General features: G+C 33.4%; 4 protein-coding genes across 6 annotated transcripts; all 4 read left to right on the top strand.

The window, feature by feature from the left end:
• The first annotated feature begins 10,655 nt into the window (after positions 1–10,655).
• LOC106780146 (LRR receptor-like serine/threonine-protein kinase GSO2) lies at positions 10,656–16,970 on the top strand. Its single transcript, XM_014668400.2, has 8 exons — positions 10,656–11,010; positions 11,327–11,479; positions 11,588–11,749; positions 11,821–11,970; positions 13,771–13,845; positions 13,954–14,103; positions 14,174–14,323; positions 14,455–16,970. Exons 1-8 carry the CDS (start codon positions 10,671–10,673, stop codon positions 16,608–16,610), a joined length of 3,336 nt encoding a protein of 1,111 aa, XP_014523886.2. The 5' UTR covers positions 10,656–10,670; the 3' UTR covers positions 16,611–16,970.
• A 20,578-nt stretch (positions 16,971–37,548) lies between these two features.
• On the top strand, positions 37,549–37,980 carry LOC106780140 (phosphopantothenoylcysteine decarboxylase subunit VHS3-like). The gene has a single exon (XM_014668393.1). It carries the CDS (start codon positions 37,549–37,551, stop codon positions 37,978–37,980), a length of 432 nt encoding a protein of 143 aa, XP_014523879.1.
• A 252-nt stretch (positions 37,981–38,232) lies between these two features.
• Positions 38,233–42,818, top strand: LOC106780142. Its single transcript, XM_014668394.1, has 4 exons — positions 38,233–38,582; positions 38,681–38,807; positions 41,810–42,064; positions 42,396–42,818. Exons 1-4 carry the CDS (start codon positions 38,233–38,235, stop codon positions 42,816–42,818), a joined length of 1,155 nt encoding a protein of 384 aa, XP_014523880.1.
• An 8,985-nt stretch (positions 42,819–51,803) lies between these two features.
• On the top strand, positions 51,804–55,506 carry LOC106780144 (inactive protein RESTRICTED TEV MOVEMENT 2). 3 transcript variants are annotated; one of them, XM_014668398.2, is made up of 3 exons: positions 51,804–52,173; positions 54,114–55,165; positions 55,202–55,506. In XM_014668398.2, exons 1-3 carry the CDS (start codon positions 52,044–52,046, stop codon positions 55,376–55,378), a joined length of 1,359 nt encoding a protein of 452 aa, XP_014523884.1. In that variant the 5' UTR covers positions 51,804–52,043; the 3' UTR covers positions 55,379–55,506. The 3 variants fall into 3 exon arrangements, with proteins under 3 accessions (XP_014523884.1, XP_022632602.1, XP_014523883.1); XM_022776881.1 differs by having other exon boundaries at positions 54,114–54,705; positions 54,751–55,506; XM_014668397.2 differs by having other exon boundaries at positions 51,805–52,173; positions 54,114–55,506.
• The last annotated feature ends 8,580 nt before the right edge of the window (positions 55,507–64,086 follow it).

A 64,086-nucleotide genomic window follows, 5' to 3' on the forward strand; every position in this document is an offset into this window, starting at 1 on the left:
CCAAAGTCCCTATTTTGGGTAGTCCTTATCTTGCTCAAGCAAGTGGCAGTCCTCCTTTGATGCTTATCTTGGAGCTCCCTTCAAGTGGCGCATCCTCACTTCATAAGTTTCCTCTTTCTCAATCTCTTCCATTTTAATTTCCTTTTCCATTCTCTTAAATGTCATTTAGAACATTCTCTCTAGGCATGCACTTCCCTATCATGTGGTATCATGAGCCTTAGGTTTTTTATCTTCTTAGGAATTGCATGCTAGAGTAGAATAGCTTACATGTGCTTCCATTTTCGCTCAGCCATTTTAATTTCCGCCCAGCGCTGTGTGAATTTCCAGTCAGATTGTGTGCCTTCGTTTGAACTCATTTCTTATCCGTTTGGCATGAAGTTTTTTTTTAAAGTTTCTTCTGGATGTCTACTTTCATGTATAGTTTTTACTTTGTTCAAATTCTTTCTGTACTATTCCCAGTAAATTTGTTTCTCCACTATGTCAGTCCAGTGCTTACTGTTTGAGTGACTTCTAATTTTTTTACATTGTTTGCTTGTTGTTTGGTACTTGTGGTGGCTGGAATTGATCATTGGACGGTGCTAGGACCTCTCAACACTCTTAAGCAAGGATTAAACACTTCATATCACAACTTGGAGGTGATTAATCGTGGTTGTCCAGAGGATTATACAAGCAGTCATTTCTTCAAACAACAACAATGCTATTGGAGGTCTTCAACAAGTAGGTGTCCTTATTCCATTTTGTTTGTTGTTCCAGCTTTATTTCCTTGTCTTAGCTGGATTATATATGTCTTTTCTTGCTTGTCAGCTTTGAATTGAGTCTTATGTTTGTTCCTCTTTAGGAGTTTCCTAGAGTAATTTCTGAAATTGCATAGCTAAGCGTAATTTTTACATCTCCATGTTTGTATGCTAAATTGAGTTTGATCATCATTGGATTTAAGTGTGTGAATATTGCTTATATGTTTTTGTACCAATAGAGGCAGTCAATTAGTTCATTGTGCTTTAATCAAACACACTTTCTTCCATAAATATAGCCTTGGTCGAGACATATTTTGCAACACTGCCTGTTGTAAAAAAATCACAAAATTTTTCTATGGTTGTTGTTGTTTGGCCGAGAGTTTTTGGTGTGGTGTGTTTGATAACCTCTTCTAAAGCCTCTTTTCATCTCAAAATATACAAAAGCTATAGGTTTGAGGTTTGCCAAAATTATTTCCAACATTAATTTGGTCTTGCTCTTCATTTTTTGGCCTCTACCATGTGTTGTCTTGATTTGGCTCCTTTGCATTGAGGGTGGATTGTACATCTTTCCATTTGCTTTAGACTTGAGTTGGTGCTCTCAAAGTGGACTTGTGAGACATTGTACTATTTTTGAAAGAAGGGTGTTGCCCTTACCTTGTTTTTGAACCACTTTATCGAATGTTTTGAGCTTTCTTTTTGTTGTATTGAGTGTAACCATGGGCTGCTATTTTGGCTGTGGATTATGCTGCTGTTTTGCCTTGATTTGTGGTTGTTTCTAACCAATTTTGTGTGTTAGTTGTGCTGCTGTTTGTTTTTCTAAAATGTCTACAGGTTCAAGCCGTGCTTCCTCCAATGGAGCTAGTCACAATGGAAGCCCTTTTAGCAAGTTTGATTTGATGAAAGCCTTCCAACAAATGCAACATCAACTTGACTCCTTTCAAGACATGAAACACCAACTTGATGCCATTAGCAAACGGCTGGATACGGAGGCAAAGGCTAAAGGGAAGCTCTCTCATGGTCATGAGCATGGATCCTCGAAGAAAAAGCAAGAAGACAAAACTGTGGATCCAAACCTTGCAATGCCAAAGTTGACTTTGCCAAGTTTCAAGGGAGAAGTCGATCCTAATATAATTTTAGAGTGGATAGCTAAAGTAGAACAACTTTTTGACTTGTATAGTGTAGATGGACATTTACATGTAAAGTTAGCTACTTTAGCCTTAGAAGGATACGCCATGCAATGGCTACTTAGGATGAACATTACCAGGGGCTCACCTGCGAGCTCTTGGGAACATTTTTTGGTGCTTGATGTACCAACGCTTCGTACCTCCATACTACCATAGGGACCTCCTGATTAAGCTCCAATGGCTTACTTAGGGTAGATGAAGTGTGGAGGAGTATGCGCTTGAGCTTGAAGTGCTCTTATATCATACTAACACTAATGAGACTGACCACGCGAAAATAGCTAGATTTATTAGTGGTCTCAATAGAAACATCCAAGATGTTGTAGAGCTCCATGATGATAAGGATTTAGATGTTGTGGTACATAGGGCTATGAAAGTTGAAAGACAAGTTTTAAGAAAAGAGTCCTACCGCAACAAATTTTCCACTTCTTCAAAATAATATTTTTACAAAACCACATCATCAAGGGACAAGGAAAATGATGTTTCTAGAGAGATTCCTCATAAATCTCAGCCATCTTCTACTAACCCCGCACCTTCTTCTTCTAAACCTAAGTCACCAAATCGACCTAGTCAAGTCAAATGTTTTAAGTGCTTAGGTCATGGCCACATTTCATCTGCATGCCCAAGCAAGAGGGCAATGTGCATTCGAGGAGAAGAGGTTGTCACCGATGACTCTCCTCCTTCTTCACCTTCACACACTTCTCACTTCCTTCTTCCTCTAGTGAAGATGAGTACAAGGTTCCATTTGATGGCGACCTACTAGTTATAAGACGTCTCTTGGGTCAAGTTCACAAGGACTTTGACACAACTCAAAGAGAAAATATTTTTCACACAAGATGTCTTATAGCTAGCAAAGTTTTCTCCATGGTCATAGACGGGGGAAGTTGCACTAATGTGGCTAGCACACGCGTAGTGGACAAGCTCAAGCTACCCACCATAGCGCATGCAAAGCCCTACAAACTTCAATGGCTAAGTGAGGATGATGAAATCTTGGTAAACAAGCAAGTCCATATTTCCTTTTCTATTGGAAAGTATCAAGATGAGGTTCTTTGTGATGTTGTACCCATGGAAACAACTCACATTTTATTAGGAAGACCATGGCAATTTGATAGAAATATTCAACATGATGGTCTTACTAATAGAATGTCTTTTACTTACCAAGGGCGCAAGGTCGTCTTAAAACCTTTAACTCCAAAGGAAATACACGAGGACCACCTCATCATGAAGTCCAAGAAAGGTGAAGAAAAGGAAGAAAATGAGAGGAAAGAAAAAGAGGAGAAAGCAACAAAAGAAAAAGAAGAAATTGTGAGAGAAAAGGAGAAGAAAAACGTCCTAGTCACAAAGGAAGTGTTTCTACAGGCACCTTCCACTCCCATCTTTCTACAGGATTCAAGCCATGACAGGGGAATTTTTTCATCCTTCCATTTTTCTCCAATTATTAAGCTTTCTTCCTTTTCTAAAAGCTTTTGTGAAAATATCCCACCTTTCTCATCTCTTTTCACCACTTCTTCACACACCATTTCCATCCTACATCTTCAGTTAATGTATTCTTTTTTACACTTAACTCAAGACAAAAATAAAAAGTTTTCAAAAGAAGGATTGTTAGTTTTCCTTAAGAAATAAACCCAATTTCAAAAACTCATTTTTTCAATATTCCTTTTCTATATACAGTGTTTGGTAAACATCAATTTATTCACAAAATGTTTGGTGTTTTTTACAGGTTAACATTTGATCCAGGAGGAGTTTCCTTTGGATTATAAACAAATAAGTCATTAATCTCTCTTTGTTGCAGGTTTTTCAAGATTCGAGGTTGAATCCTTTCCAACCTGGGGGGGATGATATGATCATAGATGGGGCAACAATGAAGAGCTTTTAGAGTGACAAAAAGAATAAAAAAGAATAGTGTAGGTTTCATGGGCTTGTATTTTGCCTCCTTTACTTTCGTTTCATTTCTAGTGAGGAAACATTTATAAACTCTTCATTTTCCTTTAGTATAAGCAATGTGGGACTTCACATAGCTTGAACTTAAAAGAAAAGAAGAGTAATTCGTTTTCCATGAGAACTAGTTGCCTTATAAACCCTTTGGAGTAGAGAGAATTGAGCAATGTGGGACTCAAAAGTCCCTAGAGGACCTGCAACAGCTATTGTACGGCCTCCACACTCAAAAGTCCCACATCTCCTAGATCTTGCATCCTAGCTCACTCCAATTGAATTTTGAGTTGATTTGCACTTTTGCAATCTTCTTTTGAGATAGTATTCTGTCTCTAAAGTCCCTATTTTGGGCAGACCTTATCTTGTTTAAGCAAGTGGTGGTCCTCCTTTGATGCTTATCTTGGAGCTCCCTTCACGTGGCGCATCCTCACTTCATAAGTTTCATCTTTCTCAATCTCTTCCATTTTAATTTCCTTTTCCATTCTCTTAAATGTCATTTAGAATATTCTCTCTAGGCATGCACTTCCCCATCATGCTCCCTGACCATATGACCAAGTACCACATCCTTGACTTTTCTAGGGCTGGTTAGATTTCCAAATGTTGTTTTTGTCAGTAGCATTGGCAAAGATTCTGGTATTTTCAACCGAATGACTCTGCCTGGTAGTTCCAGTTTTAGATCTTTCTTGTCTCTCTTGTTGTATAATAAGAGAGAACACACAATTGATGTTTGGCAGAGGTTCCATCAACAAAATTTGGGTTTGGACAGTATTATATGTATCATTTAATCCTTTTAAGAAGCATATGACATGCTCTATTTCTCTGTATTTCAGAGAAAATTTTGAGGGTTCACAATTGTAAGGGATCTTGCAGGTACATTTCGGTATGGGCCTAAGTGATTCCAATTCTTCCCAGAGGATCTTTAGATCAGTAAAAAATTGATTAACATTTCTTTCCCCTTGTTTGATTGAATGAATGTCCTGTAAGAGATATGAGATTTTAAAATAGTCCCCTTTAGAGAACTCTCCTTCAATTCATCCCACAATTGTTTGGCTTCCTCAACATATATCACACTTTCTGCAATTTGTGGAGAGAGTGTCTTTATAATCCATGAGAGTACCATCATGTTGCATCTTTCCCATGCATCAAACAAAGCTCGAAAAGAGGCGAGTGAGAAAAGAGGAAAGCTCGAAAACCTCCATGGCGCTTCTGCAGCGGAGCAAGAAGAGGCCATCTCCGGAAGAAGAAGAAGAAAGTAAACCAAAGAAAAAGGAGACGAGAACGCGGGTGGCACGAATATGAGGTTAGTATACGAACTTCTTCATAAGTTTTTTAGAGAAATAAAAACTGATATTATTTCTGTATTGTGTATCTGATTACAAATGTTGTGAAAGGGGGAAACTCTATTTATAGAGTTCCCAAAGGAAAAACAAAAAAACAGAAACTAATGAAAAAGCCTAACTAACAATAAAAGCTTGATTAATGTGTTAAAACAGTAATCCACCGAATAATCGGTTCTAATAAAGAAAAAAAGAATTTACCTGGCCTCTTGTATTAATGTGTAAGTTGAACTCACTCACTTTAGCAATTAAGTAACTAATTTAAAATCATTAACTAAATTTTTCTTTAATAGGTTTCATTGACAATTGATGATTATTTGTCAAATGGACAATTATTGTCATTTGGTTATGTTCATTACATAAGGACATATGCCTAGGCTTGAAAGGTATAGTGCAGAGGTATGTGGTAATTACAAAAATAATGTGTTATTTATATCATGAAATATGTTGTAAATGATTAATGAATTCTCTTTTTAGTGCTAAGAATGTCTACAATATGTTGGGATGTAAATCCACTTCATATTCACATAACTTCTAATTGATTGCTCCTAAGGTTTTACTTTCCATTAAGTCTATTTTACAGTAACTTGTATTATTTTTTTAATATGTCAATTACATAAATTTCATATATTAGTATATAATAGAAAACAAGGAAGCATTGAGTGTGAATATTGTATTATGTATTGGATGTGGACCATAATTTAAGCAAGTCTTAAAGATTCTTGGAATGAGGTAAAACATCAAAAGATTAATCTTTGACTTTGATATAAATTGTTATCAAATAACTAAAATACATTCCATACAACAACCTTTTGACATTATTGAACCATTGGAGTATAAGACAATTAAAGAAATTAGGATTGCATGGGTCAAATACTTCTTAGTATATTAAAATTAGTCCATATGTATCTTTTCTTCTATTGTTTATTTAGTATTAGTGTTGTATTTATGATTTAGGATAAATTTTGGTAGAATTATTCATTGTTAGATTTGTATTATTGTCAAATATTTTCTTGTTTGGAAATGTACATTGTCGTTTTGAATGTAACATGTTTAGGTTTCTTACAATTGTAAATTAAATTTTTAAAATAAAAAAAAAAAACCCACATACTTCATTTAATATGCATTCTAGAATTTACCTAATATATATTTTTGAGAAAAATATTTTAAATAATTGATTACAATATAACTATAGCCACGTGACAGGTTCCCTTTACAAATAATTTATTCATAATTGCTTAATTATTAATTGAAATATATTAACATATTAAAAAGTATTATTTAGTTATTTAATATGACGTATATTCTAGGAGTGACCTAATTAATCTCAAAGTAAGCTATAAATAAAATGGATAATGATATTTAGACAATATTTTTTTACAATATATGAACATTGATTACGTGTCAATCTGTGATTGGTTCCAAATTATTTCATAATAGTGTTTATGATTATTATAATTGATTGTAGAATAATTTAAAACCAACCACAGATTGACAATGTTCAAATGTTGTTAAAAAAATATTTTCTAAATATCATTATCTAAATAAAATATCACCGGTAAAATTAAAGACGCCCACATAATAATTAATAAATTAATTTTTTATTTGTTTATTCTAAATATTAATATATATTATTATATTATTGTGATAGTTGTGAAGTGCATTAATTGTTTTGGGTGACTGTGAAACCATAATAGCTGAAAGTGTCAAACAATAAATGTGGTAATTGAAATTCTAACACGGCAATTTGGAAAGCAAATAAATCTAACATGGATTGGCTACGGATTTTCTTGGTGGCTGCCATAAATTTTTGTGTATCGGTTGACCTGAAGTCAAGTCGTCTCATTTATTCCTGCGTGACTTCACAAATAAACAAATACAATAAGTTTTAAATATATTCTAATTTCCGAAATTCGTGTGATGTTTTTTGTTTTCGATTTTTTATTTTATTTTTAACTCCTCAGATAGTTTTCATTTTATATTCCGTTCGTAGAAAAATCAGTTCTGTTATTTAGAGAAAACATGTTAAGTTGTTTCGGACATATTTGTTGATTTTCTATTTGAAATCAGTTTTCAATTTTCTTTTGATGTCAAACTTTTTTAGCAAATGTTTTTCTTTATACGATAGTTATATGTCATTTAAAAGACAAATCAATATAAACGGTAAGTTTTATTTGTAATCGAAAGAAGAAAAATGAAAGTATATTCTAAGAAAAATTTAGAGACGGGAAAAATTATATGAATATATATTATTAAATTTAAACGCTTGTAAATTAAATTTTAATAATTAAATAATTAAATATTTAATAATTTTAATTCATCCTGATCTTATTAGAATCTTAAGCATGAATCTACATATAGGGAGTAAGATTCTAGTGGTGGCTTGAATGTTTTTTATGATCGAAATTGAATTTTTTGTTGTTTAAAGGGAGAGATTCATCTAAAAATAACTTTCAAACACTTAAGTCAATAAAAGAATTTGGATCTTTATGGATATAATAATGAGTATGAGTGATTACTTAGTGAGTATTTTTAAGAGAATATTAGTTCTATTTATAGGATCAACATGCATCGTTGACCTATGTTATCATTAGAATAATATTTACCTTAAGTATTTAATAACAGTGTAAATAATAATAACATAATATAGAGGTCGCAAAATGGGTCAACCTGAGCTGGTCTGACATTGGCCCACCAAAAATGGGCCCGACAGGAGTGGCCTGCCAATTGAAAACGGGTTGAGCTTTACAACCCTATCCGAACCACTATCAACCTAGCTCGACTGTTCAAATGTTTCAAAATTGTTTAGAGTTCTGACTAGGACCAGAGGACAACAAATTGATATCCTAAGGTTGGAATTCGTTGATCTTTAACCTTTAATTTTTGTAGTCAATTTTAAACCATTACATTTGACTTAGTTCTTTCACATGTTTAGTGTAATAAGCAGAATGATTCCTGGGCATGTGCCTACTATATCATGTCATATGGATGACGGCAATCATCCGAGCAGAAATCAGAAGAAATTGAATTGAGGTAGAAATTTACATTTGAAAATCTTACAAATATCATTAAACTTTTGACATTAAAATGAATATAATTGTAAAGTTTCCTTCCTTGATTTTGCAACAATTCAACACTACCTCTACATTGTCCAATGAAGTAATAAATACGATAAGAGAGGAATGGACAAGATATTTATTGAATAAACATTTTAAATAGCTATAGTTTTAGGTTTTTCCTTTCATGATAGTAGCATTTGCATACTCGTGTAACTTTTTAACTATGAATAGATGTATACTGTCAATAAATTATTACCAATAGATGAATGGAATAGTGGGTTCTTTTAAGTTTTGATGATAGCATGAATTGATGATAGCATGGTTTAAATTAATTAATTATGTGCATTTAGGAATAGGAAAACTAGTTTCTGTATTTCAGGTTTGCTTAAATAAGCTAAAACGAACACAATTTAATAAAAAAAATAATAAAGGTAACGTCATTTTATACACCATCTGACGTTAATATATGTATCTTAACGTCAATCAAGGCGATGAGTGACGTTGATATTATGCAGTGTATAACGATAATAATAAAACGTTGGGCGAGGATCTGTACGGCTCAGCGATAGTAACATCGACTGTAAACATGTTCGACGTTAACCTTACATCGTTCACCTTATAACTGACTTCAAATATTCTTTTAAATATAAATATTTATTCAAAAATTGACGTAATATTTGCACATCGACGTGAATATTGTCCAATATCCTCTACGCCGCCGTCAACATTACGTCAGTTCCCCCGACCATTTGACGAAAAATCTTTCATTAAAAATAAATATTTATTCAAATATTGGACATCAAACTCTATTTTGTATGACATACCTTAACGTCGATCTACATAATAGACATTAACTTTACGTCAATTATATTTGTATTTGACGTAAACGAGTTAGATTAACGTCACCCAATAATATTCAACGTAAATTTACGTCACCTGCTATAATGTCGCTAGCAAATGCGTCGTTAAAGGCCAAAAATAAACAACGTAATAGGCTATTTTTGTACTAGTGTTTACTCACTATACAATTCTTAACGAGCCAAGAGTAAAAATTCTGGATGAAGCCCTTAGTGCTGACCTCCTCTCGGTCAAAAACGCTATTACACCTAGAAATGCGAATGGAAGGAAGCATTGCCAATATCATCAGAACCTGGGACATACTACTCAAGAGTGTGTAACACTAAAAGATGACCTCGAGAAGCTTATCCGAGAGCGTCATCTCCATAAATATGTGAAGCAAGAGAAAGCACAAATCAAAAGTCTGTTAAGAAAAAGGACTTTGCGGAGAAGTACCGAACGGTCATATAGAAAAGAGGAACGAAGATGCAGCCGAAGTCGCAGCCGCAGTCATAGCCCTAACTGCCCGGTTCGGTAGTATATCAACTAGAAGATATAATAAAAAGTCCTTCCTAACACTTGGAATGCAACTCATCTCAAGTTTACTTTAGTTGAATTTTGATGTCATGTTCTGTTTTCGATTAAATTCTTTTGACAAGGCTTACGTTCTTACAATTTTGGTATGAATAAAGCCAGACAATTTCCCTTCAATCATATGTATTGGGTCGTTTGGCATCAAAGGTATTGGCCCTTGGACCTCAACTGTTCGGCCTTCCATGGCCTCAAATACTTTAGCTAAATATGGCGTCAAGACTTCAATTATTCAACCATTTGGCCATTCGGCCTCACCTTGCAGATGACAGGATCAAGCACATGAATCACTTGGCCAATTGGGAACTCATTGTTCGAGCCACCTCACAAAACCCAGGGACGTTATTCGAAAAACTCTTGAACCAAACCAAGCGGCAATAATAATTCTCAACGAATTGTCACTCTCGTAAACAAAACCCGGGGACATTATCTGAAAAACTCCTGGTCCAAACTGAATGGTGAAGAGTTCTTAACGAACTATCACTCTCGTAAACAAAACCTAGGGACGTTATACGAAAAACTCCTGGTCCAAATTGAGCAGTGATAAAAGTTCTCAACAAATTGTCACTCTCGTAAACAAAACCCAGGGACGTTATCTGAAAACCTCTTGGACCAAACCAAGTGGCTCAGACAATCCAGACGTTCGGAAGCAAGGAAGACACGTCAGAAAGGTCAGTCTCTCGATCTTACAAAATCTCTACCAAAACAATTCTATATAACTATTTCATTTCTATTTTTTTTTCATCTTTATTTAATTTAATTTAAATAAGGCATCAATAACATAGAAAGTAATGATTCTGAACTAATTTTTGAAGACTTTTGTGATATAAAGATGAATACCAAAAAGGATGGTTGATAGACATGAAGCGTGCAGAATGGGGGAGTTGAACGCGTGAACGTGTTGTGAAGGAGTTCGCTAATAAAAATAATCATATACAAGAAAATTGTTGGGTGGGTGGATTCCTATTTAAGGGAAGGAGTCGAAATTGTTATAATGCAATGTATTGGAGAAAAATGAAGAGTGTGAGAGTGTGTTTCCTCATTTTCCTTTTATTGGAAACAATGTGTTGTCAAGGATGTTGGAAGGAAGAGAAAGAAACACTTTTGGACCTACGTTCCCGTTTGGACGATCTTTTCTCATGGGACGTGGACACAGATTGTTGTGAATGGGAACGAGTGTACTGCAACTCATCCACAGGGAGAGTGGCGGAACTCTATCTTGATGGTCCATGGAAGTCAACAGAACAATATATTAATTACTCGGATTTTTCTGTCTTCAAAGATTTGAAGAACCTCTCCTTGCCATTTAACAATATAGTTGGTTGTGTTGGGGATGCAGGTATTCATTCCTATAACTCTATTGTTCTTTGTGTCTTATGTTTTATGGAAGGAAAATGATATTTTAACACCAAATTTTGATACCATTTTGACTCTGCACACGTGTCAAAATATGGTTGGACGATTTCAAATTAAAAAAAGCTTAGGTAAGGGCATATTTGAAAGAGAAAAACCATAGTTTTTTTTTTAATTTGAAATCGTCCAACCACATTTTGACACGTATACAGTGTCAAAATGGTGTAAAAATATTGGTGTTAAAATATTATTTTCCTTTATGAAATACTCATTATTTCAACTTTCTTTTACATACTTTTCAGAGTTGCCAAATCTCGAACGCCTTCGCATGTTAGAAATGTTTAATAACAAGCTGGATACTGCTGCGAGTATTATATCTTGTTTGGATGGCCTTCCATCTCTTAAGTATCTTTATTTAGGATATAACATGTTGAATACATCTTCATTAAAAAATGGTGAGACTACCTATTTAACAAATGACAACAATAATATTTCTGTTTTAAATATTGTATATATTTTTTAACATTCGTTGGTTCTTTCACAACTTTTGGTCTATACATAAGCTTTTGAAAGTCTTTCACCAAAGCTGCGTAGTAATTTGGAGGTCCTTGACATAAGTGGGAACGATTTGACTAATGACATCTTGCCATTCCTTGAGGGATTCAAATCTTTAAAGGAACTTTATTTGGCTAATAATCGATTGGAATCGGATCTTCACTTTGAAGGTAATTTTTCACTTCATTAATAAAGCTGAGCAATTTTGTGTTTTAATTAAGGGAGGATATATTCCTTGCAGGTTTATGCTCAACATTGAGGAATCTTGAGTTCCTTGACTTTTCCGCCAACAACTTCAGGCACACTGATATTGGCTCTACTCTTAGTGGACTCTCATCCCTCAAGTTTTTAAATTTAGAAATGAATGAATTAAGTTGGAAATCAATTTACAGTACGTCCCCATATACTTTCCATATTACAAATCTTCATTGTTTGTTCTTTTAAACAGAAAGTATATCTGACAAACTATAAATTCTTAGATATTTCAAAATTGAATTCTTTGGAGGTCCTTGACTTAAGCTTGAATAACTTGAATGAGTCTGAAAGTATATTGTGGCGTTCAGGTTAGTTATGATTAGTATTTGATACCATTTTATATGGAAAATGATATTTTAACAGAATTTTTTGACACAATTTTAACATTACATACGTATCAAAATGTGATTAGACGATTTCAAATTAAAAAAGTTTGTTTTTTTAATTTGAAATTGTCCAACCACATTTTGACACATGTACAATGTCAAAATGGTGTCAAAAAATGGTGTTAAAATATCATTTTCCTTAAACAAAGGAAAATATCACTCCCTTTCAACATATGCCTATGCATCCTCTTTATTATTAATTAGTGAGTACTTATAAATTGATATTTTCAATTTATTTTTATCAGAGAATAATACATTTAAATGGCCACCCAATTTACAAGATCTAGACCTGAATTCAAACAATCTGAGCAACGGATTTTTTTCATCTCTGAGAGGTCTTCCACATCTCCAGTTTCTTGATTTAAGCTACAATCAATTACAAGGAACGTTAAATATAAACGGTCAGTATTTTATAAATTTATTTCTATGACATTCAACAATATTTTATTATTATAATATTAAACCATTTCGTAATCATTTAATCCCAAATCTAGTAAGCATTTATTGTCTCGAATCTTATATTGTAAAATATTGTAAAAAAAGAATTACACTTATTTATTTTTTTCCCATCATTTCCTGGCCAAGTAGTTCTTATAAATTTTGGAACTCTTTTAGTAGCAATTATTTATTACTATAAATTTTAGTTCAAGTTTTATTAGTAAGAAATGCTATAAGAGTTGACTATAATTTATTATTTATAAATTTCTATACTAAAAATTTATAAATGGTCAAAATCTACGGAAATCTTTTTCCATAAAACTAAGTGAACTTTCACAAAACTTATTTTATCTTTGAAAAAAATTCAGCTTACTACATTTTTAGTCGAATATTTGTTTTATTGAAATGGATTTCACTATTAATAAAAAATTTAATCAAGTTCTTAAGTTTTTAAAAACATAATAATATAATTATTATTTTTTAATTAATAATATAGTTATTATTAAAGAATATTAAATTCTTAATTTTCTTATAATATATATTTTTATAATTAGCACTTAGTGATGATTTTGTAAAATTAAACTCATCAATTTTAACAAACAAACAAAAGGATCACGTTATTGTATTTAAAAAAAAAATCGAGGGGCTTCATTAAATATTGAATGAGTTCAACTTTTGCACAGTAAACAACTTATGATAGTCAAAGATCTGGAACTTTATGTTTTTATTATAAAGATTTTGAGGATTCGATGTTATTTATTTTATTTTTTATAGAATAATGTATAAAGTTAAGACTAGGGTAATAAGGTGGGTTAGGATATGTGGATAGGTCCAACCCACCTAGTTGAGGTTAAAGGTGGGTTAATATTACGGATAATGATATTTAGACAATATTTTTTTGACAACATTTGAACATTGATTACGTGTCGTCCTGTGATTGGTCCTAAATTACTCCACAATCAATAATAATAATCATAAACACTATTATGGAGTAATTTAGAACCAATTTTTGTTTTTGACACGTAATCAATATTCAAATGTTGTCAAAAAAATATTGTCTAAATATCATTATCGTAATATTACTCTTATACTTTGACATGTATCTCTTGCAGGATTATCCACTTTCTCGAGTCTGAAGAATCTCGATCTAAGTTTCAATCAAATCAACAATTTTGTGGTCCAGGAAGGTATTTAAGAACATTAAATTTAATTAATTAATGGTTTACCTATGAAAGAGACATGTTTAGGGTAAAATAATTTGCATATTTTTAGTTAATTCACATTACATTTTGCAGGCCTACAAAGTACAAGCACATTGGAGGTCCTTGCTTTAGATGGGAATGTGATAGATGGAAAGAAGTTAAAGGAATCTCTACGAACTTTATCATCAATTAAGATGCTTTCTATGCGTGAGAATATATTTAAAGGAGCAATTGTTGCTCGAGGTACTACCTAATACTTCTTAACTTTTCTTCCTGTTACATTAAGCTTCATATCATTTTCTGTTTTCTGCAGATTTTCATGATTTAAAAAACCTAGAAAGTTTGATATTGGATTACAGTTCTTACCTGGAAAATGATTTTTTTCAAAGTATTGGAGATTTGACTTCATTGAAAGTTTTGTCTCTTGTGGAATGTCACATAAATGGCACACTTCCTGCAGCTGGTAACGTTCTTATTAAATTACCTTTTAATTTACTCAATAAATACAACTTTTTTGTCAGCTTGTTAAAATATTTACATATTTCATTGTATTTCCTAAATAATGAATTTTATTCTCAAAATTTCAATTTTCAGATTGGTTTATGCTGAATAAGCTAGAAGAGTTAGATTTATCCTCTAATGACTTTGAAGGATTACTTCCGTCGTCTTTTGTAAACATGACATCTCTTCGAACACTGAAATTATCTTATAATTACTTCATTGGAAATTTTGCTTCTAACCTTGCAAGTCTTACTTCACTTGAATATTTTGGTTTCGAAAAAAACCAATTTGAGGTACCTATTTCTTTCACACCATTTGCCAATCATTCAAATCTCAAGTTCATTTATGGTGAAGACAACAAAGTCGTTATGGACTCACAACTCCATATGCAACATTGGATTCCAAAATTTCAATTACAAGTAATTAGTTTGTCCTCAACAACAGAGACAAATTCTATTCCTTTCCCCAATTTTCTTTTTTACCAATATAACTTAACTAGTCTGGATTTTACCAATTGCAAGTTGGAAGGAGAATTTCCTAACTGGTTGTTGGAAAATAACACACAATTGGAAGAAATTAGTGTCAGAGATTGCTCTTTTAATGGTAATTTTAAGTTACCATCACATCCTCTTCTCAATATAAGGAGGATTGATGTGTCTGACAATAACATAACTGGTCAGATTCTTGGCAGCAACATCAGTTCAATCTTTCCAAATTTGAAATTTCTGAACATGTCTATAAATGACATCCAAGGTTCAATTCCTCATGAATTCAGCCAAATGGAGTTTTCGGAATTGGATCTTTCTGATAATAATTTGTCAGGAGAAATACCAAAGAATATATCTCGTGATAAGCTCATAATTTTGAACCTTTCAAATAATAAGCTACATGGATCAGTGTTTCCTACTTTATCGACTTTGAAGAACTTGGAAGAGTTGTATTTGGACAGAAATAGTCTTTCTGGAAGTATAGATAGTTTTTCTACCACATCGTTGGTGGCCTTGGATCTAAGCAATAATCATTTTGTGGGAAATTTACCGAGTGTGATGGGAAACTTTTCGACGTTAGCAATGCTTTCATTGTCAAACAATAATCTGGGAGGATCTATTTCAACAAGATTTGTGGAACTGAACAAACTGGAATATCTAGACATCTCAGGAAATAATTTCTTTGGTTTTTTACCGTGTTTTGCTAATTCTTCCGTGAAATTTATCCACATGAGCAATAATAGGTTTTCTGGCTTGTCCAAATCGACATTCAAAAGTTCTTCGTTGATGATTCTTGACCTTAGTTACAATAGAATAACCAGTCAAATTCAAGACATGATATTGGACCTCAAAGATTCATCATTGAACATTCTCATATTGAAAGGTAATAACTTTTCAGGACATATACCACAACATGTATGCCAGTTGAAAGAACTATTTATACTAGACCTTTCATCTAATAATCTTTCTGGTTTGTTACCTAGTTGCTTGGGGAAAATGTCTTTTGAGGACGAGAACATTGAGGAATTAGGTCTTGATGGTGGTCTTCCTATTTATGATTATAAAAGCGTATCGATTAAGGTATTTCCAAATGCAAAAGAAAAGGTGAACTTCACTACAAAGAAAACATCGTATACTTACAAAGGGAATATCCTTGGTTATATGTCGGGAATTGATTTATCCAATAACAAATTAAATGGGAATATTCCATTTGAATTTGGAAACTTGACAAAAATTAGAGCATTGAACTTGTCCTACAATGATTTAATTGGAGAAATTCCAACTTCATTTTCCAATTTGGAACAAATAGAGAGTTTGGATCTTTCTTTTAACAAGTTGAGTGGTCAAATTCCTCCTCAACTAAATAGATTACACTTTCTTGCCATATTTAGTGTAGCACATAACTTAACTGGTGAAACACCAGAAAGGAAAGGTCAGTTTATTACATTTGACGAAAGCAGTTATGAAGATAATCCTTTTCTTTGTGGACTGCCACTATCAAAAAGTTGCAATCCTTATATACAACCACATGCTATTTCACCAAATAGCTCTCACACTGATGGGTGCAATTGCAGTTTCGTTGACATGTTTGTGTTCTGGATAAGTTTTGGTGTGTCTTGCACATCAACATTCTTGGTAACTACAACAATTCTCTATATTAATCCTTACTGGAGACGAAGATGGTTCTATAATATAGAATTGGTGTATGCAAATTGTTACTATTTTATAAAGGACAATTTTGCTGAAGTTTTTAGATTGTAGAAGTACATAATGTCACACATGTCTGAAATACCCCTGTTTTATGTTTGCTCAAGGTTATTCATTATATAGCCTTCATATGTTGTTTAATAATGATATACAAGGTCTAAATTTCTAGATATAGTTGGTGTTCATGTCTTATTGATAATTTAAAAGTAGTGGCTATTTAGTCTTGTTTTTACATGGGTAGGTGTTCACTGCTCTTTTTTCTTGTTATCATCCATCCATTTTCATTAACCCCTTGCTAATTCTTTATATTGAGAAAGTTTCACAATTTTGTATTTTGTTATTAATAAATACTCTTATTATTGCATAATTAATCAAATATTACCAGTGATCATGAATTTTTCACAAGTTTTTCCTCTCCTACTCCCTAGTGAATCTCTCACTTATTTATTGTTAATCACAATTTCATTTAATATCAATTTGTTAGAAGTTATTATGCGTTTATAATAATTTGGATTTGATAATAGTAGACCTTTTAGTAACATGAAATTATATAGTTTTGCATCGTATTTTTCACAAAATAAAATATGGAACTTTACATAAAATTTTTAAAAATAATATAATAGTTGATTGCATGACTATTAATTCTTTGACAAAGACATCATTGTTATCAATAGTTTTAGAGTATCTTACCACTAGTGCAGAAAAGGCTTTTAACATATGTTATTTTGGACTTTTGGCGTCTCATCCTTCTCCAAAGCCATATTGGGTAACATCAATGGGACGTCTCCTGCAAGGGACGTCATATTAGATGTCAGATCTGTGTACAGTAGACATCATATAAGACGTCAGATATAAGGGATCCGACATCTACAGGCGTTAAGCACCACTGGCTTGCGCTAAGCATGAAAAACCTTGGAGTGGTCACTAGAAGCCATTTAACGTCGGTTAATGCACTAACAGACGTCAGATATACCATAATCGACGTCTACTGAGTGTTTTTTTTTTTTAAATATTACTATGCAAAACAGGCTTTTTAAGTCAATAAATCTAAGTCTGTTTATAAAATAACAGATGTAAAAATGTGCGGTGGCAACTTAATAAATAAAAGGTTATTATTAAAGTCTGTTAGTGATTAAAAGACTTAAAATAAATATAATTTACGTCTGTTATCTTTTATCAGACTTAAATTAGTAATATTAAGTCTGGTAACAGTAAAATAGATTTAAAGAAAAAGTTTTAACCTAAAAACATCTAAGACATTTCATAAACCCTTTTCACTTCTCAGGCAAAAAACTCCAGCATCCACTCGCCGTCTCGTGTCGCAGACCGGCCTCCCCGCTCGTGACCTCTATGTATTGGACTCTCTTCTCTCCTTCCAGCCTTCTTGGCCGTGAGAGAGCCATCGTCATCAACTTAGAGCACATTAAGGCCATCATCACCGCCTCCTCAACGTGACCCCTCTGTCACCCCCTTCATCCAAGAGCTCCAGGCCAAGATCCTCTGTTATCACCAGACCTTCTCCTCTTCCAAACACCACGACCACCACACAAACTCCGACCACGACGACACTGATGCAATCGAGATTCTACCTTTCGAGTTCGCGGCCATGGAAGCCTGCCTTGAAGCTGCCTGTAGCATATTAGAGAACGAGGTTCGTGCTTCCCTCTTCTCTTCTCTTCATTTCCTAGCAAAAATTTCTCTCTCTCTTTACCCTAAATTTCTCTCTCCCTCTGATGACTCACAACAAAGACATTGGAGGAGAAGGCTCATCCCTAAATCTCTTCATGGCCGTGTTCAGAAGGTTGGTTGATGTGATTGATGCATGGCATGGGCTTTTGGGGGTTTGACTATTTGGTCATTTGATTGTTTGCACATAAGTTGTTTGTTGATTTGTTTCTAAAAAATAATGCATCGTATATCTGTGAAACATGGTTTAGGAATAAATCCCGTGTGTCAAGTGTTTATTTTATTTTATTTTTTTATAAATTTGGGTTACATTAAAAAATTATGTATCATTTCAATTGGATGATAGTGTGGTCTATTTTATATCTGCAGGTGTTAGAATTTCTTAACAGTCGTATGGATGCCAAATAATGGATGGTGGATGGCCAGTCAATGAAGTACTCCAAGTGGTGATTGTAAACTGTCGGTCTTGGCGCGTTGATGGGATGAAGGTAAAATGAAAATATCTATCATTTGTTGTTTCTGATGATCACTTGCCTTCCTTCTGTAAGACTGTATCTTGTTCGACAAATGTTTACTCAACTGCACATCACGTATGAACAAGAGAGTCACCTAGAGGAGTTTTTCATCCCATATGTCTGGAAACTAGTACTCTCCAAATGGTATGAAGATTCTTATCCACATACCTCATGATGACTATTTGCATTCTCTTTTATTGTTCAAACTTTGTTGATACTGGGGTATATTAAATTCATCATCTTGTTTTTTTACTGTAACTCTTGTTGATTACCTTTTAAATATGGTTTTCTTGCTCTGCATATTTCTGATGTGAAAATTCTGTCATCTGTAGTGAATAATTCAATGCAACAACTATAAATTTGTTTCTAGCTGATATACCTACCAAAGTACGTATCTGAATCTCTAGTATATATTTATATATATTTTTTGGATAAGCTCTATTGTATAAATTTGGGTTATATTAAGAAATTATGTATCATTTCAATTGGATGGTAGTATGGTCTATTTTATATGTTTAATTTGGATGATTAAATTTAGATTCACGTGTTTAAAAATTTGTTATAAATTACTGAAATTATAAACTTTTAAAAACTTTATAAATATTCTATTAATAGCATATAATTATTTTAAGACAGTGAAACAAGATAGATGATTAGATATGAGCGACATTATAAAAAAATAAATTGTTGAAATTCAATTAAAAAATATAAAAATTTAGATAATTATTAAACAGATTACATTTTCTATAAGCCAGTGGCTGTTTTGTTGTGTGCTCTAATTTTCGGTGTGGAAAATTGTGTAATCACAATTAATGAGGAATGTTCTTTTTTTCTTTAATGTGTTTCGTTGACATATGTTAATTTTCATTTCTTGCAGGATTTAGGTTCTAATGTATTAAGTGTTTGATGATTCATCACCCATATTGAAGAAGTTCATGGTCAAAATAATACATCAATGGACAAGTTATCTCTTCCAACATTAAGGTCATGGTCAAAATAACACATCAATGGACAAATTATCTCCTTCAACATGTATATTAGATTTTATTTTAAGTTTTAGACTACATATTTTTATTTAAGACACTTTATTGTTTATTTTGATTTTGGAATTATTTATTATGTACTAGAAAACAACAATTTAAAATATATATTCTATTATATGAAATTTTCAATATTATAGATTTTGGTATTCTGTAAAAAAATATTTGCTACCTTTTTTTTAGAAATTTATTAAAATTTAAGTCTGTTGATTAACTATAAATGACTTACAACCTTTGGATACATGATTTGAACTAGTTGACCTCGAGGTTTACCCATAACTCTATTTACATTGAAAACACAAGGTAATATTAATATAACTATATTCATCATAAAAATTAAAGGTCAACATGAATTTGAAACATAAAAGGAGAAACGCTTACCCTTGAAGCATGTTTTTCAAGTCATTTTTCATCCTCTTATGCAGCAAACAAAACCATAGAATGTTTCATTGTCTAGGAATGATGACCATCAGCTGCTAATGAGACCTATCATAAATCATAAATAGTTAGTAAACTAATTAAGTAAACTTTAATGAAATTTTACATTTTACAACCCATACCAATCAATATTTGGCACAAGGTATACATTTCTATTTGACTCAGTCATCCATGTTTGCAAATAATATTGTTTGGTCTTAAGTGTGTTACCAGAAGGTTGAATGGTCTGAGGTTCAACAAATCGGTACATGGAAGACTGACCTTGGTCCAACAATGATTGTGTCCATGTACCTAAAACAAAAAAGTTAAGATGTTAGAAACTAATAATCTAAATATTGTTAAAAATAATATGGCTTAACTTCTCACACCAAGAGGTGGGTGAATTGGTGAAACTTAAAATCAGAGTCTTGTCAAAATCTTTTTCGTAAAAGGATGTTCTTTGAAAACTTTCTTAAAACGCAAAGAAAAAGATTTTTTAAGTGCAACGAAATAAAGTTGACTAAGTACAGAATAAAGTCGACTTTGAATGTAAAAGTGTAGGGATAGAGAAATAAAACGTTGATTTTTATACTGGTTCGGCCAACCTGCCTACATCTAGTGTCCTTCCAATCACAGGAAGCAAATGCAGTATAATGATAAAGGTTTTTACAACAAGTCTTTTATAGCGACCACACGTCAAAAATATAAAACACCTCTCTAACCCTCTAGTCAAAATATAGGCATATAACAACAAAGACCAGCAACAAGAATCCCCCCTCCTACTGTCTTCAACCCTTTGAGCAACCCCTCAAAGTCAAGAACACTGCACGTCTTTCTTCTTGTAATCACAACAAGGCCACACACCAATCTTCACAAGATTGAAATCTTGATCACGAAGCAAACACCTCAAAGTGCGGGTTGATCAGACTATCAAAGCACACAATTCTTACTCTTCAAGAAACCACAAAAGATAAACACCACAGTCTTATTTCTTATTCTTGGAGCTTTACCATGTTTTGTAAGATATCACAAATCTGAAAAAGATTAGCACAGTCGACTAAAGGAGCGTCAAGTTTATAGAAAACTATAAATAGACATGACTCAATTGATAACATACGACTTTGGATATTCTAACACTTTCATTTGATTTTCAGATTGTGATCTCTAAGTAAAGGCTCCAAGAACTCATCAAGAAGACGGTGGAGATCTTTCTTGCAAGAGTTTCTTAAGGAGGAAGTGTATTGTGCGTACTGTTTGATCAAGATCTGCACATTTGGTGCCATCATACTGATCAAGTTTTCTATCAATCTTTGGAAAGATTGTTGTTGTCCTGTTGGGATTACAGGAGGTGGACTCTTGGAGTTCTTACACTTTGAGGATTGTTCAAAGTGGGTTGAAGATTGCAAAAGAGGGGATATCTTGCTGCATATCTTTGTGTTGACTGCCTATACTTTTAGTTAGAAGGTTAGAGAGATTGCCTATATTTTTGACGTGAAGGTTTCTATAGAAATCTTGCTGTAAAAACTCTGTGTTTGCTTTCTCTTTCCCTACACTTTTACATTAAGTCGACTTTACTGTTTACGTAGTCAACTTTATATTTCCGCTGCACTTAAACTTTTTATTCATTGCGATTCAAGATCCTTTGTAAAGGTTTATACTTTGCGAAAAAGATTTTTAAAAGACTCTGATTTTTAAACCTCACCAATTCNCCCCCCCCCCCTTCTTGGTGTTGAAACTGAGTCATCCTATTTTGAACAAAAGTTTACTTAATTAGTTTACTAACTATTTATGATTCATGATAGGTCTCACTAGCAATTGATGGTTATTATTCCCAGACAATGCAAAAATTCTATGGTTTTGTTCGCTGCACATGGGAATGAAAAATGACTTGAAAAACATGCTTCAAGGATAAGCGTTTCTCTTTTTATGTTTCAAATTCATGTTGATCTTAAATTTTTATGATGAATATAGTTATATTAATATTACCTTGTGTTTTCAATGTAAATAGAGTTATGGGTAAACCCCGAGGTCAGCTAGTTCAAGTCCTGTATCCAAGGGTTGTAAGTCATTTATAGTTTTTATTCATTTTTTATGTTATTGAATGATCTAAATGTTTGACTATTTAGTTTGTCATTTTAGTGTAACAAGTTGCTACATTCATGGGAATGTGGCTACTATGTCATGTCTTGGATTAAAACCATCATTCGAGTTGGGATTACAGATGACTGGAATAAGGTAATAATGTTTACCTTCAATACATTACAAATCAAATTCAGTTTTGAACATATGCAAACATAATGAATTTTTCTCCATTTTGCAGTGCTTCAAGAATACATCTCCTATATCAGATGAGACAATTAAAAAGATAAGACAAGAGTGGGCAACTTATCTTCTACAAAGATGGACTTAGGACCCATGCCTGCCTTTAGGAAGACTTTTATTGTTGTTGAACATTAATTAGCTTTACTTTAAGTTTAAGTTTTGGATTGTTTAGTATCTTGTTAACTTGAAATGCATAGAATATATTATATTATGATTTGCTGGGATCATTTTTTGTTTTTCAGGTGTGATTGTATATTGTAAAAATAAATTAATTTAAAAAAAAAACACAAAGTAGACTTCGGACGTGCACTATCCAATGTCATCTTCTTCCTAGTGGCAGTCCAACGATTTGAGCGCTCAGCGAGAAACAGTGGTCACACAATGCTATGAGAGATCGGATAGGGGCAGATCTAATGACTCTTGGCATTTGATGGAGGACGTCCGACGTCTGATGGGGGAGATCCAACGTCTATGGACATGTGATGAAAGATCCGATGTCCAATTCACGTCACCCAATATAACTTCAGGACAGGATCAGACGTTAAAAGTCTTTTCTATAGTAGTGTAACTACCTCTACATATTTACTTGTTTTCTCTTTTTATTTTTACTTGTAAAAATTATTCAAACTATTTATAAATGAGAGTTCTTTCTAATACAATTTTGACTTAATAAATGAAATACAATTAACATATGAGCTTCTTTTAATATGTTGTGAGTTTGAGTGTCTTTTATTCTTACATTAAAGATCTTCTTCTAAGTGATAAATTTCTATTGCAGTTATCATTAAATTTCAATCTAACGTGTTGTAAATCATTTTCTAGTCTTAATTTATTTTTTATTTTCATTTGCAACAACTTTATTCCTATTTTTCTCTTATATATCCATGTAAACACTAGTGCAAAATCGTTGTTTAACGTTAGCTCATAGAGGTCTGCTAGAGGTTCACCGCCGTAATATGATGACCGGTGGCAAATCCGTAAATAACTGAAACTAGGAGACGTCGGCTACATGTGTAACCGATGTCTCAAACCATACAGACGTTCGTCACACTGCACATGGACATCTAAAAGGTCTGCAGGAAGGTAAATAGTTGCCATATGGACGTCTCACACGACCACCCCGACATCTCAACTCGTCTTGAGACGTCCCCTGGAAGCAAGAGACGTCTCTAACTCTGCCAGGAAGGTCAATAGTCGCCACGTAGACGTCGGTGTGCTGAGCGCTGACGTCTATGTCCTAACAGGTTGGTGCATGTAATTAATGCTCGTTCCTATAGACGGCGGTCAGACAGTTGGTGACGGCTATAACTTTTGGAGACGTTAGTCAACCATGCAAGGGACGCCTAAAATCTACGCCATTAATTATATTTAAATTATAAAGACGTCAAATTAGTGAGAGCACCGACGTCTATAGCTTTCTAGACATCGGTGGAGGAACGTAACCGACGTCTATAGTTCCTTATACTGCAGAACGCAAACCCGCGAGCAGTTACCACTATTGATCGTCTTCTTCCTCGTGCTCCCTGTTGCGACATTGCTTTCCAGGTTAATTTTCTCTATTTTGCAATGTTTAAATTCAGTTTTACTCCGATTAAGTTACTCTTTGATGAAATATCTTCCACTTAAACCGATTAAAATTCGTCTTCGTTGCGTTTTGATGCAGTTTGTGGCGTGTTCTTGGGCGACGTTTTTGACCGTTTTTGGGCTATATTTTTGTGTGTGCAGTCGTCCATTTCCCTCCATTGCTGCTTTAATCTGCTAAAAAGGTTAGCTTCTTTATTAAAAACTTTTATTGTATGTGTGTTATTGTATTTTGTGTATGCATGTTATTGGCTTTGTCGTTTGCATGTTTTTGGCTTTTAGGTATGCATGTCTTATTGGCTTTTGAATATGCATGTGATAAATTTTAGCTCTGTTATTATAATTGGCATGTTAGATTATAAGTATCAAATCACTGAGTGAAACTTAGTTCCCGTTTGAAATTTAACACAAACGATTAATCTTTTAATCGTTTGTATTAAATTTTGAATTGTCCGATTGGACAGTTTGGAAAATTATTTTTCATAAGTTTGCTATAACATGTACGTTGGAGTTTATGCACAAGACTGGTGAAATTTCTTTTCATTATTTGTGTTGTTCTCCGGATGCATATTTGATTGTTGTCATTCTTGTGACTACTCTCATTTCGTGTATTTCGGAGACCAATGCGAAATGATGCCGAAATTTTATCAAATTTATGATGTAGACTTCTTTGCACATGTCTTAGCAATTTATCAAAAATATTTTTCCTGAATGGGTAGGGCCTAACCTTGTGAGAGTTAAGAATTTTATACTGATGAACTATGTTACGAACATAGTATGGATCGAAGCTGGATGAATGCACGTCGTACCTTTGAAGAATATGAGAAGGGTGTTTCGGTGTTCTTGCAATATGTTAAAGAAAATACAAAGTCTGTGAACGGGACATATTTTTGTCCTTGTGTTCGTTGTGTTAATCAAATACGACAAGACTTAGGCAATTTGCATAATCATCTATTCATGTTTGGCATAACAAGAACGTATATCGTTTGGACTTGGCATGGAGAAGTATTGGACCAGCCTATGACGTCACGAGGAACAAATTATGTGGAAGAATGGATGACGGGTCATTTAGAGGACATGATACGCGATGTTGGTGAAGATAACTTTAGAAGAGCTAATTTGTACGATTCTATTATCAATGATTCAGAGCAACCATTGTACCCAAGCTGCACGAACTTTACACTTTTTTCTGCAACTTTGAAGTTGTTCAGTTTAAAAGCAAGGAATGGATGGACCGATAAAAGTTTCACGGAGTTGTTGGAGTTGCTAAAGGAGATGCTTACAGAAAATAATACTCTTCCTTTTCGAAATTATGAGGCCAAAAAAGTTTTTTGTCAAATGGGTCTTGAATATCAGAAGATACATGCTTGCCCCAATGATTGTGTTTTGTACATCAAGGAGTTTGCTTCACTAAAGTACTGTCCAACATGTGGTTTAAGTCATTTTAAAAAGAAATATGACAAAAACATTGGTGAAGAAGGTAATGATGGTGCACTTGGTAAGGTCATGTGGTATTTGCCTATAATACCTAGGTTCAAACGTATGTTCTCTATTAAAGAGGATGCAAAGAACCTTAAATGACACATTTTAGGAAGAAAGTGCGATAATCTTCTTCGACACCCAGCAGATTCACCATAGTGGAAGAAGATCGATGAAACATTTCCAGAATTTGGTGCAGATCCAAGAAACTTAAGACTTGCACTTGCAACTGATGGTATGAATCCGTACGGGAACTTAAGTAGAAAACACAGTTCATGGCCAATTATTTTGATGATATACAATCTTTCTCCTTTGTTGTGCATGAAGAGAAAATATGTCATGTTGTCAATGATGATATCTGGTCCTAAACAACCTGGCAATGACATTGATGTTTACTTGNCTCCTTTGTTGTGCATGAAGAGAAAATATGTCATGTTGTCAATGATGATATCTGGTCCTAAACAACCTGGCAATGACATTGATGTTTACTTGAAACCTTTAATTGATGATTTGAAATTGTTGTGGGAAGAAGGTGTCGAAGTGTTTGATTCAGATGTTGAAGAGAATTTCTGTTTGCGTGCAATGTTCTTTTGCACTATAAATGATTTCCCAGCCTATGGAAAGTTAGCGGTTATAGTGTTAAAGGACATTTTGCATGTCCTATTTGGGAAGAAAACACTAGTTACCTTCAATTGAAGCATGGTCAGAAGACGGTTTATACAAGACATCAGAAATTCCTTCCTCGCAATCACCCTTATCGTAGATTGAAAACAGCATTCAATGGAAGTGTTGAGGATGAGGTTGTGTGCAGACCCCGGAATGGTGAAGAGGTGTACAACGAAGTCAAAAACATTGACATTGTATTCGGAAAACATCGTAAAAGTACATCTGCAAAAAATGTTTGGAAGAAACGATCGATATTTTTTAATCTTCCTTATTGGTTGATAACGGTTCAAAAACCGTTATTTTCATACTTAATTTTGATATCAAATGCACCCTTTTGACTTAGAAACTTGTTTGGAATCATGATTTTTCTTTAGTTTTGTGAATAAAAGAGTTGAGGACATGTTTTATGATTTTATCGTTAAATTCCCTTGATTTTGTAGGTTTTTGGAATGATTTGAAAGAAAGGTTAAATATCAAATGGTTGGAGTGCTGAAAAGTCAACCAGAATGCAGAAAAGTCAACCAGAGTGCAGAAAAACAAAGTGCTGAAAAGACCTGCTAGCTCCCGAGCGGCACCTGAGTGGCACCTGAGCGCCAGTCACCACCGCTGAGCGGCAGGGAGCTACCGCTGAGCGGTCTGGCGATCAGAGGCAAACCGTTGAGCGTCTGCTTTGAGTGCTAGGCAGTTTTCAGATGGGCCTGGACCTATTTTCTACGATTTTTATGATCAGTTTGGGCTTGGACTTGTTTTCTGTTATTTTTATGCCCTATTTAAAGGCCATAACGTCTTAGGGTTTGTATCTTTTGATGGCTTTGGCACAAAAACACACTCTTCACCCCCTTGGCGTAGATTTGGAGATGGTGACAACTCTCATTTTCTCCTTTTTAGGGTTTGTATCTCTTTCATTCCATTATTCACCTAGTTTCTCCATGACGATGGAGAACTAATCTTATTTGTTGCTGGGGAAAGATGTAACCTCTAAACTCTCATATATCGAATTTCTTATTTATTTATATGTTTGTCGTATGCTTTGATTATCAATTGTTGGGTTTCTCATCTGCGCTTAATGCTTTTATCGTTTAACTCATTCAGTAATCGTTGTTTGTCTTTATTGATACGGGAACGTACGGTACTGTCATGAACTGGTGGGAAATTCCTTGATTAAGCAATACCACCTAGGGATAGGGGGTAGGACGATCAATTGTTTTTGCTTCCGTTTATCATGCATTATTAATTACTAGGGGAGGCTAGGGATAGCAAGCCATTAATTAGTAATAGGCTCTTTTCACCGAGGGATCGGGTTAAGGATAGACTAAGAAAGTTTGCATGACAATATGATACTAAAGAGAATCTAATAAGAATAGTAGATTTATGAGAGTGATTGGGTGAAATCTGAATCCTAGCAACAAATCCATCTCATATTATCAACATCCTTCATCCACTTTTGTGTTTAACCTCAATTGATCATATCGCATTTGTTGACAAATTGGCAAGTGTACCAAATCGTACAAGTAATAATAAATGGTAAGTCCAAGTATCGTTTTCCCAAGAGACTCACGGCACTACACTGTTGTGCTTTTGCTTAACCAATCAAGTCTATAAAAATAATATTTTGGGATTTTTTATAAAGTGCAGAAAAATAAACATGAATGTAATTTGATCAATTGAGGTTAAACACAAAAGTGGATGAATGAATGGATGTTGTTGGGGGTTTACAATTTCATCTATTCCACTCTCTCTTACATACTACCCTTGAATATTAGTTTGATTGATTGTTATGCGACTTTCTTAGCCTCCCCTTAACCCGATCTCTCGGCGAAAAGGGCCTAATATTAACTACCGGCTTTGTATCCCTAGCCTCCCCTAGTAATTAATACGCATTATAAACAAAAGTTAGCGCAATTGATCGTCCTACCCCTATCCCTAGGTGCTATTGCAAAATCAAGAGATTACTCACCAATTCGTGTCATTACTATACGTCTCCATATCAATAAAGACAAACATCAATACACCGAATGAGTTAAACGATGAAGGCCTTAAGAACAAATGATAACCCAACAATTAACAATCAAAACAAATGGAAACCATATAAATAATAAAGAGATTCAATAAGAGAGAGTATCAAAAGATTACTATCTTTCCCCAGCAACAAATAAGATTAGTTCCCCATCGTCATGGAGAAACTAGGTGAAGAATGGAATGAAAGAGATAGAAACCCTAAAAAAAAGAAAAGGAGAGTTGTCACCATCTCCAAATCTAGCCTCAAAGGGGTGAAAAGTGTGTTTCTGTGCCTAAGCCATCAAAAGATACAAACCCTAAGACGTTCTGGCCTTTAAATAGAGCATAAAAATGACATAAAACAAGTTCAGGCCCAAACAGATCATAAAAAATAACATAAAACAGGTCTAGGCCCATCTGACAACCGCTCGGCGCCCAATTTCACCACCGGGCGGTTCCCTCAAGCCGCAGAACCGCCCGGCGCCACGGTCAACCGCCCAGCGCTAGTCAACTGCGCTCTGGTCAACTTTTCTGCATTCTGGTCAACTGGTTGACTGGTTGACCGGTTGACTTTTCTGGTTGATTGGTTGACTTTTCTGCATTTTGTTTGACTTTTCTACACTCCAACCATTTGATAATTCAACCATTCTTTCAAATCATTCCAAAAACCTTTATCATTGCCGCCGGGCGGAGCGTCGACTCTTCAAATCTTCATTTTTCTGCTCTTTTCTTGAGTCAACTACCTGTATCTTTAACTCCATTCTTTACTTTTCTCAAATTAGCTACAAAACAATGCAAAACAAGCATAAAATCACTAAAAATAGCTTTTGACTCTCTCTAAACTCATTTATTGAGTTTTGCTTGATTATAAGCTCATTCTGAGTAGTAAAGGGTGTAATTTGGTCCAAATTGACGTATGAAAATAACTGTTTTTCAACCTTCATCAACATTCATGTTAAAGTATTCAAACTATTTATAAATGAGAGTTCTTTCTAAACTTGATGTTAGACATTGTATTGATGTGATGCATGTAGAAAAAAATGTTTGTGACAGTGTCATCCGAACTTTATTAAACGTGAAAGGGAAGACCAAAGATGGAATAAAAGCAAGACAAGATTTGGCTGAAATGGGAATCCGAACATAGTTACATCCACAAACAATAGGTAGACGCACCTATTTGCCCCCAGCCTGTCATACTCTTTCTAAAAAAGAAAAACAAAGTTTTTGTAAGTCTTTAAGAAGTGTGAAGGTTCCATAAGGTTATTCTTCTAATATTAGTAACCTTGTTTCTATGCAAGAGCTAAAGTCAGTTGGTTTAAAGTCTCATGATTGTCATATATTGATGCAACAATTGTTACCAGTTGTTATTCGAGGCATATTACCTCCATCTGTTAGGGGTATTCTGACACGTCCGTGTTTGTTCTTTAATGCCATTTGCAAGAAAGTTGTTGACCCTCGATGTTTAGATCAATTGGAAAATGAAGGAATAAGACTACTATGTCTATTAGAGATGTATTTTCCACCTTTTTTTGATATCATGGTTCATTTGATCGTTCATCTAGTCCGAGAAATTCGAATATGTGGGCCGGTTTACCTAAGGTGGATGTATCCTGTTGAAAGATACATGAAAATCTTAAAGGGATATGTCAAGAATCAGTATAAACCAGAAGCATCAATCATAGAGCGATACATTGCAGAAGAAGCCATTGAATTTTGTTCAGGTTACATGCCAACTTGTGAACCAATGGGGCTACCCAAGAGCATACATGAAGGAAACTGCGAAGGTAAGGGTCGTGGTGTGAGGATTGAAAGAGTGAGTAGAAAAGAAGTTAATCAAGCTCATTTGTACATCTTAAACAACACTGATGATGTTATTCTTTACATTTCTGAACACGTTAATGAAATAAAGGCATCATACCCAAGAATGAGTGAAAAATGGCATCTTAATAAACATGTCAAAACCTTCTTACAATGGTTTAAGAAAAAGATTTATGCGACTCCACATGTTTCTGAAACTCTATTGAGGTTATCTCGGGGGCCGAACACAAATGTCATTACATATGGTGGGTACTATATTAACAATATCTCTTTTTAGACAAAGGAAGAAGATGATAAAAGTAGATTTCAAAATAATGAGGTTACACTAAAAGCTGAGTCACTGCACTTCTCTAGTTCTAAAGACAAAAATCCAATCACTGCATCAATTAGTTATTTTGGAGTAATACAAGAAATATGGGAGGTGGATTATGTGAGGCTTAAAGTCCCCGTTTTCAAGTGTAAATGGGTTGATATAAATTCTGGAATTTTCACAGATGGCTCTGGTTTCACATTAATAGATCTTAAAAAGATGAGTTTCACTGATGAACCATTTATTATGGCAAGTCAAGCAAGGCAAATATTCTACGTCAGTGATCCAACGAATGAAAAATGGTCAATGGTTTTGGAAGGAAAAAACATGCACGGGTTTCATGATGAAGAATCTTTTGATATACTTAACACAACATGTAGCACATCAAGACCCATTGAAGACTCAGTTGATGACGTTGTCGATGACATACATGCAATTCGTAGTGATCACGATGAAGGGATATGGGAGAAAACAATATCTTAATAAGTAACCTCTTGTTTTTTTTAGACTTTATATGAATTTTTATTCAGATGAAAATTGCAATTTCAATTCATACTAACCTTGTATATATTTTTCAGGTATGTCGACCTCAGACTCAGCATTAGGACAAAGCAGACGTACACGAGGAGTGACACATTTGCCAGAATCGACATCCGAATAGGTTCCTGGGTAGAGGAGACATGTTGAGATTGATCCAAGAACCGGTGTGGCATCAAGGCCAAATGTTGATAGATTTAGCAGTCATCTGGGTAAGATAGCCAAAACCCATGTATCTATCCTTCATCCAACTTGGGATGACGTCCCAGAGGTCGAGAAAAACCTCTTATGGCAAGATGTTCAGGTATAGTTACTTAAAAAAAACATCTTTATATACTTATTCCTTTGATCTTATTATGTCATTCACACGTTCCTTGTTTTAAACAGCTAAAATTTGATGTTCCAAACACACTTGACATGAGGAAGACAGACAAAGCTGACACGTCTGTATGTATTTGGAGACAGACAACATGAGAATCCATCTCAACATTATAAATGTTTATTATTATTCATGAGACTTAGACTCATGTTTACAACATTTCTAACTAAATATTTTTATCAAACAGATTAAATTTACAAATGTTTATACTCTAAGTTCTTCATGTACAGAATATTTTTTTAGTTGAAAACTATGAGGAAAGGATACAAGATTCTTGACAGTATAACTAAACAAGGACTTGAAATCACATATACAAAAGCCTTTGAGATGACACATCAATCAAGAAAATTAGCACTCATTCAATTTAAAATTAGCAGTCTTGAGACAAAAATGTAACTTAAAAATGGTTGTTTTTATAAGATTGAAGATTAAAGTAAGTGATGGTAATAATAATGGTAGTGATTTATAGAGTAACCATCCACGTATAAATTAAAAAAAGCATATCTATTAAGACATTGGAGCAAAGATAGCACTAGTGGGTTAAGAGGATAGTTTGTGTAGGAGTGGCTAAAGTAGACAACAAGTTAGTAATAAAAGACTTTTAGACAGTGTCCCCACTGAGAATTAAAAGGGGAGAGAAGCATAATCATTTTAGCGAAGATGGGGAAGTTGGGTTTGCAATCACAATCCCAAAGAATCAATTAATGGAATGGGCAAGACTATAAGTCATATTCGGAAGTATATTATGTAAGTGGGAGGGTGATGCTTACACTTGAACACTCCAATCTGTCAAAAGGGCAGAGAAAAAGAATAGTTGCAAATGTTCCTCCTTTTCATATATATATAGTTTTTTTCTTATTTTCTTCAGTTCCTCTCTGCCATTGAAAGACGTGTTATGAGGGTATTCATGAGAAGCAAGAATTGGATGGTTTGAATTTGTCAAGTGTGGGAGGTTTGGACTTTGTGATTCACGTTTATTATAGTCAATGTCAAAAAGCCATAATTAGATGACTAAGTTGATGTCCCAATCTTCCAATGACCAAATTGACATTTAAAAAAAGATTCCACAAATAATATATAGCTCTATGTTATACAATAGTATTAATCATTAAAAAACTGTTTAAGATGGAATGACATTTGAAAGAATCCAATTACTATTCAGCATGAAATTGCTTGAATAATAGACATCTCCTGTCTTAAACAACGTGGAAGAAAATATCATACCTGTGATATGGAAAGATCTTGCCGAACATGATGTACAATCTCTGCCAAAATACTATAAGCCAAGGGTCTGAATGTCTCAAAGCATGCCCTTCCAGTCCCAACTAAAACCCTAAAGTTTGAATTATATACCACATTAGAGAACATTCAACAGAGTTGTATAGATGTTCAGATTTATTTACTCTGAGTACTATAATTTCCTAGTTCCCTTTTTAAAATATTCTACTTCATGACAAACATGGATTTATCCATTTGGATCATACCCATAACTCAAAAGTTATACTTCGATCTAGGATCTCAAACACCTAATATTGGAAACATAGTATATCATGATAAAACTGACAGCTCTAGTAGTGAGGTGTTTAAGTGTTAAGTGTATGCCTGTAGTATTTTATTTGGTCGGTTAGATTATAATAGTATGTACAGGTACTTTTATAACATTCTTTATGTAGTAATATTTTTTATCTTTTTATCTTCTTTTATCCAATTTATCTTTCTGTTTTTCTTTTTCTAAATTACATAAACCGTATCAATTCAAATAATTACACTCTAATTATTATTCTGATCTGTCTCTAAATAAATATACATATTCTTATAAATTTATACTGAAAGAATGGAAAGAATATTAAAAATAGAGTGAATTTTGTTAGGCTTGAAAAGGAATTTAAGAAAGGAAATAGATTTTCTCAGAAAGAATGATTTAAGCATAGAGTGGAGGGAGTAAGTAGTATTTGGTTCTTAGAGTGGATGGAGAGAGAGAGGTAGATGGAGCGGCATGCATGTTGCACTTTGAATTGTTAGATGCATGTTGTTAACCTTAACTCTGATTTTCTTTTTCTTTTTTGTTCATTGCAAGTAGCCGGTGCACTTGATTATTACGTCATATCTTGACACTTTCTACCTTGAAAGTGCACACTCAATGTAAGCTATTATGGCCCTAGCTTTATTCTTATACTCGTATATATAGAACTGATGCATATCTTTTGTGGTTCAATTTTATTGATCGGAGCATAAGTGATACAACATGTTTCCTATTGAACTTGAGTCCACCCCATACTGCTATGCTGTCGACCCAATATTCCTGAACTAGTTTTCCAAGCATTCTTCAATTTTATAGCAAGTAAAGTATGTTTAAATTGTGAATCTGTTTGTTATTATGTTATGAATTCTGGGTTGTTGGTGTATGTATTATATGTCCTATGCTATTGTTGTGCAGGTGTGACTTATTGATCATAAAAATTGTTTAGTGTTATGACTATGTATATATTGTGTAATTATTGGTGTATGTTTTAAGTTCATACTTATAAGTATTGGTTTATGTTTTGCCATGGTTGTGGGTTCAACTATATTTGGTGGAAGATGAATCTGGATTGTCTTATTTGAATTGAATTACAAGTACATTGTACAATATACCCAACCCTAGGTACCATTTAGTTAGGTTGCTTATGTAATTTTGAAACCCACATCGTACCGTATGGCCAACCCCATAGGTGAAAGGAAGCCTAAAAAATGTCTTCCACATTACCGCTGTGAATGTTGATTACGACGGTAATGATTTAGCTTGCTCTTAAATGTATATGTAGAACTATTAACGAGGGTAATAGGTTATGTGACATGGACATTTGTCTTTGTCATTGTAGTGTTGAATTTGTATTCCATGTTTCACTTAAGTAGTATTAAGTTCATTACTTATGTCACATGGAATTTTGTCATAGAAGTGTTGAAATTGTAACCCCATACCCGACTTAAGAAGTAATAGGTTTATTACTTATGTGACATGGACATTTGTTATTTTGACTCAATTTGTCTTCGTTTGGCTTGTCACAGAACATGGCCCAATTTTCCAACNATCGTGCATGGATGTACGACCGTTGTTATAGTGGAAGGAGAGNANTGAAGGAAGCTTTTGTAGAAGGAGTTNAAGAGTTCGTACATAGGGCTNGACAATATGAATATTATGCTAGTGATGGTGGGATTCGATGTCCATGCCTCAAGTGCGAATGTACAAAGATTTTGAAAGATGAAGAGGTCAAAGTTCACTTATACAAAAAAATGTTCATGCCCAATTACTATGTATGGACATTTCANGGTGAAGAATTGCCTACCACATNGACTGCTCGTTCAAAGCNACCANCTTCAGGTTNNAACAATTTTGTACATGCACATGAGTTAGATCAATTAATGTATATGCAAGAAATGGTCGANAATGTTANTNGTCGACATTCTGAACAAGAAGTAGAAGATAGTCCTGATGAAGAGGAACCAAATGAAGCCACTCAAAGGTTTTACAACTTATTGGCAGATGCAAACGAACCTGTATTTGATGGGGTATCAGACACAAAATTGTCAGTTTGCATCAGAATCACGGCTTTCAAATCTAATTGGAACATTCCCAATGTTGCAGTCGACTACATCTCAAAATTGATTTTAGACATAACACCAGTAAACAATTCTTTGCCCAAGAATTATTATGAAGCCAAAAAATGTGTTTCAAAGCTAGGATTGGAAGATAAAAATATTGATTGTTGTGTCAATGGATGTATGCTTTTCTATGATAACGACACTGGCAAGAATGATGCATCCTTGGTCCATTGCAAATTTTGTGGCCATCCTCGATTTTAGGAGGTGCATCCTAAACAGAGGAAAAAAAACCGATTCCATTCAAGTACATGTTCTACTTGCCTATCATTCCTAGATTACAAAGATTGTTCGCTTCAGTGCAAACAGCTGAACACATGAGATGGCATGATGGTCAAAAAACTGAAGGAGAGTTGCGTCATCCTTCTGACGGTGAAGCTTGGAAGCACTTCAACTGTAAACATCCATCCTTTGCTAGTGATGNGCGTAATGTGCGACTTGGTCTATGTTCANATGGGTTNACGNCGTACATTCAGGCTTCTGCATCGCCATATTCATGTTGGNNGGTGATTATGACCCCATACAATCTTCCTCCTNAGATGTGTATGACAAAACCTTTCATGTTTTTAACNTGTATAATANCAGGTCCATNTAGTCCTAAGGCATCCATTGATGTTTAGCTGGAGCCTTTGATTGATGATTTAAAGAAGTTATGGAGTGGTATTTGGACATATGATGTGTCAAAGAAGCAAAATTTCCTTATGAGAGGAGCTTTGATGTGGACAATTAATGACTTTCCTGCATATGGCATGCTATCTGGTTGGAGCACGCATGGCCGATTAGCTTGTCCGCATTGCATGGAACACACAAAGTCATTCACATTGACAAATGGTAGGAAAACTAGTTGGTTTGATTGTCATCGAAGGTTCTTACCCATGGATCACATGTTCATGAGGAACAAAAAAGCTTTTTGCAAAGGCGAACTTGAAATAGATCAGCCACCACCTAGACTTAGTCCTTCTCAAGTGTGGAGAAGAGTAAAACATTTTCCAAAAGTCACTGAAAGTGGTATCAATAGGATAGAAGGGTTTGGACAGTGGCATAACTGGACAAAAAGAAGCATTTTTTGGGATCTTCCGTATTGGAAGGATAACTTACTCAGACATAACCTAGATGTAATGCATATTGAGAAAANNNNTTTTGACAACATCTTTAACACGGTTATGAATGTNAGTGGTAAAACAAAAGATAATGAAAATGCACGAAAAGATTTATGTTTATATTGTGCTAGAAGAGATTTGGAGTTGAAGCCTCAACATAACGGAAGGTTGGTGAAGCCAAAAGCAAATTTCACCATATCAAAAGATGAGGCCAAAATAATTTGTCAATGGATAAAGTCGCTTAAAATGCCAGATGGCTATTCTTCAAACTTGGCCAGATGTGTTAATCTTGAAAAGGTAAGTATTCAAGGTCTGAAAAGTCATGATTGCCATGTATTTATGGAGACTTTAATCCCAGTTGCATTTAGCTGTTTACCAATCCNCGTGTTAAATCCACTCATTGAAATCAGTCATTTCTTTAAGGATTTGTGTGCCACAACGCTCAAGGCAGATTCACTGAGAAAGTTGGAGGAAAATATTCCATTTATTCTTTGCAAATTGGAAAGAATATTCCCTCCTGCTTTCTTTGATTCAATGGAACATCTTCCTGTTCATCTTGCATATGAAGCATGGCTTGGCGGGCCAGTGCAATACAGGTGGATGTATCCATTTGAAAGGTTTATGGGACAAGCAAAACGATCAGTGAAAAATAAAGCTAGAGTGGAAGGATCAATATGTGCAGCCTTCTTATGTCGTGAGACAACATATTTCTATTCACACTATTTCAAAAACTTTATGTTGTTGCCAAACAATGTCAAGAATGAAGTACAATGCCAAATTGGTACAAGTCAATCAACATTGTCAGTGTTTCGACAAGTGGGCCGTGTCGCAGGGAGGGAGTCCACTTATTGGTTAACTGATGTTAAATTGAACTCTGCTCACGTCCACATCTTAATTAATTGCATTGAAGTTAAGGTCTACCTTGAGTATGTTCTAAACCTAAACTTATCATCAATACTTAAATTGTTATAGTCTCTAATTGCGTTCATATTTAACAGCTCATTTGTTGTGGCAATGCAAGTCCTAGAAGGAAGTAGTTCTGGTATAATACACTCGGAGTTTCCACAATGGTTCAGATATCAAGTATGTCTATGTTTTCCTTAATCATGAACATATCAATTGGTGTAACACTTGTAACTTAATATTTGTTCACGTAATTGTAGGTTCATAACCAACCATTAACTCCCATAATTCAAGATCTAAGGGATTTGTCAAACTGGCCCATGAGATGTGTTAAAGAATGGAACACATATTTTATCAATGGGTACAAATTCCACACAAATGCATGGTCCAAAGGAAGGAAGACAACTATTTCTGGTGTGTTTGTGAAGGGAGTTACCGAGGGTGGTTATGATGATTTCTATGGTATTATTCAAAAGATTTATGAGTTCGAGTACAATAGTTCAACTACTCCAAAGAGAGTAGTTCTTTTTTATTGTGAATGGTTTGATCCTTCTAGGAGTGGAACAAGAGTGGATCCTAGGTATAATATTGTGTAAATTCAAATGACTTCAAGATACCGCCCATTTGATCCATTCATTCTACCACAAAATGTTAGACAAGTTTATTATGTTCCATATCCAAATTTTTGTAACATTGACAAATGTGGTTGGTGTGTTGCAATACAAACCAAACCTAGGGGTCGCATTGAGTCAAATGATATCCAAGACGAAATCCCTTACCAAGTTCATGAAACGGAACATGGAAATGAAATTATTGAAGTTGAAGGTATATCCGCATTGCATGACTTTGATGGTGACGATGAAGAGTTGGAGGGACAAAACCAAGAAGATGAAGAAGAGGAAGAAGAAGATGAAGAAGACGAATTTGAAGACGATGATGAAGATGATGATGAAGATGATGATGATTCTTTGCATTATGATGATGATAGTGACAGTTTGAAGAATGATGATGACGATGATGAAGACGATGATTAAGATGGATGAATAAAGCTAGAATAACCCTTTAGTTTTGATGCATGGTTGTACAAATTTTGAACAATTGTTGTAACAATAATTGTGTAAATTATATGATGTTTTAAAATTGAATTAGTGTATTATGTTTTAATTAATAATTTATAGTTTTTGCCTGAGTATTTTTATACTTCCATATTGTAACCATGTTAGGAGAGGGTCTTTCGCGGCCTGATAATGGAAAGGCTATAAAAAAGCCTAGAAAGCAAGTGGAATATGTTATTAGGGTTCTTGACAACCCCATCATTGGCATACGGTAGTACTCAACATGACGTTGGATCATCTCAACCACCACGTACTACTCCGCAGCCCACACATCCTCCTATACCGACCCCATCCCGTACTGAACGACGCACTTCCCCTACGATAACACCCACTCTTTCTACTGTACCACCCACACCAAATCCTATTGTGGGTCCGACACCAATAATTGATCCCTCTCCTTCTATCCCCGGGACATCATCTTTTATACCATCTGCAAATGTTCAGCAACAATCTGATGATCGTGATGATTTCAATGATCCTTTCCCAACTAATCGGCCTTTTATTGAACCTTATGGAAAAGGGTAATACCACATTATTTTCTTAGTGATTATATGAATTGTCTTATTTTTTTGTACTATGCCTATAGATTCATCATAACTTTCTTGCATTCATGCTCCAGGTTTTATCCTTCTAGAGTTGCTTCTCAGGCTGTCACAAGGTGTATAAAGCAACAATTTCTTAAACCTTGGACATCTTGGTTTGCAATCCCAGATGATGACAGAGAACTTTTCTGGAAGAGATTTAAGGTAAAAACATCTTTTCACTTAATGTTGTTGTATAAGTTTCATTGATGATGTATGTTAAGGCCATTGTGAATTTAATGATAATGATGGATTCTCTATTGGGTGCCAACCCAAATATATGTTCTATGATAGGAAGTCTAATTTAAAATCTCAAGATATTATTCTAGCCCAAAACAAGATTCTCACTCAACAATTATATGTAATTACAAAGAAACTTGACAAAAATCTAGTTTGAAACTGGCATGTTCCCATCTGGTTTGCAATATTTATATATATATATGTCAGTCTAGAAATTCTTCATGATAAAGAACAAAAATCCAACAAGTATAAACACATTTGCAGTTTAGCCATATCAACCAAAAGGGTCTAATGATAGGGCTGAAAGTTTGAAGTACCTTGCAGTATTAGTTGTCTGAGAATCTCCATATCTTTCATACTCGTGTAGGGACATGTGCACAGTTAAAAAATGTTGTCCAATTTCAAGATCCACGATCCAAACTCACTATTTCTATATATTTATGTGTGTGTGTCTTACTACACTCATTCAATATATATATATTGAAACTTTGTTTCATTTTCTTTCTTCCAACAATTCGATTTCTCTTGCCATCCTTGATCTCTCTTCTAATATGTTGACATCATCAACACTTGAACTCCTTTTTAACATTAGCCTTCATCTTCAAGAGCTTTATCTTCCTCAAAATAGTATTTATTTGTCACCTTCTCTGTGTCTAAATTTTCCATCTCTTAAGATCCTTGACCTCTCTTATGTTAAACTACCATCATCAATGTTTCTAGGTAATTTTAATATCAGCTCCAAACTGCAAGAGCTTCATCTACGAAGCAGCTGCCTTATCGATAGAAGTTTCCTTGTTTCATCTACTTCAACTACCAATTCTTTGTCTCTTTTCTCCACATTGATCTCTCTTGAATAATTTGTTATGATCATTCTCTATATATCATTAGCTTTGTAATTTGACTACCAATCTTCGTACACTTAACATTGATTCTAATTTCTTGGAGGCTTAAACTTACTTTTTAATAGGCTGTCATACCAATTTGAAAACTAAATAATTATTTTATTGATATGAGTCACACCAATTACATTCTCAACATCTCTATTTGTAATAACCAAAACTTTTACAAAAGGAAATAAACATATTCTAAAATTAATATAGAGAGATTGAGAATATTTTTTATCCTAATAATGTGCTCTTTACAACATAAAGCAACTAACCATCAACTGCCCACAAGTCTAGTATTCAGGTTGTATTGCTATTCACTAAGCACACGAGATTGCATGATAAGTCCTCCTTCTTCTCTCTTCTCTTCTTTTCTCTCTTCTTCCTTTCTTCTCTCATCTTCTTCTCTTTTTTCTCTGAAGTGGTGAGTCACAAGTGGACAAGCTTCGAAACCAAGTTCTTCCTTAGTCAGAGTTTACTTAGAGTTATCCTTTACCTTAGTTTCTAAGTAGAAATCCTTCAAAATATTTTCAAATGATAATGAAATGCTCCTAAAAACCAAAATAAGGTTTAGCTATATGCTATGCAATCCTATATACCACGGAGACTTTTAACAAAGAAAATTAACAAGCAATTTAAAGAAAGCAATAAAGCTTGCTCATGTAAATGTTAGACGGCCCTAAATGAAAGTGCAAGTGACACTTGGAGCCCCTTGACACACTTCCACACTAAGAAAACAAAAATGTACTATTACAATGTTCAAATGTGATCTTAGAATTGCTTCAACAGCATTTTTCCAAGTCACTTAGCCAAAAACAGAAATGGAAATTAAACTATATTCTTGGTTCCGTGATATGAAGGTTCAAACAAGCTCAAAATGAAGCTTAAAACTCATGTAAACTATAAGCTTTGGCTGTTGCATGGTGCTGCTCAAAATCAGTATGGTAGTTGACCATTTTCTGGTGGAAAAATGGAACTGCACTGGTCAAAATGAGTGGCAGTGATTTATGAGATAATGACACTTCAAACAGAGGTATATCATCAAATGCAACATGTACAAGCAATGGAATAGCCAAGAAAATGTCCAGTTGATCAGAATTTCACTTGTGCACTTAGCAAAAATGATTATAATTGGTGGTTTGGCTGGTGGATTTTTGTTTAGGCTCAAAATGTACCATATGAACAGTAGAAACATATTTGAATTCACCAAATATAAGTGCACAATGAATCAAACAGCACGAACATACTCAGAATCAACAACTTAGGGGTCCAGTTGAGATTTTTAAACAAGAATTGGAACTGAAATATGAATTCTGCATATGGTAGGTTAATTGAACAATGTAATAGTGTGTAAAAAATTCATATGACAAGATAAACTTGTCTAAATGGTCAGAATGTAGAGAAAAACACAGAATCCAAAAATCATCTCCATAGTTGTGAATTATGCAGCAAAAATATCCAAACAGCACATGGAAATCAATAACCAGCAGAATCAAAGTTGTATGGATGAAAAAAATGACTCAAAGAAGTGTAAATGTATTGAACTAAGATGGAATTAAAGTGCTTACCATGACCAAACTCAGATTGGACCAAGCAAAGAATGATGGCACGGTGAAAAGCTAGAGTGAAAACTGAAACAGCAAAGGCTTTTGGTTTTTAAAGCAACCAAGCGTCGATAGATGCATTTCCTTGCTTATGATGGTATGCCATACCTTTAGCCACTTCCAATGTCATGAAACAAATTTGTACTCAGCACTAGAATCAAATAAAACAAATTGAAACAAATTTTAAATGTTAAAACCATATTTGGATTTCAAATCAGAATCAACATTCATTGCATCTTTCTCTCAACGTGTGTACTTATATCTATAAACTGAGTTCATTAATTAATCGCTGTTATGGGATGAAGCTGGTTTTCTTTCATGCCAAATTTTATTGCAACTTGAAAACTTTGCTACTCGTTCCATTGCAAATTCCATATATTTTTATACCTTTCAAATATTAATTTCATCCTCTTTATTTTAACATTTTGTATTGTAACAGCAAAAGGTGCAATGGATGCCTGAACATGAAGTTCAGATTAAAAGAAACTTCCACAGTAAGGCATCTCATAGACTTTCAGAAATGTTTAGAGAGGCAAGGATTGCTGGAGAACGCCCGCGTTGGGTGGGGGAGGGCATTTGGCACTCACTGTTGGCACACTGGAATACGCCAGCATACCGTGTTAAATGTGCTACCGCCCAAAAAAATAGGGCTTCAGAGAAAGGTGGCGCACTCCACATTGGGGGCTCAATCACTGTACACGAGCATGCCATTCGTATGATACAAAATCTTCATTCATTTCTTACCAATTTTTCTTTAAATTGATATATATGTTTCCATATATATATATATATATATATATATATATATATATATATATATATATATATATATATATATATATATATATATATATGAGTTTTATGATTTTACAGGCAGCACAGCTGGGACGTTCTATTTTTGTTGATGAGCGGTCTCGCAAGACCATTGCAAATATCTTGTTGTAACAATATTCAATGTTGTATACTTTATTTTAGTTTCACACTTTTTAATTAAAGTTACTGATGTTTTCAATCATATTTAATAGGAAGATTTTTCTACTAGGCTCACACAGGCCAGAGAGGATGTGGGAGGTGCTCCTGATGCTACCTCAAGAACAAATGCAAATGAGGACATCATTAAGACCCAGTGCTGGGTTGATGTAGTGGGGGGAAAGAAAAAAGGAAGAATTTATGGAGCAGGACAACTTGCCTCCCATTATACTGTTGCAAGAGGAGGGGTATTAAAACATCAGTCATCTTCATCCAACACTATTGACCAACATAACATGGTCAGTAGAGAGGCTTATGATGAATTAAGATCCAGATTGCAAACTTTTGAAGATATTTTAAGGAAATACATTCCTGAGGCAGGACAAATATTAGACCCATCCTCTTCCCACCAGACACTTACACAGCCCATGCAGCCCACTAATGTGCAATCACCTAATCAACAAGAGCCTCTTGTCTAGCAACAAGAAGATGAAAAAGAACATGATTCTGATGATTTTAGTGGCTATTAGGATTTTATAAACTTTTAAAACTTATTAGTTGTTTAGTTTAAAAGCTTTATTGAGTTTTGATAAGCTTTATTAGTTGCTAACAACTACTTCTATGGTAATAGTCCATGAACTTTAAACTTAGTTCCTTAGTTTAATTAAAAACATTGGTGTTTTGACGTTTGTTAATATTAGCAACTAAGTTTATTGTATAAGAGTCATATACATTTGATGTTTTGATGTTTCATATATTGATTGTATATTATGAAACAAATATTAATGTTGTGTGCATTGATGTATGATAATATTGATTGACAGGTGTATTAATTGTGGTGGGAAGGTAGTGTTCAAAAAGCAATGCAACTTGCATTTTATGCAACAAATAAATAGTGTGCTTGATATATATGATGATATTGATTGGCAGGTGCANANAGAGTGCTTGATANATGATGAAACAANAGTTGGATGATGTTTCCTCNTATATTGATTGCATTTTATGAAACATTGATGTATGATGTAATTGATTGGCAATTAGGTATGTTGTGGTGGGAAGGTAGTGTATAAAAGAGGAGTGCAGGCTGTATTTTATTAAACAAATTTTGTGTGCTGGATGTTGATATTATTGGCAGGTATATCATGGTAATTCAGCTGCCAAAATACAGGATTGTGATTTGCACAGTATATACCATACCGATGGCAATAAACCCTTTGTAATTACCATCTTATATCCAATTTATGGACAGAGACATAATACATTACAAAAGGCAAAAAGCCCTCGGTAAATGCCGACGGCCATAAACCCTCTATAATTACCGAAGGCCGCAAGCCCACGGTAAAGACGGACAGTCACTACGCCCTCGCTAAACGTCGTCACAATTTACCGAAGGTTTTCAGGTCCTCGGTAAAGGTCGTCTGTAATTACAGAAGGCTTCTAGCCCTCGGTAAACGCCGTCGATAAATTTACCGACGGTCATCAGCCGTCGCGAAGGTTTCTGACGAACTATTTACCGTTAGCCTTTTGGCCGTCGATAAGCCGTCGAAAATTAGTGTTTACCGACGACTATTTTTAATTACCGACGGTTTTGGGCCTTCGGTATAAAATTCAAAATTTGTTGTGGATGTATCGGAGATCATTGCGGGAGACAAGATGTTGAATATTTCCATTATTCAACTTTGGTGCATGTAAGATAAGTTAACTTTGTTGTTATAGGTAAATGGACACAGTCATTGTTGACCAAGGTCGGTCTTCCGTTTACGGATTTGTTGAACCTCAGACCATTCAACATTGTGGTAACACAGTTGAAATCAAACAAAATTATTTGCAAACATGGATGGCTGAGTCAAACAAAGACATATACCGTGTGCCATACATTGATGGGTATGCCTTCGTTTTATGTAAAAGGTATACCGGCGGCCAGAATCCCTCGAAAAATGCCAGAATCCCTCGGAAAACGCCATTTACCGAGGGCCTGCCGACGGTCAAAAAGCAGTTGGAAAAACCTTTGTCCCTAACCATTATCGAGGGATTTTGCCCTTCGGTAATTACCGAAGGCTTACCGTGGGCCAAAAGCCTTCGGTAATTACCGAAGGGCAAAAGCCTTCGGTAATTACCGAAGTGTAAAGGCCTTCGGTAGTTATGAGGTGCAGTTTAGCAATCATTCGTGGTAGAGGTGCAGTTAGCAATCATAAATGGTAGAGAATTTGTTATTTGGATTAGCCAAAATCTAAAGATAATACGATGCTTTCATTCCCCGACCATGTACTCATATATTCAAAACAAAGTTTACAAATGTGTTCATTCGAAACAAAGTTTACAAAATCATTTATCTATGGGAAAAAAATAGCAATAAGGAGATTAGAAAAAGGAAAGTGAGAATCAAACTCATTAGAAAATGGCCTAAAACTATTAGTTTGAGCTAACTCCTCTTCCTGCTTCCTTGCAATTCAGTGAAGTTTAAGCTTTAAACATTGTGAGGAGTTGATTCAATTAAATGTACTTGAGGAGTCACCACCAGCTGTTTGATTCAACAGTGGAACATGTGCAAGAGAACCATTTCCATCTTCATCCTTAGCCACCACTGGTATCTTAACAGCAGCTGCTCTTTCCATTTCTCAAGCTCTTCTTCTCTACACAAAGCTGAAAACTGGGAATCAAGAGACTTAGTCGTTGATAACCAGGCAAGAACAATCACCAGAAGCATCCTTCCAATGGGTTGCACACTACATCAATGACTATCTTCCTTTTCACCTACAACCAAAGGAATTCAGTACAAGTCAAATTACAAGCGAATGCAGCTACAACATTCCCATGAGAAAAGTTCATCTCTGATCATAAAAACCATAAATAGATTATCATAATCAAATTTGAGTTGAACAAAGGTAAGTCAAAATGATGTTATTTCCAAAATTTAAATGTCATATTATGTAACTGGCTAAGGATGCTATCAATCATGAACTGTAGAAAATGGAAAAGGCCAATAATGCACTGCAAAGTGGATAGAATCACAGGTATATAGCAAAGGTCACGACAACATTAATGAAAATTGAAGTAGTATAAGTCGAATTATAAAAAGTGAAGTAAAATTTGGAATGAAAAATCAAAAGGAAAATTGTCACGTCAAGGTTTATATCAAAATGGTGAAAGGAAAACTGTCACGGCAAGGTTGATATCAAAAAGGAAAATTGTCACAGCATAATTAGTTGACTACTTAAGAGTCCGAGGACATGGCTACATGTTCTATTTCATCTCAGAGACAAAGTTTAGTAAATGAAAAAATGATTAACATTTTAAAATTGAGATTATGTTATAATTTTATAAATATAAAAATCACAAAGAGGATTTAGATGAAAAAAGTATCTTAAAATGCTTTTGAACAAAGGATACAGCGCCATACTTGCTACAAAACGTAGCAGAAATCTGATTAATCTCAAACATCATTGAAAAAATGCATAATTCATGCTTTGTGGCATAATCAAAACTAGACGATACAATAGGATGAAATTCAGTTGCTTCAGACATATCTTGCAAAAATACAGAAAACAAAAAACTACACAATGCAGTATGTGATTCTGATGTTTACAATTCATTTGGATATAGAAATGCCCTGCCTAACAGAATAGCAAAGAAAAACAATTCTCTCGCCAACAAATACACCCAACTTCTCATTGTTAAGAATTAGGATTGATTATTTGAGATATATTTATTTTAATCAATTAGTTGTCAACCAATATTAATATCATAAGGGGGATGACCAAACACTTCAATATTCTACCAAGCACCTTATACAAGAAGAAGTAAAATTAGGTACCCAATAGTACTCAAGTCCGTGTCATATTTTTGTAGTATTTATTTCTACAAGTTTTCGGCCAAACAACAACAAGCACATTGAAGGATGCATGTACCTTAACATCAAATGACACAACTCNAGAAAATTGACTTGAATCATCAGTTCCTCCGACCCCAAGCATACCACAAGAAAGCNAGTTTAACCATCCTTGAGATTTAACAGTGTGTTCATCATTGCAAGACTTCTCTACGGGAATATCAGTGCTAATCTTGCCGTTGTTAGGAGTTGAACACCTTGAGAGAAATTCCTGTAAACATAAAAAGGAGAACATTTGAAAACAAATCACATATCACAAAATGTCTTAAAGAAAGTAAATGATAGAAAACTTGCTAACAAACTTAGTTAACAATTACTAATTATTCAACCTCACAGTATTTACTCTAACCCCTTAATGTTTGAAATACATTAAAAGAACTCTCCCTACTCAACAAGAAACACATTGTATTCTACGCCAAGGATGTTACTATAAAGTTAAAATGAGTATGAATTTCGAAGAAACACGAATGTCAGTGTAATTTCTTAATGAAAAAAGTCACACACGACAACAACAATAATAATGATAATGAAATTATTTGAGCTATGAATGGACCTGAAGATCTTGACTCATTGTAACTCTGGCCAATAGTCTATGATGTTTTATTTAAAATATAAAACACAATACACAGTTTCATAACCTAACAGAGTCATTGAAATAGTAACTAAATCAGCAAAACTTTGCTTGTTTATGATTTAAAACAGAGGAAAAAGTAGGAGTTGTGACCAAACCAAATAATGAGCACTTTCTTCTGGTCACAAACACATTGTTGCCATTGGCATTGGCCTTCACCATCTTCTGTGTTGCATAGACTGCATGACAAAATGATACACTGGCCTTTACCCAATTTCACCTCCAAACCGACACCCACGACAACCTTTTCTCTAATTGGACCGAAGCGGACGCCTACTCCGCTGCGTGGCTCGATGCCAACTGCTCCCCAAATGGCAGGAGCCTACCAAGAGCGTCAACTTTGTCCTTTCCTGAGCCACTCCCACCATCACGCCCTCTTGTTTTTTCTCTATCATTTTTCATATCTAAAGCCTTTCCACAGCCACAGCCAGAATTGAACATAATTATCAAAAAGCATAAAATAATGTAAAGAAATCTATGACAAAAACTTATTCTTTTCACATGAGCACAACAGACAATTCATACAGGGTACTGACAATAATAAGAAAAAAGTTTGTATTTTTCAATTCATGTGCTAAAGTTTCAATACAAGACCAAAACAGATCAAGACAATTAATCGAAGACAACATGGAAACGCAAAGAAAATACTTAGCTCCGTGCAGACGTGCCTAACCTAGGCTCTAAATACCACTTGATAGCTTCAGGTCCAGGCGATCGACGAGGAACCATGGAAACTGGCACAGATCGAGTTAATCGAAGAAGAAGAACAACAAATGACGGACTGAATGGTTTGATCGGTGAACATTCTAGGGTTGGGGATTTAGGACGTTCTCATCGGTGGAGAGAAAGGATTGAACGATTGAATCGATAAAATGGAATGAAAAGAGGTTTTAATCGGGCAAAAGTGAAGATTTAATTGATAAAAATGGATTCTATGGTGGATTAGGCTGAGGTAAGGGAGAAATGTACAGGAGAATGAAGATCTAGATACTAATCGTGGCTGGCGAATTAAGATCTGAGGCGAGGATCGGAGACGAGCGAAGGATCGAGAGAAAAAGAAATGTGTGCGGGTGGATCTCTCCATAGAATGGCTAAATAAGATGTGGTTCGCATATGAGGAAGCATCGCAGGCATTACGGCAAAAGGCCCTCGGAATTATCTAGAGAATAGCTAAACGAAGATGTGGTGCGCATATGAAGAGGCATAACAGGCATTATCGAAGGGCAAAGAACCCTCGGAAATAAGCCTTCGGTAATAAGCGCTTTTACTGTAGTGATTAGTTTACTAACTATTTATGATGTTCCAAACAGGGCTCACTGGCAGCTGGTGGTCCTCATTCCCAAAAAAAGTATAGTTGTGTTCTTCTGTTCGCTACAAAGGAAGATGAAAAATGACTTGAAAACCATGCTTCAAGGGTAAGTGTTTCGCTAAAAATGACTTTTAAATTCATGTCAGCCTTAATTTTTTATGATTTCATACTTATATTAATATTACTTTCTGTTTTAATGTAAATAAAGTAATGGGTAAATCTCGATGTCAGCTAAATCAAGTGTTGTATCCCAAGGTTTGGTGCATTTATAGTTTTAATTCATTTACTATGTTATTCAATGATCTTAATTCTTGACTATATTTAGTTTGTCATTTTAGTGTAACAGACAGCTAGATTCATGGGAATGTGGGTACTATGTGATGTCTTGGATTAAGACCATCATTCGAGCTGGCATTACAGATAACTAGAATGAGGTAATAATCAGGCTTACTTTAAAAACATCAAAAATCAATTAATTATTTTGAACATATATCAAACCATAATCAATATTTCTTAATTGTGCAGTGCTTCAACAATTCATCTGCTTTACCCGAAGGCACGATAAAGCAATTAAGGTAGGAGTGGACAACTTATCTTCTGCAAAAGTGGAACTAGCAAGACTTTATTTTTGTTGTTTTAATTTACTTAGGTTTAGTTTAAGTTTATAATTTCATTTTTGTTATCTTTGATTGAATTATATCTATTTATAGCTCAAACAAACAATATTTATTATAAATTATTATTCTGGGAAAATTTTCTAAATTTCAGGTGTGGTTTTATTCGAAAAATAAAATATTTATTAAAAAAAAATACCCAGCAGACATGGGTTAATGCAAAACCGACGTACATAAACGTCGGCTAATGCACAAATAGACGTCCAATAAGTTACAGTGCACAAAACGTTCCAGAGCGTCCAATAATAATAATAATAATAATAATAATAATAATAATAATAATAATAATAGAAATAATAATAGTAATAATAATAATAATAATAGTGATAATAATATAATAATAGTAATAATAATAATAATAATAATAATAGTAATAGNAATAATAATAGTAATAATAGTAATAGTAATAATAATAATAATAGTAATAGTAATAATAATAGTAATAGAAATAATAATAGTAATAGTAATAATAATAGTAATAATAATAATAATAGTAATAATAGTAATAATAATAATAATAATAATAGTAATAATAATAATAATAATAACAATAATAATAATAACAATAATAATAATAACGGTAACATCCCATTTTTCGATTGTTACGACATAAAAAAAAATTGTTCTTTTAAAATGAAAACAAAAGAAAACATCCATATAAATCTTAGACTGAGGAAATAAACAATAATCCACTACGATCCAATTAAAAGACCATTTAATTAACATAATTAAATGAAATAACATAATTCAATAGACTTGTATCTCTAAGTCTACTTAAATGAAATAACATAATTCAAATTAACTAAAAATGTTCGAAAATAATAGAAATTTTTCCCCGTTCCATTCCCGACTTCTTTCCGCTCTAATTATCAACTGGAACATCTGTATTAACATCTGCTCCCGTATAACAATACGAGTTATATGATCATCGCATTCACACATAAACAATAAGGGTAAGCTACCATAATCATCATCTAATACAACATCAATACATCAATTATTAGTTAACAAAGTAATATGGTTAACATAAGATATTCAATAAGTACACCAAAACCAATAACTACAGAAATATACATTGTCTCTTTGTACTCTCTCATATAAAACCTGTTCACCAAAACAGGACACTTGTTCACCAAAACAGGATAGTTCGAGTCATCCTCCACCACAGCTTCAGATCTATCTCCCCTGCTCCTCAAAACTTTTGAGTAAAAACTCCACTACTTTCACAACGGGCACTATACTCAGCTCGATTGGAAAACCTACAGTCGAGACATCCAACCCTTTCTACCCTCTCGAAAGAGGAAAGAGTGGCACTCGAACTTTGTCTCTTCTACCACCTTTTATAGATGAAGAGACCTACCTTTCTGCCCTCTCAAAAGAGGAAAGGTACTACATCAATTTTTACACCGATACAATAAGAGTACATATTTCAAATACAACGATACTTGTGATAGTACTGCTCAAATATTATTATCACACATTAATAATCATCTTAACATGCATTTGTGCCAAACCCCTAGTATTTTATCATCGTCAAGATCATACCAAACGAATAAATAGTATTCACATCACAATTGAACTAAAACCCTATAAAAAACGAGTCGGTACTGTATAAAAATTTATACATGAATACACACCAGCTAACAAAATTTCTCAAATAGCCACACTTTTGTTCTCACTGATCTACGTACAACCTTCCAAATTTTTAAAGCACATAACCCCACTCTGTTTGACTACTAGTACTAAAGAATTAAAATAACGAGTGAAAAAAAAAACCTACATTAACATACTCTGCACCACCTAATAAAATATACTTTATATTTTATTATAATATAATATTATTTCCATACTAACCTAATATAATATTACTTATACAACATATATAACGTTAATTATAAGGATAATGATATTCAGACAACATTTTTTTGACAACATTTGAACATTGATTATGTGTCAATATGTGATTGGTCAAAAATTACTTCACAATCAATAATAATAATCATAAACACAATCAATAATAATAATAATAATAATAATAATAATAATAATAGTAATAATAATAATAATAATAATAATAATAATAGTAATAATAATAATAATAATAATAATAATAGTAATAATAATAATAATAATAATAATAATAATATTAATAATAATAATAATAATAATAATAATAATAATAATAATAATAGTAATAATAATAATAATAATAATAATAATAATAATAATAATACTAATAATAATAATAATAATAATAATAATAATGATAACAGTAATAATAATAATAATAGTAATAATAATAATAATAATACTGATAATAATAATAGTAATAATAATAATAATAATAATAATAATAATAATAATAATAATAATAATAATAATAATAATAATAATAATAATAATAATAATAATGGCTTGGTGATAAAGTTTTCTTCTTGGTGAATAAAGAGTTCATTCTTGCTTGAAAGAAATGCTACACCGGGAGAAAAATATCAAAGAGATTCACTATTTTAAAAGAACTAAAAATTTATAAAATTTAAATGGCATTATCCAAATTGTTTCACTTATAAAATCTGCCATTTTAATAATTCAAATTTTTTAAATTTAATATTTTTTAATAGAATACTTCAATTAAATGTGTGTGTAAATTTTTGTAAAAAACAATTTATTTTATGCTCAAAATATATACAATATCGATCTATATTTTTTTTATCAACTAGTTACGTATATTTTATTTTTCCACACAGCTACAAGTAATGGGTCAAATCCATAAAATAGGATTAATTGGTATTGTATACGCATCAAACTTTTACAAATTTTTTGATAAATTTCCATAGAATATGAATTATAAGTATCCATGAATAACATTTTGCATGGCTAATATACGTAGCATTGTAAGTGTGTGGACAAGATAAAGAACAATTATATTAAGAAGTTATTCCTTGTATATAATTGAAGTTCAACAAACACAAAGGAATAACCAACCATTTATTAACTTTAAAAAACCAAATCCCACAACAAACAAAGAATTGTCTCTCTGACAAGAAAACCTGTCAATTGTAATACTTTCCACTCCTTATTATATAAACCTATAATTCATTGAAAACTGAAACCAAACAAGCTCAATTCAAAGCATTTAGCCCCAACAATTTAGTGAGTAAAACCCTAATTTTTTTTCCGTTTAACGCATATTCTAGAGCTATGGCTTTCAGGCAGAGAACACCAACTTTTCGTCCTAACCTTTCTATTCGTCGCGTCTATGAAACTTTTCAGCCACGTTCAGAGATAAAAGATCTACCAGAAGCTTACCTTCTACGTCTTTATCTTCCTGGTTTGCAAATCTTACTCTTCTCTTAGTTCATGATTTTTCATTCCTTTAATCAACAAATATATTATTATACATTTTCATTTCAAGTATGAATTCGAAATAAAACCAAATGTACTAATTTGAATTTTCCTTACATTTTAATATTTATTTATGTTGTTAGATATTATATATTGAATAGAAATAAGATTAATATAAAGTATATAAGGAAGTAACATAAGACTGATTAAGAGTCAATTTTAATCAAGATTAGGTCTATTATATCTTTCGTAATATAATTCTCTATTTCTAATTTGATGTTTTTTATTTGAGAAGTGGGATTTTACTACTTTAATATATGATTAATACAGAAAAAAAAATGTAAAATTGAAAGAAAAGAAAAATAAAGTAAAAGCAGACATGTGTGCAAGTTTTGATTCAATGCAGAAAGATTCACAAAGAATTAAGTCGGGCGTGACAAAAGAATTAATTCATTTATTATGATTAATCCTTATATAACACGGTATAAAGAGTGGAAGAATCAAACTAAGGTTATATTTAAATAATTTTTTTTCATAAACACTTCTCAAATAGAAAAAATAAATAAATTTTTTAGACAAAATATACAACTCTTTCGTATACTTTCTCTATTATTTTTAAATTGGGGATAAAGTAATTTTAATTTACAGAAAAAGTTATCATTTTTTTTTTCTCTTTTTTTTCTTCTAAAATTCTTACAAGGAATTTTGTTTCCACAAACCAAACCAACTTCACACCGTGTAGATGAAAAAGTGTATATATTTATTTTCTTTCTTTTCCAAGAAAAGATACATCATTCTCACTACCATACAAATTTAATCAACATTCATACGTTGTCCAAGATTGCTAGAAACAATTAGCAGAATTAATTCAATTGCAGAATTAATTCAATTCATGCAGAACCATTAACTACTATCGTGTAAGCTAATTGAAATTTCCCAAGTATATGTCCCACAAAAATATTAGTCTTATATTTTTAGTAATTATTGTTATAGATGATGAATTTTTTGTAACTTTTATAATACAGGTTGATTGTACTCCTTACTATTCTTTAGAAGATATACATTTACTCAATAACGAGGAACGTGTTAAAAATAATATAACAAAAAATGCATTATATATGGAAGATGCTAATTGATACCATAATCACCAAGTTTATGGTGTAGATGAGTGTCTTTGTTTTTATCACTTCTAAGTAACCAAATTTCTTACATTTCAAGTTATCCAATAGCTATGTCATGTTTACTTTAAATTTACAACATTAATTATAACAAAAAAAAAAGTTTCAACTAATATAAGTATATAGCTTGCATTTATGGTTCAAAATCGTGTTCATTAAAATCAATTTTACCAAAATCCAACTCAGAACGAGAGAAACTATTAAATAGAAATCAACCACATTATCCTTGCTAATCTCACAGTTCAATTTTTTCTCTGATTGATATAATATATATATATATATATATATATATATATATATATATATATATATATATATATATATGAATAAGTTGTTCATTAAATATGCAATGTGCTTCCAATTTATTCTGAAAAATATTCTGAATAAGTTGTTATTGAAAAATATTTTGAAATGCCAATTTAACCCTAAACTAGAAACTATTCTACATATTAAGTTATAATACTAGATATCAATTTGAACTTTTTTACTTATTTACTAACTAATTTAGATTTTTCGTTATTTCAAGAACTCTCATGTATTACACGACCATATTCATTATTTCCCTTTATTACAAAATTTAATAGAAACCATAAACATGTATAAGCCCTCCACACCTAATTAATATAACTCTTCAAACATACTCTAATAAAAAGACAAATTGAGTTTAAATATGTTTTTGTGCTTGTTCTTTAGGGAACATTTGCATGCATGTGTCGAAGTAATCATCTTCCTGACCTAAATTTTACAGGTTTTCAGAGGGACAGTGTAAAGGTAACCTATGTGGCCTCTTCACGAACGGTGAGAGCTACAGGAGAAAGACAAATTCAAGGCACGAGATGGTACCGATTTGACCAATCGTATCCCATTCCTGATTACTGTGAACCAGAGGCACTTGGGGCAAAGTTTGAAACTCCAGTTCTCACCCTTACAATGCCAAAGAAGGCCACTTCACAAGAGAAAGGTGTTGTAGATGAACCAAAGCCTGATAAAAAACTCCAAGATACTACCACCACACCACAACCTACAATTACGATTGATGACACACGATCTTCAGAACCAATTAAGGATCAAGCTGTAGAAAGAGTTGGTCCTTCTGGTGAGCCTCAAATGGGGGAGAAGGAGTTGGAGTCAAAACCAAGAACAGCCACAATGCAAAGAGATGAAAAGATTCAAAAGGGTCGAGAGGAATTTGAACCCAGACCAACACCAACAAGGACAGCCACAATGCAACGAGATGAAAAGATTCAAAAGGGTCAAGAGATTGAATCAAAACCAACACCAACCAAAATGGAAACAGATGAAAATCCTCAAAAGGGTCAAGAGGATTTTGAACCGAAACCAACACCAACAATGCTAAACAGGGTCGAAACAGCTGAAAAGCATCAAAAAGGTGAAGAGGAATTTGAACCTAAAGCAGCATCAACAATGGAATCAATCACCAAAACAGATGCGCAACCTCCAAAGGGTCAAGAGGAAGACGAGCCAAAAGCTGATATAACAAATGTTACCAGAAAGCCGACCGTTAAAGAGCAATTGAAGGAAAACAAGACAGAGGAAACAAGAGATGAAGATTCAGAGAAAACAAGTTATAAAGATGCAGAGGGAACAACTGATGAAGATGAAGATGAAGATGAAGAGAAGGAAAGGATCACAAAAAGGGAAGTTAAAGAGGAACCTTCTAAATCAAGAAAGTCTGTGAAAGATAAGAAGCAGACTGATTTTGGACAGAAAGAAACCGAGACAGAAAAATTGTTAGCCAAGGAAGCAGAAACTTCTGCTACAGAAGCTCATAAGGAAAAGGAAAAGCAATCTAACGACATATCTTCTCTCAAAAAAGAACTGAAGAGTGAAGAGAATGCAGCAGAAAAGGTTGGATCTGTCTCCCAAGTTTTCACAAAATTTGCAGAAGGGGCACTGAATGAGGAAGAGAAAAAATTAGCAGCAAATATTGGTGCTGCAGTTCTTGTCATTGCTGCATTGGGATATTACGTATCTTATAGGTTTGCCTCTTGAGGGATAACCAAAAATATGTTCTACTCGATGAATCTTTTCTCACACTTGTACATGAATGATGAACTGTAACTAAAATAAAAATTGCATACCCATCTCTGATACATATATATTTCATGTTCTATACGAACGACAACTATGGTTATATTGTTGAATGTGTTGTTATAAGTATTTATTTTGAATCATTATTAAAAGTCTAGTTCTTTTTTTTCAGTGATATTTACTTTCATATATATTTATAATTTTTATATATAAAATTTTAATAGTTTTTTAGATGCATTACACAGGAAGTAAGTAAAATATACCACTGCTTTAAATGCATTGTTGCAGAAAGTAAGCAAGAAAATACAACTAATAGATCTTTGCACCAAAACAATATTCAAAGGGAATAATAATGACCACACATAACACTAACAATGCACAAAACTTGATTAAAGTTCGTTCCTCTATTGAAGGAAAAAAATTTAAAAATGGATACTTTGTTTACCTCCTTGAATATCTCAAATTTCATACAAATAAAGTATGATTATCAAACCACTACAGCTGCATAACACAGACCAAAATCACAGATGACGGAGTTCTTTGAATAATTCAAAGAAGAGTCTGGTTGGTCATATTTTCCAGAATCTAAAGAACATGAACATGTTAGAAATTTTATGATTGAGAGATTAACAAATAATCAACAATTAATCATTTAATCAAAGTAGTTCTTAATATTCTTAGAACATTAAAGCGAGAGCGTACCTGAAGGATTAGACATTAGGAACAATTAATGAAGAATCTGAATTGGTCTCTAATCTTCCCTATTTAGAGTACCTTTAATTCCTTTTAGATTTTGTCTTCTCACGGGGATAAAGAGAAAGAAACACGAATCAATTGTTGTGCTAACATAGGGGGATCATGAGCCTTTAAATAACCTCTTAAGGTTAATATTCTTTAGTTTCAATAATTCTAATTTGGCCTCTTCAACAAATTAAAATTATTATAAATTAGAATTATTTATGGTCTCTATACAATATTCTTTCATGACAAATATACCCTTAGTCATATTTATCTTTATTAGATCACTTTAAAAAGTTGGCTAATATATATATATATATATATATATATATATATATATATATATATATATATATATATATATAAGTGATCAAAATTGCTAACAATCTCCCATTGGTCACAAATATATATATCCATATAAATCCTTACAAATGTGTTAGATTTTATGAGCTCAAAAATATCATTATATACCTTGAGCATATCCCAAAGTCTCATTCATTGGTTATATTCGCATGTAGAACCAAAGCAGTTTTAATTGCAACAATCACAACCAAACCAACAATGATCACTAATGCTGACAGAACCAAATGACATAGATACATCATGAAATATGTAGCATGAAAAGTTACGTGAAGGTGATCTTTACACTGTCTATTTTCAACTAGTCCTTACTTTATCTTTGTCACGTCTTTAAAGAGAAGTTAATTATTTTAATTCACTCAGCGCACAAAAGTGTATTCGTTGTGCGAATTAATTTTAATTACACACTCAACTGTTGTAATTCGCTAAACGCACAATCTCTGGTGCACTATGCGAATTTTCAAAATGCTACCCTTTAATTGGAGTTATTCGCTTAGAGCACAAGTAGTGGTACGTTGTGCGAATTTCTTATGCTAGCTCTGCGAATTTCTTTCGCTGTGCGAGAATTGGCTGACAGATTATAAATTATACACCCTTTCCTGAACAATAATTTACATAACAATTTACTTCCTATTACAACTTTTCACTGTGTAAAAACATAAAAAATTACAAGATTGAGATAATTTATAAGTGTAAAAACATCTGTTTTTCACACTTATCAACTCCCCCAAACTTGAACTATTTCATGCCCTCAGGAAATCACAGAAAATAAATGAACAACACATAACAAACATATGACATTTTGATGAAATGAATGTGCTTATTAGAAAACTTATATGAATTCCCAAAGACTTGAAACAAACATGACATGGTGCATTCATCAATAAAAGTTCACTTATGCATTAAGTATGAACAACTAGACCAGATATTAAGATCTCTCACTTCCAGTGTTTGTCCTCACTTGTATATCAACAAATTTGTTTAAGAACTTCATCAACTTTTGCACATCATCTAATTCATACATTTCACACACATTTGGTTAAGTCAAAAGGTCTTTTAAGGGTGAAAGCTTGGCTTGGCTAGAAGAATCATGATTTTTCTAGGATTCAAAGACACCTAAGAAGAGAACATAAGTATATGTTTCAACTCTTAATCATCATCACAATCCCAATTTATTCATCATCATTTCCTACCATATTCTTTCTGGTTACAACCTTCAATTCTTCAAATCATGTACCCTTTTCATCAAATAATTTTTTTTTTATATTGAACATTTTTCTTCCCCCAAACTTTAACTCAATCATACCTTCACTCAAAACATAATACTCATTCTCTTCTAAAGTGTAAGGTAGGATATCATCTAATTGGCTCATGGTGGAAGAAAAAATTTTCAAGGCTCAAAAGGGTTCACAATGGTATCATATATAACGTATGAAGGTTGGCTATTTGGCCAGTAGCTATACAATTTAACAAGAACAATGTCTTTCTCATCCTTAACCAAAAGTGTGTATGTAGAATCACAATCATGCAAAAATCAATTCCATATCCAAACAAATTTATCATCTCATCTGTTTCACTCATTCATGCTCTCAAACACTCCACAGTATCTGGTCTTAGTTCAACTCATGCACAAGATCACAGTTTAAGCACATTGCACCACAATCATACATGTTCTCATCTTTAAAAATCATACCAATTAATCAAAACACACATCATTCATTAAATCAAAATGTCATTGTCTTCACAACACAAACATAAACAACTAAACAACGTTCCACAATATAACATCTGAACTGAAAAACAAATAACAAAAAAAAAAATTGAAACAACGGGAGAGTCTGTCCATCTAATCTGGATCTCCACTCGCTCTCATATGTGTTGTGACTCTGTTGTGTGCATCTGGGATTGGGCTCTTCATCATCCTCATCATCATCATCCTCCGCATAGGCACTCCCCCACCTGGACTGAGGTCTGCCTGCAGGCCGTAATAGGGGTTCGCAAACTCATAAGAGAATATTTGTCGATCATAGTTTAAACAAGGTTTTCTTCCTATGCTGTAGCAGGATGTGCTCTTGAAAAAGATCTTGTGATGGTTATAGGAGAAGTCATCTACACAAGATTCGCTAAACACACCGAAACAGTACGCTAAGCGAAATTACAGTTAGTTTTTTTTTTTTTAAGGGAAGTTGGCTAAGCGTAGCAAGTGTGCGTTGTGCTACTAACCCCTTTTTTTTAGTTTTTTCTTTTTTTAGTTTTTTTTTGTTTTTCTTTTAGTTTTTTTTTTTTTTGAATTCAAAACATTAGCTTAGGGCAACAATGGGTTGTGCGCTATGCTACTGTACTTTTTAAACTTTTTTTTTTATTTTTAATTTTTTTTTATGATTTCATTCGCATAGCGTTGAAAAGTTTGTGCGCTATGCGTTTTCATTTTGTTTTCTTTTTTGTTTTTTATTAACTTATTTATTTATTTGGTTATTTATTTATTTATTTTTTATTTTTATTTTTTTTATGAAATAGGAATAGAATTCGCAGAGCGCACTTCAGCTGTGCGCTTTGCGAATTAAAATTTAACACCCTCTTCTCATTGATTCTCGCTCTGCATAAAATTTCGCAAAACGAATATTTTGACAGAGCCCCCTCAAACTGTTATTAGCATAGCGTAAGATGTGCGCTTTGCTAACTAAACATTTAATTTCTCCCAAATTCTCATCGCTTTGCCATACAAGTGCATTGTGCGGTTTGTCTATCAGAGAAATTTAAATTTTTTGGAACGCAAAGCACATGTGGTGCGCTGTGCGAACTTCAATATAATTATCAAAATATTTTTCTCTCTCGCAAAGCGCATGTGGTTCGCTGTGCTAGCAAACCAGTTCTTCCAAAAAAAACTCTGGTCGCTGAGCGCACTTCAGTTGTGCGCTCTGCGACTGGAGCATCACAAAAGCACATTCAAGCTTCTTCCAAGCCTCCTTACCAACACAGAAACTTCAACAATTTCTACAAAAACTAAAACATAAAGATAAAAATAAAAGTAACATATAGAGAAGTAAAATTGAAGAATGAAAAACACAAACAAAGATACAAGGAAAAAAATAACAAAAATTGTTGAACGTGAGCACACCAACCAAACAACAGTTCTAATATGCANAATGATCNAAATNNATTTCCTAAATAACCTCACTCAGATCNCTCTTGTTGCAAGATCACTTAGTACTTTCCTAAGGTGATGAATATTACTTTCCCTGTTCTCTAAGGTAAAAACACTCAGATCCCTCTTGTTGTGCCTATCTAAGCTTGACACACCTCATCCAATCCTTTGGCCTAAGAATGTATCAAAACTTGCATTAAGAATCAGAACAGTGGGGCCAAACTCACAATCCCATCTCTGGTGATCTGTAAAATCGGGGTTGATTTAGCTAGTTCGGCTGCTGAAATCCCATCCCTAGGATCTTCCAACAACTAGATCATGCTCTAAGGCATACCCAAAACAAGCTTTAAGCACAAACCAAACCAGTGGAAAGTGTAAACATTTGTAGTCACAACTGCATACACAACAACATTCAAAAGGAAAATTCACAACAAAGTCTAAAAGAGTCACAAATGTCTAAATTGCCTTGTGTTGGAACACAAGTCCCTGGCAATGGCGCCAAAAACTTGATAACTTTTTATCAAGTATACCAAATCGTTACAAGTAATACAGTGGATAAGTAAAGTATCGTTCTCCCAAGGGACTTGTGCAACATATGACAATTCTTCCTTTTATAACTCAATTAGACATTAAAATACACAAAACAATACAAGAAACTATTTTTGGTATTTTATAAAACAGTTGGTGTGCCAGGAATTGGTCTTTGACTAACATTACAGTAACATCCTGGATAAAATACGTTCTCTGTTCAAGCATTCACATAAGTGTATATATCTTGATTTAATTCCTTAAAGCAAGTTATAAAATTATCCATTAAATTATTAATTCCTTAATTAATTCAACAGATAATTTTGCATTAAAATCAGATGTTTAGAATGACCAAAAGTACAGAAGCTATCCCTAGCATCGTTCCTTTTAGATTCTTTTCTTACGTTTCTGGTTCTAAAAATACTTCCCAGTACAAAAGAACCTTTAAAAAGAATTATACTTCCGTATAATCTAAAGCAAGTCAAGAAAAGAACAAGAACAAAGACATATATTCCACAGGAAATTTACATTAATGTATCGTCATACAACCAATTCCAAGGAACAGAAAAACTAGCCTCTCCTAGACATCTAAAACGTACTCTTTACAGCAATTCCTTGCAGAAAGTGAAGTTTTGATGTCTTGAAGGGTCTCCTGATGGTCTTCTCCAGTTCTCCAGAGCGTTTTTCTATTTTTCGTGTCAAGAGATTCCGTTTCTGCCTCCCTGTCACGTCTTTAAAGAGCAGTTAATTATTTTAATTCGCTCAGCGCACAAGAGTGTATTCGCTGTGTGAATTAATTTTAATTATACACTCAACTGTTGTAATTCGCTAAGCGTACAATCTCTGGTGCGCTATGCGAATTTTCAAAATGCTACCCTTTAATTGGAGTTATGCGCTTAGAGCACAAGTAGTGGTGCGCTGTGCGAATTTCTTCTATTGGCTCTGCGAATTTCTTTCACTGTGCGAGAATTGGCTGACAGATTACAAATTATACACCATTTCCTGAACAATAATTTACATAACAATATACTTCCTATTACAACTTTTCACTGAGTAAAAACATAAATAATTACAAGATTTAGATAATTTATAAGTGTAAAAACATCTGTTTTTCACACTTATCAATCTTAATGAGATCAACATAATAACCTTATTGTACAAAATGTAATATCCGAATAATAAATCAGAATGTATGCATACATGAAAACCAAACATAGAACACAAACACAAAAGGATGATTAACTAATATTGAACCAAAGATTCCTCAAATTGTAAAGCACCCATATAAGCAATATGATCATGAAAGACCTTGAGTGTAATTGCCTTATTAAGGGGATATATTATCAAGGAGTTTGTCCCTAAGTGTTCTATGGATATCCATCCACTTTGTACTCTTTCTTTAAGGACTAATTTGATGTCACAGTATAACCTGATTGGTCTTTCAATTCCTTTCATAATACGCAGCCCTGTGAAAAAAGTCAGTCATATAACTTAATTTGATGCCCAATAAGTTGCTACAAATTCTACAATTATAGTGGATAAAGCCATAAGAGTTTGCTTGGTAATGGGCCAAGAAACTACACCACCAACTAGCATGAAATTGTAGCCTAAAGTGGATCTTAAACTATCATGGAATCCTAGAAAATTGTCAGAATACTTGATGATCACTTACTAGTATGACTTTCTATAAGTGAGCTTATAAACTTTTGTTCTCTTGAAAAAATCTCATAACTTTATTGGCTGTTTTCCAAAGATCCATTCATGAATAACTTAAATATCTACCTAGAACCCCAACTATGTATGCTGTATTCGGATGTATGCATACGTGGACATACATCAGAGACTCCTTACTATTGAAACATAATGAATTTTTTGTATTTATTGAATTTCTACATTTCTTTTTGGGCATTGATTGAGACTAAACTCGTCTCCCTTAGTAACTGGAGAATCCCCTAATTTATTATCCTTCACGATAAAAGCATTATGGATGTCATCAACATACAAACCCTCTCCTTTTGAGTATAGTCCTTCATCACAAGTCAAACTTTATACCTCTCCATATTACTATTAGAATCCCTTTTGGTCTTAAGTATTCACATATATCCAATGGGTTTCATACCTTCTGGTAACAGGACAAGTTCTCAAACCTTATTGTCTTGCATAGATTTATACTCCTCATGAAACACATGTTTATGAGGATCTTGAGTTTGTTCTTATAGAAGTTCTAAACTTACTAGAGGTTTTGAACTTTACGAATCAGATTACTTCCAACAATTCTTCCCCTGAACTTTATTCTTCCCCCCAAAGTCAATATCCTCAAAGAATATTATGCTTAATATCATGGAATTCTATATTTAAGGGTTCATAATAGCAAGTCATCGTATGAAGAATATATAGATTATTATTTTCCAAAAGTGAATCGGTTTCAAGAAAACTTGAATAAAAAAAATTGAATTCGTTATTTCCAAACTAATATAGATAACAAAATTTGTCCAAATAAATAAATGAAATTAAATTCTGCCTAAATGATAGTACAATGAAATTTCTTTCAAAGCAAAAATTTGAAAACCAGTACAAAATAATAATCTAAAACATTTTATCACTTCCATCACCATGAATTTAACATCTTTAAATAATAATCTAAAACATTTTATCACTTCCATCACTATCAATTGTCTTCTAATAGCTTAGGCAATCCTTTCTTTGCACGCCAAGCATGATATTTTGTGCATTCCTTCTTCATGTGTCCAACTTTATTACAAAAGAAACATTTATCAAACTGTTTTTGTTTCTTTTGTAATGGACCTTTAGAAGTATTGCCATTAGGATTCTTAATTTTCTTTTTTTTGTCCTTGTCATTAGAGGTACGGATTAAGTGAGAACTTTCAGTCCTTTCTTGCTTCAGTCTCTCCTCTTCTTGAACACAATAAGAAATGAGCTCATTAAGAGAACATTTCTCCTTTTGATAGTTACAGGAAATCTTAAACTGTCCAAATTGTATAGGAAGAGAGTTTAGAATAAAATGTATAAGTAAGTCCTCTTGAAACTCAAGTTTCAATGCCTTAAGTTTTGAAGAAATGTTTGACATTTCCATAATGTACTCTCTCACGTTTCCATTGCCTTGACACCTCATGGAAGTCAAGCTTTGAAGAATCTCACTTGCTTCTGCCTTTTCGCTTTTCAAAAAGCTTTTTTCAATCTTAGCAAGAAAATCTTTAGCACTTGTAATTTCTTCAAATATAGTACCTCTATAGACCTCTGGAATGGCGTGCTTAAGGACCATTAAACACATGCGATTTGAGTGATCTCACTTCTCATATTCTCTCCTCTCTTCAGAGGTACTTGAGTCTTTAAGAAAAGGAGGTTTCTCAATCCTTAATGCAAGGTCGAGATCCATGCAAACAAGAATTATCTATATGTTGTCTTTCCAATCCTTAAAATTTGTACCGTTGAGGACCGAAACTGAATTTAAGTTAGCAGATATTGAAGCCATCGTAATTGTATTTTATACAAGAGAAACAAAGGAATTAAGCTCACATCGTAAAATCAATAATTATATAAATATACTCAAATAATGGTCTATCATATCGCAAGACACCCAATGCCCCATCAATATCAAGTCTTTGGACAGTAATATTAATTGCTAGAAGTATTTTGGTATAATGATCAATACTGGTAATAAGAACATGTCCAATTCCATGTGCAAGAACCATAAAAATGAATTTAAGAAAATCAATGTTGCTTTGTTATTTGCTATTCTTTACCAAATTCCAGCCTATAATTAGCCAACATAGGTGTGGGCTAAATTAACACAAAAATTTACTAGAATATTGGATCATATCCAACGAAAAGAAAATATTATTCTCAATAATAAAATAGGAATTCATAATTTCAATAT

Source organism: Vigna radiata, unplaced genomic scaffold, assembly GCF_000741045.1.
Source record: "Vigna radiata var. radiata cultivar VC1973A unplaced genomic scaffold, Vradiata_ver6 scaffold_371, whole genome shotgun sequence".
Lineage (NCBI taxonomy): Eukaryota > Viridiplantae > Streptophyta > Magnoliopsida > Fabales > Fabaceae > Vigna > Vigna radiata.

Bases quoted from the DNA above. Each gene is read 5' to 3' on its own strand.
- LOC106780146 (XM_014668400.2), top strand. From the start codon at position 10,671: ATGTATTGGAGAAAAATGAAGAGTGTGAGAGTGTGTTTCCTCATTTTC. The intron at 11,011-11,326 runs GTATTCATTCCT...CATACTTTTCAG, and splicing joins TGGTTGTGTTGGGGATGCAG to AGTTGCCAAATCTCGAACGC. The intron at 13,846-13,953 runs GTATTTAAGAAC...TACATTTTGCAG, and splicing joins CAATTTTGTGGTCCAGGAAG to GCCTACAAAGTACAAGCACA.
- LOC106780140 (XM_014668393.1), top strand. From the start codon at position 37,549: ATGACTTCAAGATACCGCCCATTTGATCCATTCATTCTACCACAAAAT.
- LOC106780142 (XM_014668394.1), top strand. From the start codon at position 38,233: ATGTTATTAGGGTTCTTGACAACCCCATCATTGGCATACGGTAGTACT. The intron at 38,583-38,680 runs GTAATACCACAT...TTCATGCTCCAG, and splicing joins ATTGAACCTTATGGAAAAGG to GTTTTATCCTTCTAGAGTTG. The intron at 38,808-41,809 runs GTAAAAACATCT...GTATTGTAACAG, and splicing joins TTTTCTGGAAGAGATTTAAG to CAAAAGGTGCAATGGATGCC.
- LOC106780144 (XM_014668397.2), top strand. From the start codon at position 52,044: ATGGCTTTCAGGCAGAGAACACCAACTTTTCGTCCTAACCTTTCTATT. The intron at 52,174-54,113 runs GTTTGCAAATCT...TAAATTTTACAG, and splicing joins TCTACGTCTTTATCTTCCTG to GTTTTCAGAGGGACAGTGTA.